The sequence below is a fragment of the Nomascus leucogenys genome, chromosome 14 (genome assembly GCF_006542625.1).
Source record: "Nomascus leucogenys isolate Asia chromosome 14, Asia_NLE_v1, whole genome shotgun sequence".
NCBI classification, from domain to species: domain Eukaryota; kingdom Metazoa; phylum Chordata; class Mammalia; order Primates; family Hylobatidae; genus Nomascus; species Nomascus leucogenys.
The window spans coordinates 83206420-83258833 of NC_044394.1; the positions used below are offsets into that span (position 1 = coordinate 83206420).

Genomic DNA, 52414 nt, shown 5'->3' on the forward strand with positions numbered 1-52414 from the left:
TGTGTGTGTGTGTGTGTGTGTGTGTGTGTGTGTGTGTGTCTGGGTGCAGGCATGTAATACATTGTTTTATTTAGGTATCTCAAATCTCAGATAGAACAAAAAGTTGCAAGTTTGTGATGCTTTTCTGCAACATTTGCTAAAAGACAAAGGATTGATTTGTTAATTATTCAACTTTTTATTAACTATAATTTTCATGTAAAACACGTAGATGTATTTTGCAATGTTTCTTTAAATTGTTCTGATTGTCATCTCAGAGAGAGTTACTTACCAAAGAAAAGTATTGGTTTTTAATTTTTCTTTAAAAAGTTGTATTTTATATATATTCCAGGGATATTAACAGCCTTTTTCTTCTCAGGAAGTTGGTATATTCAGTATTTTAAATGTCAATAAACAGATTCAGAAGGTTAAAGATCTGCCTTCAAAATTAAAAGCCAGAAGGGTCAAGTTAAAATAACCTAACATACCTTCATCCATTGTGGGATAAAACTAGAACATTAGCCAGGCGTTCTAAGCATCCTCCCCTCATTGTTAGTATCTCTGAGGTCAGGGTGCATCTTATGGTTACTGTGGCAGGTGGCAGCTGTGATCAAGTTGTCACAGGCCGGGCGCAGTGGCTCACACCTGTAATCCCAGCACTTTGGGAGGCCAAGACAGGTGGATCATGAGGTCAGGAGATTGAGACCATCCTGGCCAATATGATGAAACTCTGTCTCTACTAAAAATACAAAAATTAGCCAGGCATGGCGGTGCGTGTCTGTAATCCCAGCTACTCAGAAGGCTGAGGCAGGAGAATCGCTTCAACCGGGAGTCGGAGGTTGCAGTGAGCCGAGACTGTACCACAGCACTCCAGCCTGGCGACAGAGCGAGACTCCGTCTCAAAAAAAGAAGAAAAAAAAGAAAAAAAAAGTTGTCACTGCATGCCACCTTCTGGTGGGATCAAGAAAGCACCAGCATCAAAACTAGCTGAAAAGACACTAGAGCTGGACTCTCAATGGAAGGACATTTTTAGGAATACCTTCACCAACTTACAGGAAGACCTCATGTTATTGCATGTTACATATACTGTGTTTTTTACAAATTGAAGGGTTGCAGCAACCCTGCATCAAGCAGGACTATCAGTGCCATTTTTCCAACAGCATGTGCTCACTTCATGTCTCTGTCACATTTTGATAGTTCTTGCAATATTTCCATCTTTTTCATTATTATCATATCTGCTAGGATGATCTGATCAGTGATCTTTGATGTTACTGTTGCAATTGTTTGGGGGGCCACAAACCACACCTATACAAGATAAACAAACTTGCTCGATACATGTTGTGTGTTCTGGCTGCATCACAGATGGGCTGTTTCCCTATCTCTCTCCCTCTCTTTGAGCCTCTCTATTGCCTGAGACACAGCAATATTGAAATTAGGCTAACTGGTAACTCTACAATGACCTCTAAGTGTTCAAGTGAAAGGAAGCATTGGACATCTCTCACTTTAAATCACAATTTAGAAATGATTAAGCTTTGTGAGAAAGGCATGACAAAAGATGAGATAGGCTCAAAGCTAGGCCTCTTGCACCAAACAGTTAGCCAAGTAGTAAATGCAAAGGATAAGTTATTGAAGGAAAATTAAAAGTGCTACTCCAGTGAACACATGATGGATAAGAAAGCAAACGGTCTTATTGCTGATATGGAGAAAGTTTTAGTGGTCTGGATAGAAAATCAAACTAGCCACAACATTTCTTTAAATCAAAGCCTAATCCACAGCAAGGGTCTAACTCTCTTTAATTCTATGAAGTCTGAGAGGTGAGAAAGCTGCAAAAGAAATGCTTGAAGTTAGCAGAAGTTGGTTCGTGAAGTTTAAGGAAAGAAGCCATCTCGGCTGGGCATGGTGGCTTGCACCGGTAATCCCAGCACTTTGGGAGGCCTAGGTGAGTGGATCACTTGAGGTCAGGAGTTTGAGATCAGCCTGACCAACATGGAGAAACCCCATCTCTACTAATCATACAAAATTAGCTGGGTGTGGCGGCGGGCACCTGTAATCTCAGCTACTCTGGAGGCTGAGGCAGGAGAATCACTTGAACCCAGGAGGCAGAGGTTGCAGTGAGCCGAGATCATACCACTGCACTCCAGCCTGGGACACAGAGTGAAACTCTGTCTTAAATAAATAAATGAATAAATAAATAAATAAGCCATCTCCATAACACAAAAGTGCAAGGTAAACAGCAAGTGCTGATGTGGAAGCTACAGTGAGTTATCCAGAAGATCTAGCTAAGGTCATTGATGAAGGTGGTTACATTACACAATAGATTTTCGGTGTACGTAGAACAGCCTTCTGTAGGAAGAAGACACTATCTAGGACTTGCATAGCTAAAGAGGGGATCAATGCCTTGCTTCGAACTTCAAAGGACATACTCTTTTATTTGGAGACAAAGTCTCTTGCTAGGAGCTAATGCAGCTACTGACTTTAAGTTGAAACCAATGCTCATTGACCATTCCAGAAATCCTGGGGCCCTTAAGAATTAGGTTAAATGTACTCTGCTTGTGTTCTATAAATGGAAAACCAAAGCCTGGATAATAGCATATCTGTTTACAGCATAGTTTACAAAATATTTGAAGGCCTAATGCTCAGGATACAAAGATTCCTTTCTAAGTATTACTGCTTGTTGCAATACACTTGTTACCAAAGAGCTCTGAAGGAGATGCACAAGGAGATGAATGTTGTTTCATGCCTGCGAACACAACATCCATTCTGCAGCACAGGGGTCAAGGAGCAATTCTGATTTTCAAGTCTTATCATTTAAGACATTTATTTCATAAGGCTGTAGTTGCCATAGTGTTTCCTCTGATGCGTCTGGGCAAAGTGAATTGAAAACTTTCTGGAAAGGATTCATCATTTTATATATATATATATATATATATATATATATATATATATATATGGATACAGAGTCTGTCCTTGTCACCCAGGCTGGAGTGCAGTGGTGTGATCTCAGCTCACTGCAGCTTCCACCTCTGGGGTTCAACCAATTTTCCTGCCTCAGCCTTGCGCGTAGCTGGGATTACAGGTGCACACCATCACGCCCGGCTAGTTTTTGTATTTTTAGTGGAGACGGGGTTTCACCACACTGGCCAAGCTGGTCTCAAACTCCTGACCTCAAGTGATCTGCCTGCCTCGGCCTCCCAAAGTGCTGGGATTACAGTCATGAGCCACCATGCCCAGCCAGACTCATCATTCTAAATGCCATGAGGACATTCGTGATTGATGGGAGGAGGTCAAAACATAAACATCAACAGGAGTTTGAAAAAAGTTGATACCAATCCTCCTGGATGACTTTGAGGGGTTCAAGAATTCAGTAGAGGAAGTCACTGCAGATGTGGTGGAAACAGTAAGAGAGCTAGAGTTAGAAGTGGAGCCTGAAGATGGGACTGAATTGGTACAATCTCATGATAAGACTTTAACAAATCGGAAGTTGCTTTTTATGGATGAGCCAAGAAAGTGGTTTCTTGAGAGATGGAATGTACTCCTGGTGAAGATTGCTGTGAGCATTGTTGAAATGACACATTCCACTGTTGAATATTCCATAAATGTACTTGATAAAGCAGCAGCAGGGTTTGAGAGGATTGACTCCAATTTTGAACAAGTTCTACTGTGGATAAAATTCTATCAAACATCTTTTCATGCTACAGAGAAATCTATCATGAAAGGAATCAATGAGGAAAACTTCATTGTTATCTATTTTAAGAAATTGCTCCAGCCACCCCAACTTCCAGCAACCACCACCCTCATCAGTCAGCAGCCATTAACAGTGAGGCAAGGACTGGGTGCAGTGGCTCCCACAGGATTAAATGCCTGTAATCCCAGCATTTTGGAAGGCCGAGGTGGGCAGATTGCCTGAGGCCATGAGTTCAAGACCAGCCTGGCCAAAATGGCAAAACCCCATGTCTACAAAAAATACAAAAAAAAAAAGAAATTAGCCAGGCATGGTGGTGCACACCTGTAGTCCCAGCTACTCGGGAGGATAAGGTGGGAGAATCGCTTGAGCCTGGGAAGTTGAGGTTGCAGTGAGCTGAAATTGTGCCACTGAACTATAGCCTTGGTGACAGAGCAAGATTCTGTCCCCCACCACCACGCCACACATACACACAAATGGAGGCAGGACCCTCTACCAGCAAAAATATTACAACTTGCTGAAGGCAAGATGATTGTTAGCATTTTTTAATCAATGATGTGTTTTTTAACTAGGGTATGAACTTTTTTTACACACACTTAATAGTCTACAGTAATCATATAATGTAAACATATTTGTCATACATACTGAGAAACCTAAAACTTTGTGTGACTTGCTTTATTGCAATATTGAGTCTGGAACTGAGCCTGCAATATCTCTCTTATGTCTGTATTTTACCTTTTAAAAACTGTATGCACAAGAGGGATATGTAACAAAAATCTACATTCCATTTTGTCCAAGCAAGATCTTTTAAACATATAAAACAGAACCAAGGGAGCAGTGTGAAGAAGAAAAGGCGAGAATGACCCCCCGACCAACCAAGCCCACGTGCCGCTGCATCCCATGCCCAGCGCCTACGTCCTGCCACTGTCGCTGCCGTCACCACCATGCCCAAGAGAAAGGCTGAAGGGGATGCTAAAGGAGATAAAGCCAAGGTGAAGGACGAACCACAGAGAAGATCTGCGAGGTTGTCTGCTAAACCTGCTCCTTCAAAGCCAGAGCCCAAGCCTAAAAAGGCCTCTGCAAAGAAGGAAGAGAAGTGCCCAAGGGAAAAAGGGAAAAGCTGATGCTGCCAAGGAGAGGAATAACCCTGCAGAAAATGGAGATGCCAAGACAGGGCAGGCACAGAAAGCTGAAGGTGCTGGAGAGGCCAAGTGAAGTGTGTGCATTTTTTTTTTTCTTGAGACGGAGTCTGGCTCTGTGGCCCACGCTGGAGTGCAGTGGCATGATCTAGGCTCACTGCAAGCTCCGCCTCCTGGGTTCATGCCATTCTCCTGCCTCAGCCTCCCGAGTAGCTGAGACTACAGGCGCCGGCCACCACGCCCGGCTAATTTTTTGTATTTTTAGTAGAGACGGGGTTTCACCATGTTAACCAGTATGGTCTCGATCTCCTGACCTCGTGATCCGCCCCCCTCGGCCTCCCAAAGTGCTGGGATTACAGGTGGCTACTGTGGTGTGCAGACTACGTACTGGTGACCCGGGATCCCATGTGGTGTGTGCACTTTGTTGATCACGATCAGATAACGTACGTCTTACTACTTCTGGTGGGCCTGTACCAGTTGGAGGAAATACTATTTGCATTTACCACTGTTTTAAAAAAAAAAAAAAAAAAAAAAAAAAAAAAAAAAATGCAGAATTTTGTTTGACTTTTTTTTTTTTTAAGCTATGTTGTTAGCACACAGAACACTTCATTGTTGTTTTAGGGGGACGGGGCATGTGTCACTAATAGAATGTCTCTGAAGCTGGATTGATGTGGGGAAAACACCTTTCCCTTCCAGTTTTGAGAGACTTCCTTTTGGCTCCCAGGAGGAGGGATTCCCTGACTTTGACACACATGACCACCTTGGCACAAAAGCCTTGTGGTATGGAAAACAAATTCGTTTTTATGTCCTCTTCTCCCTTTCCATCTTTCAGCAGAGACTTAACTCCCTTAAACCCAGACATCTGTTGGGACCTGACCCTCAATCATTGGTTACCAGTGTGTCAGGCAATCTGGACTTTCCAGTGATGCCACTGAGATGGCACCTGTCAAAAGAGCAGTGGTTCCATTTCTAGATTGTGCATTTTCAGGTAAATTCTACCATTTTCATTTCACTTCCGGAAAGTCAGGGTCGGCTTGTGAAAAGTTGTTAAACAACATGCTAAATGTGAAATGTCAACCCTCACTCCAAACTTTCCCTGTTCAGAGCATGAGACGAAGACTTCATTGGGTTTTATAATGGCTTTCTGATTTCTGGTAGTCCATCGAAGAAGAGAGTTTGAAAGTTGTTCTGTACTGTTAACGATTGTCTGCCTGTGTCCTGCCTGAAATACCACGATTGTTTATGGAAAGTATCTTTAATAAAGCTGCGTACAGTTTGGCTTGGGAAAAAAAATATAGAACCAAGCTCCATGCAAGTTCAGACTCATGCTGCACCACAAGCATCCACACAGGGTCATCTGTGAAGTCCTTCTCCAAGGCACAGACACTTGCTCAGCCTTTGCGTAAGGACAGCCTGGAAGTGCAGGGCAGTTCACTCCCCTGGGGCACCCTCAAGTGGTGGAGGCCAGAGTTGGTGATAAAGCAAGATCCCATCTGTGGGTGGACAACTCTGGGAGGCCATCTACATGCTTCTTAGAGGTTTCAAAGGGATTGGGTTTCCACTGCCACCAGCCCTGACCTCACATTCCCACCCTTCTGTCAGCTTTTCTCTTTCCCTGCCTCTGTCTCTCAAAGCCCTCATGCCTTCATCTTTGTTTTTTCGTTTTGTTTTGTTTTGTTTTGTTTTGAGAGACGGAGTCTTGCTCTGTTACTCAGGCTGGAGTGCAGTAGCACAATCTTGGTTCACTGCAACCTCCACCTTCCAGATTCAAGGAATTCTCCTGCCTCAGCTTTCCAAGTAGCTTAAAGTACAGAAGTGCATCACCACAGCCAGCTAATTTTTGTATTTTTTACTGGAGATGGGGTTTTGCTATATGTTGCACAGGCTGGTCTCGAACTTCTGACCTCAGGTGATCCGCCTGCCTCAGCCTCTCAAAATGCTAGGATTACAGGCGTGAGCCACCGTGCCCAACCACATACCTGCATCTTTGTATCTCCTCTCAAACAAACTGTATCCAAGTCCCTGCTCAGGCTCTGCATCTGGGCAGACCCAAACTAACACCTATGTGTCCCTTTAGTTCTGGCACTTTACTATAGACACATGACAATCAAGAACTGAGTACCACCTTTCTTACAGGAGTTACGATTTCCTTTTTCTTTTCTTTTTTTTTTTTTTTATTTTTTTTTTTTGAGACAGAGTCTCTGTCAGCCAGGCTGGAGTGCAGAGGTATGATCTCACTTCATTGCAACCTCTGCCTCCTGGGTTCAAGCAATTATCCTGCCTCAATCTCCCAAGTAGCTGGGATTACAGGTGTATTCCACCATACCTGGCTATGTTTTGTATTTTTAGTAGAGACAGGGTTTCACCATGTTGGCCAGGCTGGTCTCGAACTCCTGACCTCAAGTGAGCCACCTACCTCAGCCTCCCAAAGTGCTGGGATTACAGGGGTGAGCCACTGTGTCTGGCACAATTTCCATTTTGATGTGATTCATAAACTGCCATATTTTAAAATAAATTTAATTTTTTTAGTATGGTTTTAGATTTGCAGAAAAATTCGGAAGCTAGTACAGTGAGTGCTCATATATCCTGCACTAGTTTTCTCTCCTCTTAACATCTTACATGAGCATGGTACACCTGTTACAATTAATGATTCGGTATTGATACATAATTAGTAACTAAAGTCTATCTGCTTTCAGAGTTCTGTTATTTCTGACTGATGCTCTTTTTTTGTTCTAGGACCTTATCCAGGACACCACATTCCATTTACTAGTCAGGTCTTCTTAGGCACCTCTTGGCTATAAAAGTTTCTCAGATTTTCCTTGTTTTTGATGACCTTGATAGTTTTTCTGGTCAGCTATTCTGTAGAATGTTCTTCAATTTGGACTTGTCAGATGTTTTTGTCTTAATTGTGGTTCGGTTTTCTGGAGGAAGACCAAAGAAGTAAAGGGTCATTTTCATTACATCATCCCCAGGGTCCATACTACCAATATGACTCGTCACTGTTGATTTTGACCTTGATCACCCAGCTGAGATAGTGTTAGGATTCTACACTACAAAGATACTCTTCCCAGCCGAGCGCGGTGACTCATGCCTGTAATCCCAGAAATTTGGGAGGCTGAGGTGGAGTTCCAGACCAGCCTGGCCAGCATGGCGAAACCCCATCTCTACTAAAAATTAAAAAAAAAATTAGCTGGGCATGGTGTTGGGTGTCTGTAATCCCAGCTACTGGGGAGGCTGAGGCAGGAGAATCACTTGAACCCAGGAGGCGGAGGTTGCAGTGAGCTGAGATCGAGCCACTGCACTCTAGCCTGGGCAACAGAGCAAGACTCCAACTCAAAAAAAAAAAAAAAAGCTACTCTTCCCACCTCCTTTTTCATATTGTACACTTTGGAAGGAAGTTACTATGGACAACCCACACTTAAAGAGTGGAATATCTTAAGTAGAGTATCTATACGTTATTTGGAACGCTGCCTGGGTGACAGTCTCTTCTCCTCCACTTATTTATTTTCATTCATATATATATACGTATATATTATGCATATACACGTGTATATATACGTATATATGGGTTTCTTTGTGTTTTTTTTGTTTGTTTGTTTTTTAGACGAAGTTTCACTCTTGTCACCCAGGCAGGAGTGCAAAGGCGTGATCTCGGCTCACTGCAACATCCACCTCCCGGGCTCAAGCAATTCTCCTGCCTCAGTCTCCTGAGTAGCTGGGATTATAGGCACTTGCCACCACTCCTGGCTAATTTTTGTATTTTTAGTAGAGATGAGGTTTCACCATGTTGGCCAGGCTGGTCTTGGAATCCTGACCTCAGGTGATCCGCCCCCCTTAGCCTCCCAAAGTGTTGGGATTACAGGTGTGAGCCACTGCGCCCAGCAACTTATTTATTCAATCATTTTTTTTATCAGTATGAACTCATAGATATGTACTTTACATTTTGGGTTATAATCCAATATTTATTTTATTGCTCAAATTGTTCTAGCTTTAGCCATTGGGAGATCTGTCAGTTGGCTCCTGGACCTCTGACATACTCTCATCATTGTGGTTTTGTGTTTGTTTGTTCAGCAGTTTTTTGCATTCTGGAATTACAAGACACTCCAGGCTTATCCTGTATATTTCCTGCTCCAGTTTTAGAATCAGCCATTTCTTCAAAGAGCATTGGTTCCTTTTTTGGAGAATGAGATTAGAAATCAAGATCTAAGTGTCAGGTGTGTTCTTTGCTACTGGGGTGTCATTCCTTTTTAAGCCTCCCTGAACTGACAGAGCAAGGAAATATGCGTGTGTATACTACCCCATGCATGTACATTACCTAAATATTTATGTTCATAAGCATCTGTATCTATATTAAACTAAACAGGAGTGGCCAGGCACGGTGGCTCATGCCCATAATCCCAGCACTTTGGGAGGCAGAGGCAGGTGGATCACCTGAAATCAGGGGTTCGAGACCAGCCTAGCCAACATGGTGAAATCCTGTCTCTACTAAAAATACAAAAATTAGCCGGGCGTGGTGGTGGGCACCTGTAATCCCAGCTACTCGGGAGGCTGAGGCAAGAGAATTGCTTGAACCAGGAGGCGGAGGTTGCAGTGAGTTGAGATCGCTCCACTGCATTCCAGCCTGGGCGGCAGAGCAAGACTGTGTCTCAAAAACAAAAACAAAACAAACAAAAAAAACCTAAGCAGGAGTTCATGGTGATGACTCCAACTCTAATCCATTACCACATGGATTATTTTCACTTACACTCACCTTTGCCCCACTTATCTGTAACCTCTGACGCTAACAGTGAGAAACCTGGCTCCCACCATCTTCCATCTATGTATTTAGCTGTTCGATTCTCTGTACATGTATAGCAGTGTTACAACTGTTAATTCACACCCATGTGATAAATGACTTTGTCAACTAGAGACAGGGTTTGTGTACAGCTTCTTTTGCCCTTCCCCTCATGGACTCCACTCATTTCCAGTGCTGCTTAGGTTAGCACATTTCCCCCAGCCCCTTTCTGTGAGGTTGTTTCATACATTTGTAATGCAGTTAGATTGTCTTGTCCCATTCTGCATTTCATCCAGGCATTCCCCAACCCTCTAAAGATTTTTTGAAATTTGCGTATATTAAGATTCACTCTTTGTGCCATAAAGTTCTATGAGTTTTGACGAACCCCTATTATCATCTCTCCACCATTACTGTATCATTCAGAATAGTTTGACTCCCTAAAAGTGCCATGTGCTTTACCTATTCAACTCTTCCACTCTCCCCTGAACCCCTGGCAACCACCGATCTTTTTAATGTGTCTACAGTTTTGCCTTTTCCAGAATGTTATGTCTTAGTCCATTTAGTGTTGCTAGAAAGAAATACCAGAGGCTGGGTAATTTATGAAGAGGCTTATTTGGCTCACAGTTCTACAGGCTGTACAAGAAGCATGGCACCAGCATCTGCTCTGGTGAGGGCTTCAGCCTGCTTCCACTCATGGTGAAAGACGAAAGGAACCAATGTACAAAGATCACGTGGCGAGAGAGAGGGGAGGGAGGTGCCAGGCTGTTTTTAACAACCAGCTGTCACGGAAATTAATAGAGTGAGTACTCATCCCATTGTGGGTACCCCCTTCCCTTCCAGGGAGGGTGTGTTAGTCTGTTCTCACATTGCTATAAAGAAATACCTGCGATTGGATAATTTATAAAGAAAAGAGGTTTAATTGGCTCATAGTTCGGTTCTGCAGGCTGTACAGGAAACGTGATGCTGGCATCTGCTTCTGGGGAGGACTTAGGAAGCTTCCGATCATGGCAGAAGGCAAAGGGGGAGTGAGGCGCCTCACATGGTGGGAGCAGGAGCAAGAGAGAGTGAAGGGAGAGGGGCTACACACTTTTAAACAATCAGATCTTATAAGAACTCACTCACTATCAATTGTGAGGACAGTACCAAGGGGGATAGCGCTAAACCATTCATGAGAAATCCACTGTCATGACATAATCACCTCCTACCAGTCCTCACTTCCAACACTGGGGATTACAATTGAACATCATGGGATCTGGGTGGGGACACAGATCCAGACCATAACAGAGGGTATTAATCTGTCCATGAGGGATCCACCTTCATGACTTAAATTCCTCCTATTAGACCCCACTTCCAACATTGGGGTCTAGTTTCATCATGAGGATGGGGAGATAAATATCCACATTCCCTTTCAGACTGGCTCATTTCACTTAGCATCCACGTTGTGTGTGTGTGTGTGTGTGTGTGTGTGTGTGTGTGGTTTGATAGCGCATTTCCTTTTGTTGCTGAAAAACATACCATTGTCCTGATATACCACAGTGTGTTTACACATTCATCTATTGGTGAACATTTTGATTGTTTCCAGTTTTGAGCAATAATGATTAAAGATGCTATAAACATTTGTGTGCAGGTTTTATGTGAACATAAGTTTTCAAGTAGTTGGGGAAATACCTAGGAGCATGATTGCTGGATCATATGGTAAGACTATTAAGAGTGTTATCTATTTATGTTTACTGTGATTACTGTTTTAGATTTCCTTCTAAAATCTTATTTTGGACTTTCTAAGACCTGCTTTCCTGTTTCTTTTTATTCTTCCATCTGGTCTTCTTTTGAATTAACTGAGATTTTTTCCCCCATTACTTTAAAAGTTATACACTCAATTTTTTTTCTTTTACTGTTACCTTGAATAAAATATTTTTAACATGCATAAGTTTGCCAACCTCTTGAATACTTTGTAAAGATCTAAGAATGCTTGAACTCCAGTTTATCCTCCTTCAGCTTGTGTACTCTTTTGTCCTTTTTTTTAGTTGTATTTTGTTCTTTATGTCCCAAACAAGACATTCTTTGCATTACTATGTGAAGTCAATGTTCATTAAGATTTCCACTCCCCTTTGTTAGGCCAACATGCTTTCTTGAACCTTAGACCTTTCATCAGTTCATCATCCTTCTGCACAAAGCAAATTCCATTTTTTTTTTTTTTTTTTGGACAGAGCTTCATTCTTGCCCAGGCTGGAGTACAGTGGTGCGATCTCAGCTCACTGCAACCTCAGCCTCCCGGGTTCAAGCAATTCTCCTGCCTCAGTCTCCCAAGTAGCTGGGATTACAGGTGCCTGCCACTACATCCGGCTAATTTTTGTACTTTTAGTAGAGATGAGGTTTCACCATGTTGGCCAGGCTGGTCTCGAAATCTTGACCTCAGGTGATCCACCCACCTCGGCCTCCCAAAGTGCTGAGATTACAGGTGTAAGCCACCGCTCTTGGCTGCAAATTCCTTAACTTTCCTTTAGTGAGTGTCCACTGGTGACAAACACATCTATTCTATGTCTGAAATGTCTATTTCATCTAGTTCATTCTAGTTCATCCCTACAATACAGCTTTACTGGCTGTAAACAACTTTGGGTTAAGAGTTGCTTTTTCCCTTAAGCCACTGATGACAATATTCCACTGTCTTCTGGCTTTCCTTCCTGCTGTTGGGAAGTCAGTAAGCCTCATCATTACTATCTCATAGGTTGTCTGACTTTTGTCGCTGCCTGATATCCTGCAGCTTCAATATATATGGAGGTATGGATTTATTTTATTTAACTCACTTGGGATTTGTGTAAGTTTCCAAATCTGCGAATCGGTGTCTTACATCAATTCTGGAAAATGTCTTTATATTTTCAAATACTTTATACTTCCAGTTCTCTCCTAAAATTTATTTGAGACATGCAAGACCACCTCAGTCTTCCACATCTTTTTTCTTAAGCAAATTAACACAAGAATATATATTTATTTTTTAAGATGGAATCTCGTTCTGTGCCCAGGCTGGAGTGCAGTGGCACGATTATCTCAGCTCACTGCAACCTCTGCCTTCCAGGTTCAAGTGATTCTCCTACCTCAGCCTCCAGAGTAGCTGAGACTACAGGTGTGCACCACCACACCTGGCTAATTTTTGTATTTTTAGTAGAGACGGGCTTTCACCATGTTGGCCAGGCTGGTCTCGAACTCCTACCTCAAGTGATCTGCCTGCCTCAGCCTCTCAAAGTGCTGGGATTACAGGCATGAGCCACCACACCCAGCCAGGATCACGATTTTAAATGTAACATTTAAAATTTGTCCCACCCGTTTGTCCCTGTACTTTGGGGGAATTGGCTCTGCTTTCTAGTTCATTAATTCACTGTTCTGTTAGTTATTTTTTTAAGGAATTCATTTTTATATAAGGTAGTCTGTTTTTTTTTACACTTTTATATAACATAAAAAACTTTTTAAAATGTTTTTACACTTTTATATAACATATAAAAAAATTCATCGTATATTTTATGCCTGAAAATTCCACTCTCCTGTCTTTGCAGGTCTGGCTGTGCTGTCTGTTTTCTGCTGGCTTTCATTCAGGATGCCTTATCTGTGGCATCCTGTGATTTTGTGGGTTTGTGATATTTTTACTAGAAGCTCATGTTCCTTGGAGCTTCTAGGAGAGAGTTTGAGGCTAAACCAAAGGTGTGCTCTAGCATAGATACGCAGTTGCTTTGGCCGTGAGCTCAGAGGTACTACCAGCTTAGGGCATCTTTTTTTTTTTTTTGAGACGGAGTCTCGGCTCACTGCAAGCTCCGCCTCGCGGGTTCACGCCATTCTCCTGCCTCAGCCTCCGGAGCAGCTGGGACCACAGGCGCCCGCCACCACGCCCGGCTGATTTTTGTATTTTTAGTAGAGACAGGGTTTCACCATGTTAGCCAGGATGGTCTCCATCTCCTGACCTTGTGATCTGCCCGCCTCGGCCTCCCAAAGTTCTGGGATTACAGGTGTGAGCCACTGCACCCGGCCTTTTTTTGGGGGCGCGGGGGCGGGGGGTGGGGGACAGAGTTTTGCTCTTGTTGCCCAAGCTGGAGTACAACGGCGCAATCTCAGCTCACTGCAACCTATGCCTCCCAGGTTCAAGCGATTCTCCTGCCTCAGCCTCCCAAGGAGCTGGGATTACAGGCGCCCGCCACCACGCCCAGCTAATTTTTTGTATTTTTTAGTAGCGACGGGGTTTCACCGTGTTAGCCAGGATGGTCTTGATCTCCTGACCTCGTGATCCGTCCGCCTCGGCCTCCCAGAGTGCTGGGATTACAGGCGTGAGCCACCACGCCTGGCTGGGGCTTTATCTGTGGAGAGCGTTTGAGGTTAAATCAAAGATGTGCTCTAGCATAGATATGCAGTTGCTTTGGCCGTGAACTCAGAGGTACTACCAGCTTAGGGTGTCTCTCTCTTTCTTTCTTTCTTTCTTTCTTTCTTTCTTTCTTTCTTTCTTTCTTTCTTTCTTTCTTCTTTCTTTCTTTCTTCTTTCTTTCTTCTTCTTTCTTTCTTCTCTCTTCTCTTTCTTTCTTTCTCTCTCTCTCTTTCTTTCTTTCTTTCTTCTTTCTTCTTTCTCCTTCCTTCCTTCCTTCCCTTTTTCTTTTCTTTCTTTCTTTCGAGACAGACTTTCGCTCTTGTTGCCCAGGCTGGACTGCAACCTCTGCCTCCCAGGTTCAAGTGATTCTCCTGCTTCACCCTCCCAAGTAGCTGGGATTACAGGTGCCCACCACCACGCCCAGCTAATTTTATATTTTTACTAGAGACAGGGTTTCACCATGTTGGCCAGGCTGGTCTGGAATCCTGACCTCAGATGATCCACCCTCCTTGGCCTCCCAAAGTGCTAGGATTACGGGCATGAACCACCGCGCCCAGCCTAGGGCCTCTTTGAGAACCTGGTTTGAGAGGATTTTAGACCTGATGTAGCACGAGAATTAGAACTACAAACCTGCATGAAGGAAGGCTTGTAGTTGGCATCTCAGAGACAACTATGTTCTCTCCCAACTAGTGCCAGTTTGCCCTAACACTGAATGCAATCTTTTGGGATTCCACCTGTTTGCAGGGAGACTTCCTAATCAGACCCCCAACTTAGGCACTCCTCAGGCTAATCCCCTGTCACCTGGGCCCCACAAGTCCATCCTAGTAGAAGTACAGCATCACTAAGATTTGGTTTGTGTCCCTAGGGAGAAAAGTTGAATGCCCCCTTACCTTCCTGGAGTTCTGCTTTCACTTCGTTTTTGGCCTCTCAGAATGTTTTCCTTTCTTACCAACTCAGTGGAACAGTTAAGAACATAAAATTTAAAAATAAGTTTTATCCAACAGCTTGAGTCGTCATCAGGTGGGTTGTTCAGTGTTCTTCAAGTACTGGAAATGGAAGTCCAAAAGCCGGGCCCATGAAGTTACTGAAAGGCAATGATGACAGCTAGTGGCAGGGAATACAGACTACTCTTGTGTTATGTCAAGTAATTCAGCATCGGGCAGTAGAAAGCTAGAATGAATGTTTTGTTTGAGGTTTTCTTTGACAGGTGGTTTTATCAGGAAATGCATCAGCTGCTGCTAACAGAGACCAAGACGGAAGTTATGTCTTTCCTAATGACAGAAGTCCAGAGAGGACAGTCAAGGGCTGGGATATAGTGGCTCCACAGCATCTTCGGGAATATTGTCCTTACTGCTTTGCCTCTATATATAAATACCTCATGGCCCACGTAGGCTGCAGTCACATCCACACTTCCGTCAGAAAGTAGAAGGGGGTTAAGTCCACAAAGGGCACATGGCAGTTGTCTCTCCCTTGTAGCAGCTTGCCCAGAACTGAACTCCCAGCCAACCACCCACAGCTCAATAGAGGCCAGGGTTTACTCTTTCAGCTGGTCCCATTGCCACTGGAGTAGGCGGGGAGGATCCTGGATACTGGTGGGCAACCAGCAGTCTCTGCCACAGGACCCTAACACTGTTACTACCTGAAGGCCCCATGTCCAGGGAGAAGCAGAAATCAAGACGGATGATTACTGGAGCAGAGAATGGGGTAAAGAATGTGGTCAAAAGCAGAGAGGGAGGGAGGGGACTTGGAGATAGGCACGTCTTCACTTGACACTGAGAGCCACCTGTCTCCAAGGTTATATCTGTGAGTAATAGCTGGTTTCTGTAAGCAGGACAAAAGCACTTTCTTTCTTTCTTTTTTTTTTTTTTTGGAGACAAAGTTTCACTCTTGTTGCCCAGGCTGGAGTGCAATGGCGCTATCTTGGCTCACTGCAATCTCCGCCTCCCAGGTTCAAGCAGTTCTCCTGCCTCAGCCTCCCAAGTAGCTAGGATTACAGGGCGCCATGATGCCCGGCTAATTTTTGTATTTAGTAGAGATGGGGTTTCACCATGTTGGTCAGGCTGGCCTGGAACTCCTGACCTCAGGTGATCCACCCGCCTCGGCCTCCCAAAGTGCCGGGATTACAGGCGTGAGCCACTGTACCCAGCCCCTTTCATGGGAGCATGTTTCTCACGCAGGCGCTGCAGTCACAACACTTGTTGCCTGCCATACCTGAAAAGTAGTTGGTCAAGATTTGGGATTATAGGCTGGGCGCAGTGGCTCATACCTGTAGTCCCAGCACTTTGGGAGGCCGAGACTGGCAGATCACGAGGTCAGGAGATCAAGACCATCCTGGCTAACATGGTGAAACCCCGTCTCTACTAAAAATACAAAAAAAAAAAAAGTTAGTGGGGCGTGGTGGCGGGCACCTGTAGTCCCAGCTACTTGGGAGGCTGAGGCAGGAGAATGGTGTGAACCCAGGAGGCGGAGCTTGCAGTGAGCCGAGATCATGCCACTGCACTCCAGCCTGGGTGACAGAGCGAGACTCCGTCTCAAAAAAAAAAAATACATATATATATATATATTTGGGATTATATAAGAAGGTTGAGTTTAAAGCTGGAGGTAATAAATGCCAAAAAAAAAAAAAAAAAAACAACTTTTGGCCCTCCCTGATGTGGGACACCCTTCTAAATTGCCCTTCCATCTCTCTCATAGATGCCTTTCATAGCCAGCACAACTTTTTTTTTTTTTTGAGACAGAGTCTCACTCTGTCACCTAGGCTGGAGTGCAGTGGTGTGCTTGGCTCACTGCAACCTCCACTGCAACTTAAAAAAAAATAAGTTTTATCCAACAGCTTGAGTCGTCGTCAGGTGGGTTGTTCAGTGTTCTTCAAGTACTGGAAACGGAAGTCCAAAAGCCGGGCCCATGAAGTTACTGAACCTCACGGGTTCAAGTGATTCTCCTGCCTCAGCCTCCCAAGTAGCTGGGATTACAGGCGTTGTGCCACCATGCCCTGCTAATTTTTTGTATTTTTAGTAGAGATGGGGTTTCACCATGTTGGCCAGGCTGCTCTCAAACTCCTATCCTCAGGTGATCTGCCCATCTTGGCCCCCCAAAGTGCTGGGATTACAGGCATGAGCCACCTTGCCCAGCCCAGCACAACTTTCTGAAGTCCTTCTGAACCACCAGGAAGCGGCTCTGCTGTAGGTCTCTGCAGAAGCAATGACTCAGGGTGTGAAAAGGTGAAGTTAGGTGTGCAATGAAGGAGATGTATGTCATCTATCCACATCCTTTCTCTCCTCCACAAAAGAAGGAAGTATTTGATTATACAATCCTATCAATTTCACTATTCCCAATCATTTATTATCCCAATTTTCTGGAACCATTTCCCACCAATCACTTAAGAAAGGGCTACCCAGGCCGAGCACAGTGGCTCACAACTGTAATCCCAGCACTTTGGAAGGCTGAGGCAGGTGGGTCGCTTGAGCCCAGGAGTTCGAGACCAGGCAGGGAACATGGTGAAACTCCATCTCAACATAAAATACAAAAAAAAAAAAATTAGCCTGGTATGGTGGTGCTCACCTGTAGTCCCAGCTACTCAGGAAGATGAGAGTGGGAGAATCGCTTGAGCCTGGGAAGTTGAGGCTGCAGTGAGATGAGATCATGCCACTGCATTCCAGCCTGGGCAACTGGAGACCCTGTCTCAAAAAAAAAAAAAAAAAGTGGGGGTAGGGGTGGCACCTAGTACCTGCTTAACCTTTCCCCACAACCCTTTCCTCCAAGCACAGAAGACAGCTTCCAGGTGTCCTTGTGTCCCCCACTGGTCACTGCTGTGGAACTGGGGGAACTCAGTGCTTAAGCACCAAGTCTTATCACCTCTGTCAAAGGAATTAGAAAGATAATAGTATTACAGGGAAGTCTCCGAGAATTAATCAGGGCTCATTTGCCAATGCCACAGGCACCTGAGCTTTTGCTGTGCTCAAACTAAATGCCTTCATCTGGTGTGCAGGCAAAATTATGGGGTGCAGTTTTCACACTTTGAAGTGGCACAACTAATAATTTAGAATTAGATCCTGCGTGGGCTTCATAGTGGACTCAAGCTCTTATCTGTCACTGTGGACGCTGCCCCCTGTTCATGCACCACCTTTTTTTCTTTGTAAATGTGCACATTAAGGCTCTCAGGCACATGTAGCATTGAACTTTCCACCTTTGTTCTTCCCTCAAGATCTCATAATAATGTCAGCTACCAAGACCAAAATCTAAGAAGGTAGCTCTCCTACAAACCCCACGGAACCAGCATCCAAGTAAGAGGACTGACCAAATTTGTTCCAACCCTGCAATTAAAATTCCATGAAACACTTTCAAAGTACACCACCAGGGAATATGTTATTGGCAGTGCTGGCTCTTGTGTATGGGCGGGGTGCAGTGACTCACACCTGTAATCCCAACATTTTGGGAGGCGGAGATGGCAGGATTGCTTGAGCCCAGGAGCTCAAGACCAGCCTGGGCAACACAGGGAGATTCCATCTCTATTTAAAAAAAAAACAAAAAAAAAACAGAGGGGGTGGAATCCAAATCTCAGACAGACACTTCTGATAAAATGGGTCCAAGTTGCTTGTCATTCTTTGAATTAGAGCAAAAATAAATTTTACAACATAATCTAAAAGAACTCCATGCTGACTCTTAAGATTCTAACCAGCACTAAGTACATCATTCAACATAAATATCAGAAAATAACATTTCCTCTAATTGTTCAGTATCAATGTTCCTTTGTTAAGTGAGAAATACTAACAGGATCTGGTTCACAAAACATCTTGGTATGTTGTTTCTTTCATGTCATATGGGTAATGTGCCAACAGCCTAACAATATTTGAGGGGGGCACACCTCACACACGTGATACCTATGAACCACAAAATGAGTTTATTGATTTAGTTTATTTATGTGTATGCTTACGTGTTTCCATAAATTTAATGTCCTCTTATAGTAATCAAAATTAGTTAACAGGCCGGGCACGGTAGCTCACACCTGTAATCCCAAAACTGTGTGAAGCTGAGGCGGGTGGATCAGGAGTTTGAGGTTGGGAGTTTGAGACCAGCCCGGCCAACATGATAAAACTCTATCTCTACTCAAAGTACAAAAATTAGCCGGGCGTGGTGGTGCAGGTCTATAATCCCAGCTCCTCAGGAGGCTGAGGCAGGAGAATTGCTTGAACCCAGGAGGCGGAGATTGCAGCGAGCTGAGATTGTGCCACTGCACTCCAGCCTCAGCAACACAGCAAAGCTCCGTCTCAAAAAAAAAATTAGTTAACAGTCTGAGATAAACTATTTTAACAAGAAAACACATTTAACCAAATATGGCAGTAAACTGGAACCTTTCAGTTATTGCTTCGATAAGGGAATGTTTCACAAAAATTGTCTGTTTCTTCAATACTAAGATTCTTTTGCCCTAGAGACCATTCCTGTAGTTTGAGTTAATAATCTCATTGCTCTCTTTATAAAATAAACAATGTATCCAAAGGCTTAGTTTGCAATTTTCCACTGTATAATTTATTCACATTGAAAACTATTTCTTTTTATAGTTATATGTCAAAAAATAGTGACTAGGTTTTATGGCTTAAAATATAAATGAGGAAAACAGACATTTGCCATACAAATGGCTGGTTTTAATTTTTTTAGAGGAAATACTATAATTTAAAAAAAAGAGTTCCAAAATATTTAACAGAATCTCCAGCAATGATTATTTCCAAAATGTAAAGATTTGAAACATAATTTATACAAAACTAAAAACCACAAGGATTCGTTCTTGCTTTTTCCTTTTTTAAAAAATCCAGCCAATTTGTCACAAGGAAGTTCGGCATGTGACAGCAGCTGTAGCCTCAGTCACCCTCGGAATCGCTGTGCCTCCTCATGAGGACAGAGCGCCGCACTGACGACAGCAACACGTCTTCAATCGGCTTCTTAGGGTTTTCCTCCAGGTCCGTCATAATTGCTCCAGATTCAGACAGTTTCCATTCCAACTCTACACGGTAAAGGAAAAGCAAATCACCTAAGGCACTGTGCTGCAAAGGTCCCCTCACCCTAAGTCCATCAAGCTAGTTTTTTCTAAGTAGAAAATACAATTATTGAAATTTGGCCCAGCACAATGCCTCACGCCTGTAATGCCAACACTTTGGGAGGCTGAGGCAGGAGGATCACCTGAGGCTAGGAGCTGAAGACCACCCTGGGCAATAGAGTGAGACCCTCGTCTCAAAAAAATTTTAAATTACCTGGGTACGCCAAGTGCTGTGGCTCATGCTTGTAATCCCAGCACTTTGGGAAACCAAAGCGAGTGGATTGCTTAAGCCCAGGAGTTCCAGACCAGCCTGGGCAACATGATGAAAAATTAGCCAGGCATGGTGGCATGTGCCTGTGGTCCCAGCTACTTAGGAGGCTGAGGTGGGAGGATGACCTGAACCTGGGAGGCAGATGTTGCAGACATTTAAGATCACACCACTGCACTCCAGCCTGGGCAGCAGTGGGACTGTCTCAACAATAAAAATAAAACTAAATAAAAAATAAAAATTCGCTGGGTACAGTGGTGGTGTGTTATAATCCCAGCTATTTGGGAGGCTGAAGTGGCAGGATCGCTTGAGCCCAGGAGTTCAAGGCTGCGGTGAACCATGATCATGTCACTGCACTCCAGCCTACACAATAGAGCAAGACCCTGTCTCAAAAATACAAAGAATAAACCTATCCTCTGATGACTACAATTTCCCAGTTTGGACAATTTCCCAGGAAGGAAATCAGCATGAAAAATTTGAAGGAAATAATTTTCACAGACCTGCTGGCAATCTAATCATTAAAATCCAATTTTAATAAACTCTTCAGCCTCATGTCCAGTATCTCAATCTATTGGGGTCAAAGAATGTGGTGATACCCTAGAACTTACACATTTGTTCCAACTAATAAAAAAAAGTAAAGCACCAGATAAAGAATCAGTAACTGAAGACTCAGCTCCAATACTTCACTCTTAAAATCAGCAAAATTCCTGCGGTCTGAGACCAAGTGAAGCAAAATCAAGTGATGTATTTGCCTACTTCAGAGAAGAGCCCCGGCAGAACCACTGGACTACCTAAGAGATTCTACAACAAATGGCTTCGCTTAAAGGAACATCAAGGCAGAGCGTTCTGCTAATTGGACACATCAATTAAAACCTGAAAACCAGGCTGGGCGTGGTGGCTCACGCCTGTAATCCCAGCACTTTGGGAGGCCGAGGCGGGCGGATCATGAAGTCAGGAGATCGACATCATCCTGGCTAACACGGTGAAACCCCATCTCTACTAAAAATACAAAAAATTAGCCAGGCATGGTGGCAGATGCCTGTAGTCCCAGCTACTTGAGAGGCTGAGGCTGGAGAATGGTGTGAACCTGGGAGGCGGAGCTTGCAGTGAGCCGAGATCGCGCCACTGCACTCCAGCCTGGGCAACAGAGTGAGACTCTGTCTCAAAATAAAAAAAATCTGAAAACCAATTTTACTGAAGTCTTCTCTTAATCTACTTTTTTGGAGACAGGCTCTCACTCCATCACCCAGGCTAGAGTGCTGTGGTGCAATCATAGCTCACTGTAACCTTGAACTCCTGGGTTCAAATGATCCTCCCGCCCATCTCCCTAGTAGCTGAGACTACAAGTGTGCACCACCACACCTGGCTAATTTCTTTTTTGTAGAGATGGGATCTCGCTATGTTGCCCAGGCTGGTCTCAAACTCCTGGCCTCATGCGATCCTCCAGCCTTAGTCTGACAACATGCTAGGATTACAGGCGTCAGCCAATGTGCTCAGTCGAATTTTACTTGTCTTATTAACTTAAAGTGTTCCATGAAACAGAATAGAATAGTGGTTATTGGGGGCAGGAGTGGAAATGGGAGATGTTGGCCAAGGATACAAACTTTCAGTTATAAGATGGGTAAGTTCTGAAGACCTAATGTAGAACATGGTAACTACAGTGAATAATAATATATTGTATACCTGAAATTTGTTAGGAAAGTAGATCTTAAGGATTCTCACCACAGTCACGGCAGCTATGTGAAATGATGGATGGTTAATTAGTTGGATGTGGTAATCACTTCACATTGTACCGCTATTAAATCTCCATGTTGTATATCTTAAATATATTCAATTGTTTTGGTCAATCATACCTCAGTCATGCTGGGTAAAAAAAAAAAAAAGTGCACCACGAAGATGAGTAACACCAGTATTTTCAGCTCTAGGTACTTTGGTTGAATGTTATGCAAATTCAACCTGTTTCTTTTAAAAAAAAAAAAAAAAAAAAAAGACTTCGAATTCCTTACTCAAGAATTTATATCCAGCTGGACATGGTGGCTCACGCCTGTAATCCCAGAACTTTGGGAGGCTGAGGCAGGTAGATCGCTTATTACTTGAGGTCAGGAGTTCACAACCAGCCTGGGCAACATGGTGAAACCCCATCTCTACTAAAAATATGAAACTTAGCCGGGCATGGTGGCGCATGCCTGTAGTCCCAGCTACTCAGGAGGCTGAGGCACAAGAATCACTTGAACCCAGGAAGCTGAGGCACGAGAATCGCTTGAACCCGGGAGGCAGAGGCTGGAGTGAGCCAAGATTGTGCCACTGCACTCCAGTCTGGGTGACAGAGCAAGACCTTGTCTCAAAAATTATTAAAAAAAAAAAATATATATATATATATATATATATAAATCTTTATATATCCACACATATGTACATAAGTGTATTTAATGTTACTGTCCACTTACACAAAGCAATCGTTATATGTAAGTTCACTAGACCTCAAGACTTTTTTTTAGAAATAAAGACAATTGCACACTTCTCTCTCCCCTTATGGTACATTCGAAAAAGGTCAAGATAAGATGCAAACATGTATTTAGTTTGAAATGCTGTACGCCTTTGAACACTGGAATATGTAACTGATGTATCTCCTATACGTGTGTGTTTGTATATTTATACTTTCCCCAGCTGCATATCTTTTTTTTTTTTTTTTGAGACAGAGTTTCACTCTTGTTTCCCAGGCTGGAGCGCAATGGCACGTTCTTGGCTCACTGCAACCTCCGCCTCCTGGGTTCAAGTGATTCTCCTGCCTCAGCCCCCGAGTAGCTGGGATTATAGGTGCCTGCCACCATGCCCAGCTAATTTTTTGTATTTTCAGTAGAGACAGGTTTTCACTATGTTGGCCAGGCTGACTTCGAACTTCTGACTTCAGGCAACCCGCCCGCCTCAGCCTCCCCAAAGTGCTGGGATTACAGGCATGAGCCACTGCACCTGGCCGGCAGATGAGTATCTTAGTGGTCTAGTATATAAAGTCATGTTTAAAAATGTTTTTCTAGTAAAGCATAGTTGGAAATATTATTTCAATAAAGAGATCAAGAGTTTCACTTGGCAAGAATGCCTCTGGGCTGAGGTTCTCTTTCACATTCTGTGTGGATACGTATTTTGATACCTCCATGTTTAACAGGTAGAAAGGAATTAAAAAACACAGCCGGCCACGGGGACTCACGCCTCTTATCTCAGCACTTTGAGAGGCTGTGGTGGGCAGATCACGAGGTCAAGAGTTCAAGACCAGCCTGGCCAACATGGTGAAAACCTGTCTCTACTAAAAATACAAAAATTAGCAAAGAGTGGTGGTGGACGCCTGTAACCCCAGCTACTTGGGAGGCTGAGGCAGAATTGCTTGAAACCAGAAGGCTGAGGTTCCAGTGAACCAAGATCACGCCACTGCACTCCAGCCTGAGCGAAAGAGCAAAACTCCATCTCAAAACAAACAAACAAACAAACAAACACCACCTCCTTCCAAGCTAACAGGCAGAATTAAATAAAATTTTAATTTAATTTAAAAGCTGGCCAGGCGCAGTGGCTCACGCCTGTAATCCCAGCACTTTGGGAGGCCGAGGCGGGCGGATCACCTGAGGTCAGGAGTTCTAGACCAGCCTGACCACATGGAGAAACCCTGTTTCTACTAAAAATACAAAAAAATTAGCCGGGCATATTGGCATATGCCTGTAATCCCAGCTACCAGGGAGGCTGAGGCAGGAGACTCGCTTGAACCTGGGGGGCAGAGATTACGGTGAGCCGAGATCACGCAATCGCACTCTAGCCTGGATGACAAGAGTGAAATTCCGTCTCCAAAAAAATAAATAAAAGCTACTAGCTGGGCGCAGTGGGTCACATCTGTAATCCCAGCACTTTGGGAGGCTGAAGCGGGTAGATCACTTGAGGCCACCACTGGGCGTGGTGGTAGGTGCCAGTAATCCCAGCTACTTGGGAGGCAGAGGCAGGAGAATCACTTGAACCCGGGAGGCAGAAGTGAGACGAGATCGTACCATTGCACTCCAGCCTAGGTGACAGAGCAAGACTCTGTCTCAAAAATAAATAAATAAATAAATAAATAAATAAATAAATAAATATGTAAATAAATGTAAACGCTACTAAGATACTCAACTGAGAATATTTCTATAGAAAAATACAAATGTATACATTAACATTTCCCTGTGTTCATGTGAATTAAAGCAAAACTGAATGTTGTGATCTCAAGCTACAAAAACATCTAACTGTAGAGACAAAATATATTCCACACCAATACAAAAAATGCTTATATTTAAGTCTATCAATGCCTTCCTTGAACTAAGAATCCGTAGAGCCCAGTTGTAACTGCTCCTGATAATGCAACTAAGATGAGAGATTAAATGTGCTTCTGTCCTCTTAACAGTCACTCATACACAGGCAGAGGTGAACTTGACCCACCATCATAACAGGAGTCCAGGAAACAGACACTCTCTCCAACAGAAATGCACCTCCCATCTCTCACGGCCCCGCCTGTCTCCCAGAGCCCTTACCATCTCTTGTCAGGTTCATGCCGCCAAACACCAGAGGACCAATAAACTGAGCCTTGATATCTCCTTCCAGGTAAACAAATATCGTGGGCAGATTCCTATCAGGATAATTGGGTATGCAGGTTGTTGAAATGGCTTTGATAAATTTGACATCAGGAAACTTCCTGGCAAGTCCACTGAGGTGCTGATTTATCAGGGCACAGAGGGGAATTCTATAAAACACATAGAGAAAACAGAAGCAATTATGATCCTACATTTATACAGAACAAAGCTCAATGACCCTTCTACCCTACGTAAAACCTTGTAACAGTTTCACAAGTAATTCTGCTGCTAGCTAAGATGAATTAACGTTGTTGTTTTTGACATAGGGTCTTGTTTGTCACCCAGGCTAAATGGAGTGAAGTGGTGTGATCTCGGCTCACAAGCAATCCTCCCACCTCAGCCCCCCAAGTAGCTGGGGGTATAGGCACACACCACCATGCCCAGCTAATTTTTTGTTTTTTGCTTTTTTTTTGTAAAGACAGGGTTTCACCACGTTGTCCAGGCCGCTCTTGAACTCTTGGGCTCAAGATCCGGCCGCAATGGCCTCCCAAAGTGCTGGGTTTACAGGTGTACGCCACCATGCCCAGCTGAATTAACATTTCTTAAAAATTTCCTAATATGCTGAGGGAAAGTGAAGAACACAAATCCAAAGTCCAATTTATTTGACAAAACAAGTCAGAAAAACAGCTTCAATGTAAAAGATAATGGCTATACGTTTCTTATAAAGTTGAATGAGAAAACGCTGAAGGTTTAGAAAGTGTGAAATGTCAGAAAATGTTTTCTGCTTTAAAGAAATTCCTGGCTGGGCGCGGTGACTCAAGCCTGTAATCCCAACACTTTGGGAGGCCAAGATGAGTGGATCACGAGGGCAGGAGTTCAAGACCAGCCTGGCCAAGATGGTGAACCCGTTTCTACTAAAAATACAAAAATTAGCTGGGTGCGGTGGCAGGCGCCTGTAATACCAGCTACTCGGGAGGCGGAGGCAGGAGAATCGCTTGAACCCGGGAGACAGAGGTTGCAGTGAGCCAAGATCACGCCACTGCACTCCAGCCTGGTCAACAGAGTGAGACTCCATCTCAAAAAGTAAAGAAATTCCTAAATAAGCACTGGACTCTACAGTTTAAGACAAGACTGGAGAGCTGAGAAACATCAGAGGCCCTCAGTATCACACAGTTCAGGCAATTACTACTGTAAAGGCCAACCTTGCCATCTATGAGGATAAATTCATTACATAGAATGTTGAAATGTCAGAGTTCCTGTAAAGGAATAAATAACTTAGGAATTCCTTTTCAAAAACAGAAAAGCATAGTCTTCATTGCTGTACTTTAACAAAGGTATTCGTATTAGTCACAGATATTAATTTGAAAGTCTTAAGATAAAAAATTAAGTAATAACGTCTGGGCAAACCGGCAAAAAAACACAAAAAACTCAGTACTAGAAATTTTTTTTTTTTTTTTTTTTGAGACAGAGTCTCACTCTGTCACCCAGGCTGGAGTGCAGTGGTGCAATCTCGGCTCACTGCAAGCTCCGCCTCCCGGGTTCATGCCACTCTCCCACCTCAGCCTCCCAAGTAGCTGGGACTACAGGCGCCTGCTACCACGTCCGGCTAATTTTGTTTTTGTATTTTTAGTAGAGACGGGGTTTCATCATGTTAGCCAGGATGGTCTCGATCTCCTGACCTCATGATCCACCTGCCTCGGCCTCCCAAAGTGCTGGGATTACAGGTGTGAGCCACTGCGCCCAGCCCAGAAAAAAAATTTTTAAACCCTCTGATATAGGTAAGGCCTGAGATCCTGAAGACATAAATTCAAATTAACATTTGATAGATGGAGTGGAAGATCAGCTCACCCTTGTTTGTAAAGGTGCAAGATGACCCACAAGCCCTCGCCAGCTTTGGTAACTTCTTGAACATAATCCTTCCCTGAGATCTCCAAAACTTCTCCAAATTTATTCTTCAGTTTAGTTGCTTTCCACTCAGCCAGTCTCTGCCGTCTGCACAAAACACGGAGAGAAACATCTTACATCACACACACAAACACGTGTACACACACATCTTCTAGAAGGCAATCCTTGTAAAAGTCCAGGTTTATTTATTGGTCTCATGGCAAAAATCTAAGATCAGTTTGCTAAAATTCACATTATTATTATTTAACTATAGTCGCTCAGATGAAAATTAATTTTTTGAAGGTCACACATTTCATTTTATTTTTTGAGACAGAGTTTGGTTCTGTCGCCCGGCCTGGAGTGCAGTGGCATAGTCTCAGCTCACTGCAACCTCCACTTCCCGGGCTCCTGAACAGCTGGAACTATAGGCGTTCGCCACCGCACCCAGCTAGTTTTTGTATATTTATAGAGACGGGGTTTCACAGGCTGGTCTCAAACTTCTGAGCTCAAGAGATCCGCCTGCCTCAGCCTCCCAAAGTGTTGGGACTACAGGTATGAGTCACCATGCTCAGCCCACACATTTTATTGCCACGCCAAAACAAAACAAAACAAACAACAACAAAAAAACAAACAGCCCTTCTGGGTGGCACTTACCTGTACATTTCAATAGCACGTTCATCCTCCTCATTAAACTCGTCTTCATGATCCTCCAGCTCTTCCAAAGTCATATCTTCATATGTTTTCACTGAATTTAGTTACATTGGCAAAAAGCAAAAATTTAAAAAGATGAACAAACATGCATTTTTCTTTTTTCCCCTCTCTTTTCTCCTAAAGATATGCACACAACACCAGATCCTTAGCCCATCTAAACAAAAATTACTTAAGGCAGCACCACAACTACATTAGAAGCTGAGGCCGGGCATGGTGGCTCACACCTGTAATCCCAATTTCTTGACTGACAGCATTTTCCCCAAGCCCTCAGATCCTCCTCCCCTCTCTTCTCCTACCCCGCCTCACCCTGCCCCACTTTTTTTTTTTTTTTTTTTTTTTTTGAGACAGAGTTTCACTCTTGTCATCCAGGCTGGAGTGCAATGGTGCGATCTTGACTCACTGAGAACCTCTGCCTCCCAGATTCAAGCAATTCTCCTGCCTCAGCCTCCTGAGTAGCTAGGATTACAGGCGTGTGCCACCACAGCCAGCTAATTTTTGTATCATTAATAGAGACAGGGTTTCACCATGTTGGTCAAGCTGGTCTTGAACTTTCTGACCTCAAGTGATCTGCCCATCTCAAAGTGCTGGGATTACAGGAGTGAGCCAACCGCCCTACTTTTGAACCCTTTTTTTATTAAAATTCCCCAGGCTCAAACCTTTGACTACTTTCCTTCTTTACCCACATCCACTCCCTGGGTGATTGCATCTAATCTCATGGCTTTCAATGCTATCAATATGCTGACAACTCCCAAAGTATAGGCCTCCAGCCCAGACTTCTCTAATGTGGAGAAAAACATACCCAAGGGCCCTCTTAATGTGGCTATTTGTCTAATAGGGATCTCAAAGTTAATGCATCCCTTGGCCGGGTGCAGTGGCTCACACCTATAATCCCAGCTCTTTGGGAGGCTGAGGTGGGCGGATCACTTGAGGTCAGGAGTTTGAGACCAGCCTGGCCAACATCGTGAAACCTCATCTCCACAAAAAATTAGCCAGGCGTGGTGGCACATATCTGTAATCCCAGCTACTTGGGAGGCTTGAACCTGGGAAGCAGAGGTTGCAGTGAGCCAAGATTGTGCCACTGCACTCCAGCCTGGGTAAGAGAGCAAGACTCCCATCTCAAAAAAACAGAGACAATGTCACTCCTCCGTTTAAACTTCCAAAAGCTTCCTGCCTCATTAGGTGTAAAGGCCAAGGTCCTTACTAGAAGCTACTGGGTCTGCTGAGGCTGCTCTGAACTCACTCTCCCCCAGTGCCTCCAGCTCTTCAGGAATTCCCAGCCATGCCAGGGCCCACGTTTCACTTGCTCACGTCACCCCCTTCAGGAATACCCAGATGTCTTTTTCACCTCCTTCAGGTCTCAACAACTCCCTCAGGTCTATTCAAATGTGTTCTTCAGCTCCTTCAGGTCTTTACCCAAATGCCAACTTCACCTCCTTCAGGTCCATGCAAATGTCGTCTCAGTGGGGCCCTCTCTGACCCTGCTTCTCCTCCAACCCTTTTTAGTCCCTTTTACTGCCTTATTTTCTTTATTGTTTACTGTCTGTCTCCCCCACTTGAATGTTGGTTCTCTGAGGGCAGAGAATTGTGTCTGGCTTATGCAGAGCTAAATCCCCAACCCCAGAAAAGCACCTGACAGTGATAATCATGCAGTAAGCACTCACTGGATACTTTCTAATAAATCCTTAACTAAATTAGCGCTAATGTGTCAACAGAGAACAAAAGTACTAGTACCTGTGACCAATGCTTCTCAAACTATGACACGCATCAGAATCCTTTAAGGCACTTGTTTAAAATGCAGATTTCTGGGCCTCATTCCAGAGACTGCTTCAGTAAACACTAGGTGGGTGGGGTTACCAGCACTCCAAGGGACTCCAATACAGACAGTACGACTGCCTTTGAGAAAACCCCCCTCTGACTCCCACACATTGCAAACATCTTACACCTCCCCAAATGAAGCTATTTTTAGTTAATATCCTCAATGAAACCACAGAGAATAAAGTATATGTAGGCCGGGCGCGGTGGCTCAAGCCTGTAGTCCCAGCACTTTGGGAGGCCGAGGCGGGCGGATCACAAGGTCAGGAGATCGAGACCATCCTGGCTAACACGGTGAAACCCCGTCTCTACTAAAAATACAAAAAATTAGCCAGGCGTGTTGGCAGGCGCCTGTAGTCCCAGCTATTCGTGAGGCTGAGGCAGGAGAATGGCGTGAACCCAGGAGGTGGAGGTTGCGGTGAGCCGAGATCACGCCACTGCACTCCAGCCTTGGGGACAGAGAAAGACTCCGTCTCAAAAAAATAAATAAATAAATAAATAAAGTATATGTTCAGGAAAATACAAATACTAAAAACCTTGAACAAATTTCCATGACATTATCAATGGGAATCACAGACCAGAAATCAGAAAGAAGTATTTTCTTCTGTGCTCATGTGACATGGACAAGGACTTGTCTATGTCTATGGCTCAGGAAGGTGAAGGTGAGAGATGCCCTGTGTCTTGTCTGAGGTCCCACAGACACAGAGCGTCCATGCTGCCACTCCGACCTGTCTCCTGGCAATCAGAGGCTTAGGAAGCCATCTCCTAACCCAGACAGATGCAGAGGAAAGCGAGTGAACTCACCCACTGACTGCTGGAGGATGCGCTGCTCCTCTTCTGCCTCCTCTTCCAATTCTTTCAGACTTTCCTTGGGGGGTAAGATACCCTTTTTGCGTAAGATGTCATTCCACTCAGTGTCTGCGTTGGGGTCCTAGAAGAGCAGGACCAAGGTTACCATGAGTGCTAAGTCTAGTATGTAGGGCGCCATATTGGGCAAGGGGCCAAATGGGAAAAGTGACAGGAAGGGAGGAATTCATACCAGTCTGTGAACACTTTCTGAGAAAGTGTCAAAAGATCCACAGCCCCTGTTTTGTTCTTCCTGTCTATGCCTCCCTGAATGGAGGAGCTATTCTTGGGGTAAAAATTAGGATAGGACGTGCAGATCTGTATCAATACGGATACTAAGGCTCTGACTTGGCCTGTGTTCAATATTTTTAATAATGACTGCGTGCCGGGCGCGGTGACTCATGCCTGTAATCCCGGCACTTCGGGAGGCTGAGGCAGACGGATCACGAGGTCAAGAGATATTGACCATCCTAACACGGTGAAACCCAATCTCTACTAAAAATACAAAAAATTAGCCGGGCGTGGTGGCAGGCATCTGTAGTCCCAGCTACTTGGGAGGCTGAGTCAGGAGAATCGCGTGAACCCGGGAGACAGAGCTTGCAGTGAGCTGAGACTGTGCCACTGCACTCCAGCCTGGGCAACAGAGCAAGACACAGTCTCAAAATAATAATAATAATGACTGAGAGTGATTCATTCAACAAATAAGGTTTAAGTATCTACCACATGTAAATTATTGTAGGCAATGGGGAAGAGTGGTGAATGCAAGAGTCACCTGTGTTACAGTCAAGAGGAAGAGACAGGCAACAACCAAGTATATATACAAACTGCACATAGAGAGATAAAACTGTGGCAAGTGCAATGACAAACAGGCTGTCGTTTTAGAGAATTACCCAGGACCCACATTCCACAGAGTAGATAGGGATGTTCCCTACAGAGGAGGTGACATTCCGTCTGAGGGTGGAAAGCAACCTGAGACAGGAGTCTGGGGGCTTAAAAATAATCTTCCAGGCTGGGCACGGTGGCTCATGCCTGTAATCCCAGAACTTTGGGAGGCCGAGGTGGGCGGATCACGACAGTCAGGAGATCGAGACCACCCTGGCTAACACGGTGAAACCCCGTCTTTACTAAAAATACAAAAAATTAGCCGGGCGTGGTGGTGGGCGCCTGTAGTCCCAGCTACTCGGGAGGCTGAGGCAGGAGAATGGTGTGAACCGGGAAGGCGGAGCTTGCAGTGAGTCGAGATCGCGCCACTGCACTCCAGCCTGGGCGACAGAGCAAGACTGTCTCAAAAAAGAAAAAACAGGGCCGGGCGCGGTGGCTCACGCTTGTAATCCCAGCACTTTGGGAGGCCGAGGCGGGCGGATCACGAGGTCAGGAGATCGAGACCACGGTGAAACCCTGTCTCTACTTAAAAAAAAAATACAAAAAAATTAGCCGGGCGTGGTGGCAGGCGCCTGTAGTCCCAGCTACTCGGAGAGGCTGAGGCAGGAGAATGGCGTGAACCTGGGAGGCGGGGCTTGCAGTGAGCCGAGATTGCGCCACTGCACTCCAGCCTGGGTGACAGAGCGAGACTCCGTCTCAAAAAAAAAAAAAAAAAAAAAAAAAAAAGAAAAAGAAAAAACAAACAAACAAAAAGAGCAGAATCCTTTCTACAGGGTGGTCAGGGAAGGCCTCAAGGGACCTGAAGGACAGGGGATGCAAAGGAGGCCAGGGCAGCCCTCAAGCTCCCACTTCACCATTTAGAGTGTCTAGGCCAGGTGTGGTGGCTCATCCTGTAATCCCAGCACTTTGGGAGGCTGAGACTGGGCAACATAGGGAGACCCCATCTGTACAAAAAAGTAGCCCAGAGTGGTGGGTGCACGCCTGTGGTCCCAGCTACTCCGGAGGCTGACAAGGGAGGATGGCTTAGCCCCGGGAGGTCGAGGTTGCAGTGAGCTGTGATAGAGCCACTGCACTCCAGCCTGGGCAACAGAGCAAGACCCTGTCTCCAAAAAAAAAAAAAAAAGTGTCTGGCTCCTGGCAGACACGCCCTCCCCAGCAAAACTCGCACCATCTCCTCTCCATCCGCCACTGAGCAGAGATTAGAATTTCTGACCACAGCGGGATCCTTGGACAGTGACAAAATTTAGTTGGCATAGGTTTTTGCCCACAACGGTGCCCATTTCCATGGTGTTTTCATTCATTCTCTTTAGGCTTTAACCAAATTCCGCTAGTAAATTGCAGCTACAGAAAAATAATTTATTTTACCTAATTCAATTAAAAACAAAAACAAAAAAAAAACACGAAACAGAAGGACCCTCGCGGGGAGCTCTGGAACCCGAGCGGTCAGATAGGGAGCGCGCCCCAACTGGACCCCAGGGCTCGGGTGAAGAGGGTGTAACTAAGCCCTCACCTGGCTCTCAGCGGAGCCAGAAACACCGGCTGCGCCGCTGCTTTACGTGCGGAAGACCCCGGGCCGGACCCTCTACTTCCTAACACCTCTGCCCAGGTGTGCCTTAGGGGAGTTCAGGAGAGGAGGTAACTTTTGTTAGGCGGGATCCGGCAAGACCTTCACAGACCCGGGTGGGGAGAGACCTCGAGGAGACGTAGTCCCGGAGGACGAGGTTTGGGGGACGGGGCACACCGAGACGGGTAGCCCAGGCCGCGAGTCCTGGTGGGACCACGCCCGCCCTCCCGCACTGCGCCTGCGCAGGGCCTGGACGCGCCTGGCCTCCCTCGTGCCTGCGGCGCCGATGCTTCCCACAGGGCGGGCGTCCACCGCCGGCCTGGGCCCAACGAAACGAACGGGCCGCAGCCCCCAGACCCAAGCCCCGTCCTAGCTCACCTGCATCTTGTTTCCAGTTCAGCTGCTCAAGCCAGCTGTGCCCTAACGCCCCCGCCCCTCAGTTCCTTTTTGTGCACGCGCACAGCGCCGCCACGCCTCTTCCCCCAGCCTGGCTTCGCCCCGCCCAGGGACGAGCTGAAGGGAGTAAGGGCGGAAGCAACAGCTTTGAGTCTGCGCCCGCTCTTCAAGGAACCGGCACAGAAGCTGTTCGCATGCGCGAGATAGGATCTGCCCACTGTCCTGCCCGGAGTGCACTCCACCTGGTTCTAATTCTGGTCACTGCCTTATTAGGGCTGGTCTTCAGCGGAGGAGGGGTGGGGCTGGGTGGAGGAGGAGCCCGGGGCCCTGTGCCTTTTCCAGCTGCTGGTCCAAACCTGTAAAGACGTCTCGCTCTGACTAGCCTGACAAGTCAGAAATAGAAAATTGCCTCTAGGCCGGGCGCGGTGGCACATGCCTGTAATCCTAGGCTGAGGCGAGCGGATTACTTGAGGTCAAGATTTCGAGATCAGCCTGGCCAACATGGTGAAATCCCGTCTCTAGTAAAAATACAAAAAAATTAGCCGGGCGTGGTGGCGGTTGCCTGTAATCCCAGCTACTCTGGAGGCTGAGGCAGGAGAATTGCTTGAACGCGGGAGGCGGAGGTTGCAGTGAGCTGAGAACGCTCCACTGCACTCCAGCCTGGGTGACAGGGCGAGACTCCGTCTCAAATTAATTAATTAATTTAAAAAATGATGCAGGGTCTTCTGGAATTCACCCACAATCACTTCAGTATTGGAAAAGGCAACTCATTAATAAGACATTGAGAGCCTGCTGTGTACCAGGCACCATTCTAGGCTCTGCAGATGCAGCAGTGAGCAAAACACTAAAACAAAGGTGAAAGTCATCTGCCGTGCCTGAGTATCAGGAGACCCATGTATGCAGGCACACAGGCACTGAGCAAAAAGCAGCAATCTAACTTGTAAAATGCAGGTATTGGGCTCCAGAGCTTCTGCCCAGGCACACTCTGAGTTTAAGAGAGCAATATTCCTACCTGGTATGGAAGGAAGCATCTTGCACACGTGGGCTAACTTGCTGCCTCCTGGCAACTAAGCAGACACAGATAGTAGAGACCCACACACCTGTGAGATAGGCGCAGGGCTTCCAACCGTGGCTATGCTTTAGAATCACCTGGAAGCCCTCAAAAACTACGACTGTCCTGGGGCTTCATCCCTAGACAAATCAAATCCCTGGAAATGAGGCCTGGCACAGATTTTCTTAAAGATCCTCAGGTGATGCTAAGGTGCACAATCGTTGATATAGAATGAATCAAATGATTGCTTGAGAGCAAGGAGTTTTTATTTAATTTATAAGGATCCTTAAGATTTTTCTATGGCGTGAACCCGGGAGGCGGAGTTTGCAGTGAGCCGAGATCGCGCCACTGCACTCCAGTCTGGGCGACAGAGCGAGAGACTCCGTCTCAAAAAAAAAAAAAAAAAAAAAAAAAAAAAAGATTTTTCTAACTCATTTCAACTGAATTACAGGCCCTTTTAGAGATTTGTTTATTAATGTATCTGGCAGCACAATGTTTGTTAATGAATTTTCCTTGGGTCTCACCGCCAAAGTCAGGACTGGGACTTACTTTGAGTTTGATCCTGTGCTTCTTGCTCAGTCCTGCACAGAAACAGAGCAGGTGGTGTTTTGTCCTTTCCTCATCCCCAGCCTTTGCTGTTCCCTGAGGCCTGTTTTCTAGGACTCAGCTATTCTACAGTTGCTCTTCCCCACATGATCCGGTCAGAGGCATTCCAACCAAAGCGACTCCATCTTGAATAGGGGTGGGGAAAATGAGGCTGAGACCTACTGGGCTGTATTCCCAGAAGGTTACGCATGCTTAGTCACAGAATATTTACACTTAAGGGAAAAAATTAATAATGTTTACCAAACAGACCTAAGACTTAACAGACCCAGGAGATGTCCTGGTGTCCTGAAAGCTTTCTTTTTTCTTACTTTTTTTTTTTTTTGAGACGGAGTCTTGCTCTGTCACCCAGGCTGCAATGCAGTGGCGCGATCTCGGCTCACTGCAAGCTCCGCCTCCCGGGTTCACGCCATTCTCCTGCCTCAGCCTCCCAAGTAGCCGGGACTACAGGCGCCCGCCACCACACCCGGCTAATTTTTTGTATTTTTAGTAGAGATGGGGTTTCACTGTGTTAGCCAGGATGGTCTCAATCTCCTGACCTCGTGATCTGCCCATCTCGGCCTCCCAAAGTGCTGGGATTACAGGCGTGAGCCACCGCGCCCGGCCTTTCTTTCTTTTTTTTGAGATGGAGTTTCACTCTTGTTGCCCAAGCTGGAGTGCAATGGCGCGATCTAGGCTCTCTGCAATTTCCACCTCCTAGGTTCAAGCAATTCTCCTGCCTCAGCCTCCCGAATAGCTGGGATTACAGGTGGGTGCCACCATGCCTGGCTAATTTTTTTTTTTTTTTTTTTGTATTTGTAGTAGAGATGGGGTTTCACTATGTTAGCCAGGCTAGTCTCAAACTCCTGACCTCAGGTGATCCACCTGCTTTGGCCTCCCAAAGTGCTGGGATTAAAGGTGTGAGCCACCGCACCCGGCCTTGTTTTGTTTTTTTGAGAGAGTCTGTCTTTGTTCCCCACCCTGGAGTGCAATGGCAAGATCTCAGATCACTGCAGCCTCCACCTCCTGGGTTCAAGTGATTCTCCTGCCTCAGCCTCCCAAGTACGTGGGATTACAGGCATGCACCACCAATACTAAGTTTTGTATTTTTAGTAGAGACAGCGTTTTGCCATTTGGTCTCGAACTCCTGAGCTCCGCCTCCCAAAGTGCTGGGATTACAGGCGTGAGCCAGAGTGCTGGGATTACAGGTGTCAGCTACCACGCCCAGCCAAGAACAAAAGCATTCTTTTTTTTTTTTTTTTTTTTTTTTTTTTTTGAGACGGAGTCTGGCTCTGTGCCCCAGGCTGGAGTGCAGTGGCGCGATCTCGGCTCACTGCAAGCTCCGCCTCCCGGGTTCACGCCATTCTCCTGCCTCAGCCTCCCGAGTAGCTGGGACTACAGGCACCCGCCAACACACCCGGCTAATTTTTTGTATTTTTAGTAGAGACGGGGTTTCACTGTGTTAGCCAGGATGGTCTCGATCTCCTGACCTCGTGATCCGCCCGCCTCGGCCTCCCAAAGTGCTGGGATTACAGGCTTGAGCCACCGCGCCCGGCCTGAACAAAAGCATTCTTAAAGTTTTGTTTTAACAATAACATAAATTATTGGGAAAGACAGTAGTTATGAAACCTGGCCCAATAGTCCCATAGACAGTTGTTTTTGGATAAACATAGACATTGACCCTTCTGCTGTTAAAGCTTGAAACCTGTATCTGTTTTATCTGAGTTTCTTCCTCAGGAAAGGACCTTCAGGCCTCTCAGAAAAAGTATCAAAGAACTGAAACTCAACAGATCACCTCACCAGATGCCTTCTTGCCCCTCCCTGTTCTTGTTTTCTTACACAATGTTGCATTTCTTTCCTGCTATATAAACCCCTAGTTTTAGTCAGACGGGGAGATGGATTTGAGACTGATCTCCTGTCTCGTCTCCTTGTCTTCTCGGCTGCAGCACCCAATTAAAGGCTTCTTCCTTGGCCGGGCGCGGTGGCTCATGCTTGTAATCCCAGCACTTTGGGAGGCGGAGGTGGGCGGATCACGAGGTCAGGAGATCGAGACCACGGTGAAACCCTGTCTCTACTAAAAATACAAAAAATTAGCCGGGCGTGGTGGCGGGCGCCTGTAGTCCCAGCTACTTGGAGAGGCTGAGGCAGGAGAATGGCGTGAACCCGGGAGGCGGAGCTTGCAGTGAGCCGAGATCGCGCCACTGCACTCCAGCCTGGGTGACAGAGCGAGACTCCGTCTCAAAAAAAAAAAAAAAAAGGCTTCTTCCTTGGGAATACTTGTCATCTCAGTGATTGGCTTTCGTTGTGGCCAGCAGCAGGACCTAGACCTAACCCCTGGTGTTTTGGTAACAGTTACACAGTCGTTTGTCACAAGCCTTGGTAGCAGAGCACGTGTGCCCATGATTTTCGCTTTGTTATATCTACACAAGCATTGTATCTAAGGTGGATGTGTTCCTCCTCTTGCTTTCTGGAATGCCCTACTTTGTCTATGGAGCAGCCATTCTTTCATTCCTTTACTTTCTTAATAAGCTTGCTTTCACTTTACTCTGTGGACTTGTCCCAAATTCTTTCTTGCCGGAGATCCAAGAACCTTCTCCTGGGGTCTGGGTTGGGACCCTCTTTCTGCTAACAATCCCTCTCCAGGGATTAACAGACCAAACGCCCATACCCTACTGCCCTATCAGCAGTTTGAAAGGTGTCCCTCTTATTTATTTTTTTTCTGAGGCAGAGTCTTGCTCTGTCGCCCAGGCTGGAGTGCAGTGGCATGATCTCCGCTCACTGCAAGCTCCACCTCCCAGGTTCACGCCTTTCTTCTGCCTTAGCCTCCAGAGTAGCTGGGACTACAGGCACCTGCCACCACACCTGGCTAATTTTTTGTATTTTTAGTAAAGTGTTAGCCAGGATGGTCTTGATCTCTTGACCTCGTGATCTGCCATCCTCGGCCTCCCAAAGTGCTGGGATTACAGGCATGAGCCACCACACCCGGCCCTATCCCTCTTACTTTTGTCAAAATCATTCTTTTGTTATTCTTTCCACCTGTGCTCCAGATCCTTTCACCTCCCGCAGGGACTTCTTCCATCCTTCCATCCTTCTTGGCTGTGGAGAAAATAATTACAGCTTATGAGAAAAGATTAGAGACACGCGAATTAGAAAAAATAAGCTATTTCAGGCCGGGCGCGGTGGCTCACGCCTGTAATCCCAGCACTTTGGGAGGTCGAGGCGGGCGGATCACGAGGTCAGGAGATCGAGACCATCCTGGCTAACATGGTGAAACCCCATCTCTACTAAAAATACAAAAAATTAGCCGGGCGAGGTGGCGGGCGCCTGTAGTCCCAGCTACTCGGGAGGCTGAGGCAGGAGAATGGCGTGAACCCTGGGGGGCAGAGCCTGCAGTGAGCCGAGATCGCGCCTCTGCACTCCAACCTGGGCGACAGCAAGACTCTGTCTCAAAAAAAAAAAAAAAAAAAAAGAAAAAATAAGCTATTTCTATTTGTGGATGATATAGCATACCTAGAAAACTCAGTGGAACTGAGTCTTAAATTCATACTAACAATATGAGAATTCAGTATAGGAGCAGGATATAAAATTAACATAAAAATAGTCTTCATCCGTGTTTATAATAACAAACTACAAGATATAATGGACTCCAATTACAATAACAACAGAAAACAAAAAGCTCTTGGAAATAAAGAAGTAGGCAAAACCTGCATGAGTAAATTTAAAAACTTTTCTGAAGATACAAAAGTAGACTAGAACAAATGGACACACATCCTTTATTTTTGGATAGTATGACTCAACATCATAGAAATACCAATTTTCTCCAAGTCAATATGTAAAATTTAACACAATGTCAAAAATCCAACAAATTATTTTTTGAGGCTAGGCAGCTTGACTCCAAAGTTTTTATCAAGAATAGCACAAGGCAGGAGGGAGAACTAGCCCTACTAAACCTTAAAACAATGTGGTGTTAGTACATAAATAGACAAAGAGATCAAGAGAGCAGCATAGCAAGTTCAGAACAATCCCAGAAATAGAGCCCAGTACGTATAAACATTAGTGTATGCTCAGATGAGACGGCATCTCAATCTGCTGGGATGGACTTTAAATAAATGGTGTTGGGACAATTGGATAACCATTTGGAAATAGGTAAAATTGGATACATACTTCACAGTGTATATCAGAATAAAAAGTAAAAACTAAAAGTACTAGGAGAACACATGGCATAATTTCTTTATAACCTAAAAATGGAAAAAAACTTTGATTACTCAAAGTCCAAAAGAAATCAAATTAACACAATGATAGATTCTACTACTTAGTTTTTTTGTATAGGAATAATGTATATAAGCATGCTGCCTTTTGTGTAAAATAAAAGGTGAAATAAAATACATTTATGTCGGCCGGGCGCAGTGGCTCACGCCTGTAATCCCAACACTTTGGGAGGCTAAGGAGGCTGGATCACATGAGGTCAGGAGTTAAGACCAGCCTGACCAACATGGTGAAACCCTGTCTCTACTAAAAATACAAAAAATTAGCCTGGCGTGGTGGCACATGCCTGTGATCCCAGCTACTGGGGAGGCTGAGGCAGGAGAATCATTTGAACCCGGGAGGTAGAAGTTGCAGTGAGCCGATACTGTGCCACTGCACTTGAGCCTGGGAGACAGAGTGAGACTCAGTCTCAAAAAAAAAAAAAAATTCTGTGTATATTCACATTTGCTTAATTTTATAAAAAGTATCATAGGAAGAGGAAATGGGGAATTTTTGGAAATGGTTAACTATTTGAGGAGGGAGCTGATGAAGTGGTGAGGACAGAGATAGAAATGAGATTCTTCTGATAAACTTTTATTTAGGAGCAAATAGACTTTAAGCACTTTCAATCCTGAATGCTGCTATAGTTCAGATGTTTGACCCCCAAACCTCACATTGAATTTTGATCCTCAGTGTTGGAGATGGGGCCTAATGGGAGATGTTTGGGTAATAGGGCAGATCCTTCATGAATGGCTTGATGCTGTTCTCGTGGGAATGAGTGAGTTCTCCATCCATTAGTTTGCAAGACAGCTGGTTGTTAAAAAGAGCCTAGCACCTCCGTCCTCTCTCTCTTTCTTCTGTGCTCTCACCACGTGATCTGTGCACACACTAGCTCCCCTTCACCTTCCACGATGAGTGGAAGCAGCCTGAGGCTTCACCAGAAGCAAATGCTGGTGCCATGCTTCTTGTACAGCCTGCAGAACTGTGAGCCAAGTAAACCTCTTCCTTTTACAAATTACTCAGCCTCAGGTATTCATTTGCAGCAACACTAACAGACTAAGACAAATGCCCTCTTTAAGAATACAAAATTAGGACTGAAAAACTAGGCATGAATGTGAATATTTAGAATATTCTTCTAGAACTACACAACTACTTCATCGAAACAGAGCTCCAAAGATTATATTCATATCCCATTATATTCTCTGGCCCTGAAACTTCATGTCACATCACTGAATGAGTGGCTGGTAGTGGTATTCTTGGAAGTCATTTCTGCCCTGAGATGGCCAGCAATAATCATGCATGGAGACAACTGCAAACTACACAAATACTTATCAGTAAATCTACCCTCAATTCAGCTTTCCCTTAGCCATAGTGATTTCCAGTTAATTGGAGACCACTTCAGCTAATTTCTACCAATTAACCTTTTTTTTGATGTGTGTACAAAGCTTTGGGATGGCTTTTACCAGATGTTGATTTTATCTCCTTACCTCCGGCAGTGTCTATAACAACGTCAACTTTTCTTGATATGTTTGCACACATTTGCTCACTGCAGAGATGGAAGACCTGGGTTTGGCCTGTCTGCCCTTCATACAGTGCCTGCTTGTTCCCCAGTCCTTTCTGGATTAGGTGTTTATGATCCCTCACAAAAGATAAATGGGTTTAATAAAACAGAGAGGAAGACAAATTCTAAAGTTATATACAATGTATGGATTTCTTAACAAGTAAGTATTAGAAAAATGTTTCAACTTAGCTCAAGCACTCATAGTCATGTGACTCACGCCTAGACTTACATAGGACTCCTTCGATGTACAACTGTGTAAGACGTTACCCTTCCTTTACAAGAGCAATTTTTCTAAGCAAAATACCTGGTATTAATGACTCTTGTGCAAATTGTTGGAAAAGCTGCTGCAGCTGGTGTTGAAGTTTGATGACTGTAAGTCTTTGCCCTTATGGGATCTTGGACATAGAAATGATGTTATTAGCTCACAGTTCCTTCTGCTCCTTAAGGGGAACAGGCAAGTAGAGTAACACAATAAGCGATGTCAAAATTTCATTTCCTTCTAAGATAAAAGGCCTGTATATAAAGATTCAGCTGAGTGGCAGTGGTTAAAAGAGCAATTTCAATGAGCTATCATTAAATGTGGGATTCCGTGACTACTGCCACATACACTGAAATTCCATTTTTTAAAATGTGATTTATGTTTGATCTTTAGACAGCCATCTTCCCAAGATTTACTTGTGTGTAATTTCTCAGTGAAAAACTTTTCAGTGAAAAGGAAACTCCTTTCCCCTTCCTTTCATCAAATTGTCTCTCACCCCTGATTTAGTTGTATTAAAAAGAAAGAAAGGAATTGGAAAGAGTGTGTGCTGGTGTGTTATTTAGCTGAGTTCATGGCTGCTGGCTTCTATCCGTTTTCAGATTAGCTGAAAATTAAGATGATTAAGAGATGGCTGAAGGTACAACTAGATGCTAAAATAGTGTCTACAGTAAAAACATCTAGAAGGTTGTAGAACTTTTAGGAGTGTTGAACCCAGTGAGGCAAACACTGAAATAAACATCTACGGGAAAGTTTGGGTAACCCATGATTATGGGCAGAGCTATTTTCCTAGAAAAGGTTTTTTATTTTTCTATTTTTTTGAGACAGAGGCTTGATCTGTCACCCAGGCTAGAGTGCAGTGGCAGGATCTCACCTCACTGCAAACTCCACTTCCTGGGTTCAAGTGATTCTCTTGCCTCAGCCTCTTCAGTAGCTGGGATTACAGGCATGCGCCACCACACCCAACTAATTTTTTGTAGAGATGGGCTTCACTATGTTGGCCAGGCTGGTCTCAAACTCCTCAACTGATATGCCTGCCTCAGCCTCCCAAAGTGCTGTGATTACAGGCATGAGCCACCACACCCAGCCTGTTTTCACAGAAAGTTAATTGGCTATTGAAATTCAGCAACACTGGCTGGGTGTGGCGGCTCACACCTATAATCCCAGCACCTTGGGAGGCCGAGGTGGGTGGATCACCGGGTTAGGAGTTCAAGACCAGCCTGGCCAACACAGTGAAACCCCGTCTCTACTAAAAATACAAAAGTTAGCCGGGTGTGGTGGCACGTGCTTGTAGTCCCAGCTACTTGGGAGTCTGAGGCAGGAGAATCACTTGAACCCAGGAGGTGGAGATTGCAGTGAGCCAAGATCACACCACTACACTCCAGCTTGGGCAACAGAGTGAGACTCTGTCTCAAAACGAAAAAAATAAATAAATAAATAAAAGAAAAAAATTCAGCAACAATTTTCTAGGAAAAGAAACAAAATGAAAATACAATACAGCTTTTGATTTTAAGAGCAGTTTACTATGTAGGCTTTTGTAGCTTTCATAAGGAGTGGTTCACCAACCTTGGTGCATGTAAAAATTACTTAAAGAGTGTTAAAAATGTAGATTCCAAGTCCTTTTCCCAGAGTTTCTGATTCTGCGGGTTGCTGGGGTACAGCCCAGCAACCTGCCTCTTGGATAACTATTTCAGGTGGTTCAGGTATTGGTGGTCTTTAGACCACATTATGTTTAATACTACTTCGGTGTTTTACTGAAATTCTATTTGATCTTTTAAAAATAGTCAAGACTATCATAAGCATTTTCCATGTCATTATATAACATCAAGTAGAAAAAAGCAGGTATAAGTAGGAGATACAATATAGTATTACTACAACACCGAAAACAGTGTCTCCTTCAAATGAAATCAGTATACAAAACATTACCTCACTTGTGTCAGATTTGTGGTGGACAATCATGGACCCATTTGTCCTCCTTCCCTAATTCCAACCAGCAGAAATTTACTAGGGGACTGGGACCCACAAACTAATTATTGCCACTTCCCTCCCCGCTGGCCTCCTGCGAGGTTCTGATTCTGGCAAGCAAGATGACAGAGCAGTGGAGGCGGGGAGGAGAGGTACTTCCTGTTTCTGAATTTTGTGGGCACCCCTCCCTCCAGCAGCAGCAGCACAAAGAGGGCCCCAAGCATCCTTTCTCATGCCCAGCAGCGCCTCTCCAGGGTTGTGGGACCAGCCCAGTGCCCCACCTTGGCTGTCCTAATACTCCTTAGAGCCCACCCTACAGTAAGCAAACTTCCAGGTCATTCCAGATTCTTGGAACACCATCCCTTCCCTTTTGTTCTACCTAGCCCTAAGGATGATAGGTGCTTTCTGCAGTTACTAATCTTGGCGTTTATCCCCAATGTTGGAGGTGGGGCCTGGTGGAAGGTGATTAAATCGTAAGGGTGGTTTAACAACATTCCTTTGGATGCTGTTCTCTTGATAGTGAGTTCTTGTGAGATCTGGTTGTTTAAAAGTGTGTAGCCCTCCCCTCTCTATTTCTCTGGCTCCTGCTCCTGCCATGTAAGACACTCACTCCATCTCCGCCTTCCACCATGATTAGAAGCTTCCTGAGGCCTCCCCAGAAGCAGATGCCGCCGTGCTTCCTGTACAGCCTGCAGACCCAAGAGCCAATTAAACCTCTTTTCTTTATAAATTATCCAGTCTCAGATATTTCTTTATAGCAATGCAAGAAAGGACAAATACACCTAGTGTATCTTCTTTTTTCCTCCCTGGACTCTGACTAACATAGTAAAATGATGGCCATTTCGTTTCTCTAGTTTTTCACTTTTTTTGGTATGTCTGTATTGCTTTATTTTAAAATAACAGCTTTATGGAGATACAATTCTCGTGGCATAAAATACACTGTTTTGAGAGTACAATTCAGTAGTTTCTAGTGTATTCTCAATGTTGTGCAGCTATTACCACTCTCTTTTTTTTTTTTTTTGAGACGGAGTCTCGCTGTTTCGCCCAGGCCAGACTGCAGTGGCACTATCTCGGCTCACTGCAAGCTCTGCCTCTCGGGTTCATGCCATTCTCCTGCCTCAGCCTCCCGAGTAGCTGGGACTACAGTCGCCCGCCACCGCGCCCGGCTAATTTTTTGTATTTTTAGTAGAGACGGGGTTTCACCATGTTAGCCAGGATGGTCTCGATCTCCCGACCTCGTGATCCGCCCGCCTCGGCCTCCCAAAGTGCTGGGATTACAGGCGTGAGCCACCACGCCCAGCCACCACTCTAATACCAAAGAAATCCTGTGCCCATTGGCAGTCTCACCTCCCCATGTATTCTTTCCCCAAGACAGCCATTATTCACCCCTGGCAGCCATTACTCTACTTTCTGTCTCTGTGGATTTGCCTATCCTGTGTAAAATGGAATCATACATATGTGGCTTTTTGTATCTGGCTTCTTTGATTTAAAATAATGTTTTGAAGTGGCGCAATCTCGGCTCACTGCAAGCCCCGCCTCCCGGGTTCACACCATTCTCCTGCCTCAGCCTCTCTGAGTAGCTGGGACTACAGTCGCCCGCCACCACGCCCGGCTAATTTTTTGTATTTTTAGTAGAGACGGGGTTTCACCATGGTCTCGATCTCCTGACCTCGTGATCCGCCCGCCTCGGCCTCCCAAAGTGCTGGGATTACAAGCATGAGCCACCGCGCCCAGCCAAGGCTTGCAATTTTTTAAAGGGAGTTCATAAAAGCACATTCTGAATAATAAAATATATTTATTTTCCTAAAAAAAAAAAAATAAAAAAAAAAAAAATAAATAAAAATAAAATAATGTTTTGAGGTTCACTCATGCTGCAGCATGTTTCAGTACTTCATTTCTTTTTATAGCCAAATGACATTCCGTTGTCTGGATAGACCATGTTTTGTTTATCCATTCGTCAGTTGATGGGCATTTGGGTTATTTACACTTTTTGACTATTATGAATAATGCTGCTATGAGCATTCACATAAAAGTTTTTGTGTGAGGCCAGGCATGGTGGCTCACGCCTGTAATCCCAGCACTTTGGGAGGCTGAGGCAGGTGGATCACCTAAGGTGTGGAGTTCAAGACCAGCCTGGCCAACATAGTGAAAGCCCATTTTACTAAAAATACAAAAATTAGCTGGGCGTAGCGGCCGGTACCTGTAGTCCCAGCTACTCAGGAGGCTGAGGCAGGAGAGTCACTTGAACCCTGGAGGTAGAGGTTGCAGTGAGCCGAGATCACACCACTGCAGTCCAGCCTGGGCGACAGAATGAGACTCCGTCTCAAAAAAAAAGTTTTTGTATGAATACATGTTTTTAATTCTTTTGGGTATATGCCTAGAAGTGGCATTGTTGGGTCATATGGTAATTCTGTGTAACTGTTTGAGGAGTTTTATTTCCCAAAGCCAATGCCCCATTTTACATTCCCACCAACATTGTATCAGGGTTTAAATTTCTCCACACCTGTGTCAGTACTTGTTACTGTCCATCTTTTTGAGTATAGCCGTCCTGGTGGGTGGGAAGTGGCATTTCATTATAGTTTTGATTTGCATTTCCTCACTGAATAATGATGTTGAGCATCTTTTCATGTGCTTAGTGGCCATATGAATATCTTTTTTTAGGATAATGTCTTTTACAATCTTTTGCCCATTTTAAAATTGAGTTATTTGACTTTTCATATTGAATTATAAGAGTTTTGAGCCTAGGCAAGGCGTGGTGGCTCACACCTGTAATCCCAGCACTTTGGGAGGCCAAGGCGGGCGGATTACGAGGTCAGGAGTTTGAGACCAGCCTGGCCAACATACTGAAAACCCATCTCTATTAAAAATACAAAAAATTAGCCAGGCGTGGTGGCAAGTGCCTGTAATCCCAGCTACTTGGGAGGCTGAGACACATGCAAAAGAATAAACTTGGATTCCTGCCTCATACAGTATACAAAAACTAACAAAATGGATCGCAATCCTAAAAGTAAGAGCTAAAGCTATAAAACTCTCAGAAGAAAATATAGGTGTAAATATTCATGACCTTGGGTTAGGTAAGAGTTTCCTAGATATGATGTTGAATGTGCAAGCAATAACAACAACAATATTAGGTAAACTGTCTACGGCCATACCACCCTGAATGCGCCCGATCTCGTCCAAAATGAGGTAAACTGGGGATCATCAAAATTAAAAGATTGGCTGGGCACAGTGGCTCACACCTGTAATTCCAGCACTTTGGGTGGCCAAGGCGAGTGGATCACTTGAGGTCAGGGGTTCAAGACCAGCCTGGCTGATATGGTGAAACCTAGTCTCTACTAAAAATAAAATTAGCTGGCTGTGGTGGTGGGCGCCTGTAATCCCAGCTATTCGGGAGGCTGAGGCAGGAGAATTACTTAAACCTGGGAGGTGGAGGCTGCAGTGAGCCAAGATTGTGCCAGTGTGCTCTCCAGCCTGGGCGACAGAGCAAGACTCCATCTCAAAACACACATACGAAAGTAAGATATTTTGTGCTTCAAAGGAGAGAAATTGAAAAGAAATCCCACAGAACGGTAGAAAAATTTTGCAAATCATATATCTGATGAAGGACTAATATCCAGAATATATTTTAAAACTCTCTCTCTATATATATACACATATATATATATACACCCATGTGTGTGTGTGGGTGTGTGTGTGTATATATAGTTGTTTTTTTTTTTTTTTAGATGGAGTCTCGCTCTGTTGCCCAGGCTGGAGTGCAGTGGTGCAATCTCGGCTCACTGCAAGCTCCACCTCCCAGGTTCACACCATTCTGCTGCCTCAGCCTCCTGAGTAGCTGGGACTACAGGTACCCACCACCATGCCCGGCTAATTTTTTGTATTTTTAGTAGAGACGGGGTTTCACCATGTTAGCCACGATGGTCTCGATCTCCTGACCTTGTGATCTGCCTGCCTTGGCCTCCCAAAGTGCTGGGATATGTGTATATTTTTTGAGACAAGTGAAGTAACTCAGGAATGGAAAATCAAACATTGTATGTTCTTACTCATAAGTGGGAGCTAAGCTATGAGGACCCAAAGAAAAAATAATACAATGGACTTTGGGGACTCAGGGGCGGAAGGCAGGTAAGGGCTGAAAGAGTACACATTGGGTACAGTGTAAACTGCTCGGGTGATGGGTGCACCAAAATCTCAGAAATCACCACTAAAGAACTTATTCATGTTACCAAACACCACCTGTTCCCCAAAAACCTATTGAAATTAAATGAATAAATAAATGCATGCAAGCCTTTAACAACCCTACAAGGTTCTATGGGGGACGGTGTCACCTCTCTCTATTATCGTGGCTTCCTTGGCCATTTCAACTGTGCATCCCAGCTGTCTTGCCCATCTTTTTCCGGGGGTTCCTCCCTTGCGTGGTACTCTCTTTTGCTCTGAATCACATACTTGAATTATCTCTGTGCCAGCAAACTCCCAGACCACTCTTCCACTTCAGCTCAATTATGACGATAATCTCTTCCTGGTTTTCCTTTTGCACTGTGGTTCCCAACTCTTAACAGACCCCCTGCCCCCTAGGTAACAAATATGTATGCCCTGCATCCTAATCTGAAATGAAATCTATAGATACCATAATTACATGCAAAACAATTTTTAAAAAATCAACATACTGCTGCCGGGCACGGTGGCTCACACCTGTAATCCCAGCACTTTGGGAGGCCGAGGCAGGCGGATCACGAGATCAGGAGTTCAAGACCAGCCTGGCCAACATAGGCCAAGGTGGGTGGATCATGAGGTCAGGAGTTCAAGACCAGCCTGGCCAACATAGTGAAACCCCGTCTCTACTAAAAATACAAAAAATTAGCCAGGCATGGTGGTGGTCACCTGTAATCCCAGCTACTTGGGAGGCTGAGGCAGAAGAATCACTTGAACCCGGGAGGTGGAGGTTTTAGTGAACAGAGATTGCACCACTGTACTCCAGCCTGGGCAACAGTGGTGAGACTCCGTCAAAAAAAAAAAAAAAAAAAAAAATCAACATATTGCCTTAACTATAAAGTAGAATGGTAAATTTTCAGTATGCAAATCCTGTAGCACAACTATACTAGAATACACAATCAAGTCATCAGGAGATTATATAAATTTCTAAGGGAAAATATTCATTTTTCTTTACTTCAAATACTTTGAAATAAGAGCTAAATAAGCACACTTGTCTATACACAAGTAAAATCACTGTGACTACCATTGGTACTAAAGCAGACTAACACTGTGTTACTTTGGTAACTGAAATATGATAGAATGACTTGATTTTCTAAAATAGTGAACAACTTGGTAAAATTCCAATCAAAGTACAATTTACCCTCAATGTAAAAGAAAGTTGTTTTCCTAAAAAATTTGGTGTATACCTAGAAAAATTCAGTTAAAACTACAAAAAAAATTATATTTAAATGTAAGCAGGCTTTACAGCTAATAAAGGGCCTGTGTCTTGTAGGACATTTAGCATCCTGACATTTCCTGGCCAATGAATGCCAGCAGTACCCGCCTGACCTCACCCATCACTGCAGCAACCAAAAAGGCCTCACTTACTTCCAGGGTGTCCCCAGCATGGCCATAGAAACACACGTAGCCAATCTGACTAGCCTTGCTTTACACTTATGACCACACATCTCCAGCGGGCTCCCCAAACTACATTTCCCTGCTCTATTCACTCTCGCTCTGTCCTAAATAACTATTTTACACCTTCTCCTCTCTTCTCAAAATCCCAGTGCCTCTCCCTCTCCCCATTCTCAGAAAAGAATCTTGAATATTAATACACAGAGAAAACCAAAGCACTCAGAAGATCACTTCCCCATGCTCCAACCACCAGCTCCTCAGATCCCCTTGCACTTCAACCCATTGACCCGACTGTCTTCCAGCCCCGTGCTTGTCCTGCCTGTGCTTCTGAGAAAGGGCAACACCCTCTTTGCACACTTGCATTTCTTTTTTTTTTGAGACGGAGTCTCACTCTGTCACCCAGGCTGGAGTGCAGTGGCGCGATCTCAGCTCACTGCAAGCTCCGCCTCCCGGGTTCACACCATTCTCCTGCCTCAACCTCCTGAGCAGCTGGGACTATAGGTGCCCGCCACAACACCCAGCTAATTTTTTGTATTTTTTTTTTTTAGTAGAGAGACGGGGTTTCACCGTGTTAGCCAGGATGGTCTCGAGATTTTTTTTTCAGATGGAGTGTCGCTCTGTCGCCAAGCTGGAGTACAGTGGCACAATCTCAGCTCACTGCAACATCTGCCTCCTGGGTTCAAGTGATTCTCGTGCCTCAGCCTCCCAAGTGGCTGGGATTACAAGCATGCACCACTACACTCAGCTTAATTTTTGTATTTTTAGTAGAGATGGGGTTTCACCATGTTGGCCAGGATGATCTCAATCTCCTGACCTCGTGATCTGCCCGCCTCGGCCTCCCAAAGTGCTGGTACTACAGGCATGAGCCACTGTGCCCAGCCTGCCCTGTCTCTTTTATCACAGCTAAACTTTGTTCTAGCAATTCCTCCTCCCACTCCTGTGCCCGCTGTAGGTTTTCCCCTCTCTAGGAGATCATTCTCATCAACATATGAATATACTAAAATATTTTCAATGATAGAGACAAAAAACCATTCCTTGAGTTCACATTTCCTTCCAGCTACAGATACATTCCTCCAGCCCCTTTCCAGCCCCTTTCCAACAAGATCCCAGTGAGCTCATTGTCTGCACCTCCTCCCTCCCATTCTATTCAACTTATTTGAGTTAGGCTTTTGTTCACCCAATGAATAGGCCTTTGTTGGGGTCACTCTTGACCTCCACAATGGGAAATGCAATAACCCACTCTGTATGCACATCTTCCTCTCAGTGGACTTGCCGAGGTTGTGTGAAACCCTTTCTTTGCTTGGCTACCCAGACATCATGTTCTCCTGATTTGCCCACCTCACTGGCTGCTCCTTTGCCCCCTTAGCTGGATCCTTCTTGTCTTCCTAAACTGAACAATGGCTCAGTTCTTAGCCCTCTCCTCTGCCTACCAAGCTTGTCCAACCTGCCTTATTTTGCTGTTGTTTTGTTTTGTTCTAGGCTTTTAGCAGACTGAAACCATGGCTGCTAAAAACTGCTTTTTAGTTTCTGTCTCTAGTGATAAGCAGAAAAAAGGGATGAGGAAGGGGCTTTACTGGCCTAACCAGAAACATAAACTAAGAACCCATGACTGTATTCTCTCCCTTGGATACCGCTGATCCCTACACCCTCTTCTTGAGTGATCTCAATAGGTCCTATGGCTGTAAGTGCCATCAGTATGCTGAAGGCTTTGGAAATGGAGCCTCCACCCTTAGACTCTTCCTTGAACTCCAGACTCATAGACCCAACAGCCTACCTGGATGTCTGTCAACTGTGTCAATTTAACATGTCAGACACAGAGGTCAGGGAACTTCAACCCCAATCTACTCCCTCCAGTATTCCCATTCTGATAGCACTGGGCTCAGCCCAAATGCTTCAGTTTCTCTCATACTCCACATATAATCCGGCATTAAATTGTCCCCCTTCTCCCTTTCCCACCTGAATCATGCCACCTTCATTCTCTCGCCTCCTATTCGCCTCCATGTCCTAACCAAACACCAGCTGTAGGTTGACTTCAGGAGAGTTCCTGAAATAAAAAAAAATGTCCTTGAATCCTCAATATTGACCCCTCCTTGCGTGCCCTCCCCAAACGCACCATGAAACCAGAATGCCAGAACACAGAGCACCCACTCAGCTGCCTTCTTGGTGTGTGGAAGGGAAAATGCCTCCCACGATTTTTTTTCTTTTTGAGACAAGAGTCTTGCTCTTGTCGCCCAGGCAGGAGTGCAATGGTGCCATCTTGGCTCACTGCAACCTCCGCCTCCTGGGTTCAAGTGATTCTCCTGCCTCCAAGTGATTCTCCTGCCTCAGTCTCCTGAGTAGCTGGGATTATCAGCATGTGTTACCATACCCAGCTAATTTTTGTACTTTTAGTAGAGTCGGAGTTTCACCATGTTGGTGAGGCTGGTCTTGAACTCCTGACCTCAAGTGGTCTGCCCGCCTTGGGCTCTCAAAGTGTTGAGGTTACAGGCATGAGCCATTGCACCCGGCCTCCTCCCATGATTTTGGATCCCTTACACATTAATATTCTATTACACTAGGCGATAATTACACTTTAATTACACATTATATTTAAATATAAAAGCAACACAAATAAATATATAGAGAAAAGCAAAAACTTATCTCCTCCCCTATTCGCTAGACATAAGTGCAATTAGCAGTTTCTTGCATACCTTCCATAACACTGATGATGCAAGAAGCACGCATATTCACCTGCGTCTAGCTTATAACCCACACACATACTTTGGGGCTCTCCTCAAATAGCTGAACAACATGGATAACGGAGGTTCTCTTAGAAACCCAGGGTCTCCTTGCCACCCTGCATCCATCTTTTTCTGCACATGTACACAATTCTATCCTTGGTTCTGGAGCCAGAACACCTGGGTTCATATTCCAGCTCACATGCTCACTACTAGTATAATCTTGGAAAGCTACTTTGCATCTCTGGTTCCCCCGCTTCTCTCCCTGTAAAATGGAGATGACAATAATTATGTCTACCTCATAAAAGCACAGTTGGGGGGCACTGAATGAGTTAATACACAGTTCATTGGTGTTTACTTATTCAATAAATAGTAGATATTTGAATCATTTTCTACCTCTCTCCTTATCCTTAAATGATAAGTTACAAAGATACACATAATAGGATACGATGAGAAATGAGTAAGTGAGAAACTCAAGACTGAGGGAACATAAAACATTAGGAAAAAAGAAACCAGGAGTAGTGTCATTACTTAAATCACTGCTGCCATGTCTTTCCTAGTTGCAAAAGGGGCTGAAAACTCGGCCCTGAGCTTCCTAGAAAACAAGGAATGCTCTATCAGTTTCAAGATTTACAATATCTCCAAGGTAAAAACAAATGATTTAATAAGGTGAAATGCAGCTTTCCCTTGTTTGAGACCTAAGAAAAATGTCTATGTGGTTTAAATTTCTACTCTACACTTCTCAGCCAAACCTAGGGACCATAAATCTGGAAAAGAAAAGGCCAATCTTAGGCTGAGCTTGGAGGCCTGAGCTTTTGGAGGTTTGATATAAAATGATGATAGGACCCTTGATACTGCCACCCACATGTGAGTCCTAGGCAATGATGCTGAGCGCCTGGTGAAAGGCTAGGACTGAGTGACCTAAGGTGGTTTGCCTGATTCAGGGGGCTCCAATGATTTGATCCGGCAGAAGGTGGGATATTGGTGTTGCCTAGTAAAGAGAAATTAAAAAGAAAGAAGAAGAGCAGGTAACGGGGAAGAAGCTGGTTGCTCCTGAGAGTCTGGTTTCTCAGGGGGAAGTGAGCTCTTCAGGTAAGGCCGCTACCCCCAGCCTGCTGTGAGAACTAGAGCTCTTAGCTTGAGGCCAGCATTTAAGTAAGATTGGTAGAAGTGGGAACTAGTAAGTGGTTAGCAATATTTCAAGCAGCCTGGTAGAAAATGCATCTGAAGTTCACCAAACTATCACAGTTCTTTACTTTTTTAGGATAACAAATACCATAGAGATTATTACATCGATGATATTTCTGACAAATATAGTTTGGAAGAGTGGATGATTAATGTGGTTTATTTGGTGAAATAACTCTTTCAAAGTGAGGAAGTCACAAAAAGAAAAAACAATAGGAAGAACATTGCTGTAAAAAAAAAAATTGGACTGGGCGAGGTGAGTGGCCAAGCATCATGGCTCACGCCTGTGATCCTAGCACTTTGGGAGGCCAAGGTGGGTGAATCACCTGAGGTCAGGAGTTTGCGACCAGCCTGGCTA

The 52414-nt window shown here is 44.8% G+C and overlaps 1 protein-coding gene and 1 pseudogene across 2 annotated transcripts; both read right to left on the reverse strand.

Moving 5' to 3' along the window:
- Positions 1-18729: 18729 nt before the first annotated feature.
- On the reverse strand, positions 18730-18815 carry LOC115838495 (annotated as a pseudogene).
- Positions 18816-19532: 717 nt separating this feature from the next.
- Positions 19533-32987, reverse strand: PDCL3 (phosducin like 3). Of its 2 annotated transcripts, none has more exons than XM_003274853.4 (6): positions 32873-32987; positions 30007-30133; positions 27334-27424; positions 26644-26787; positions 24757-24965; positions 19533-19914 (listed from the first exon to the last, which is right to left on the reverse strand). In XM_003274853.4, exons 1-6 carry the CDS (start codon positions 32876-32878, stop codon positions 19772-19774), a joined length of 720 nt encoding a protein of 239 aa, XP_003274901.1. In that variant the 5' UTR covers positions 32879-32987; the 3' UTR covers positions 19533-19771. The 2 variants fall into 2 exon arrangements, with proteins under 2 accessions (XP_003274901.1, XP_030683146.1); XM_030827286.1 differs by lacking the exon at positions 32873-32987 and adding an exon at positions 32099-32136.
- Between the last annotated feature and the right edge of the window lie 19427 nt (positions 32988-52414).

Excerpts from the sequence above, each read along its gene's own strand:
- PDCL3 (XM_003274853.4), bottom strand. Across the intron at positions 26,788-27,333 it reads CGTGCTATTGAAATGTACAG|ACGGCAGAGACTGGCTGAGT; the intron begins GTAAGTGCCACC and ends TGTTTTGTGCAG. Across the intron at positions 19,915-24,756 it reads CATGAACCTGACAAGAGATG|AGTTGGAATGGAAACTGTCT; the intron begins GTAAGGGCTCTG and ends TTTACCGTGTAG.